Source organism: Colias eurytheme, chromosome 19 (assembly GCF_061535395.1).
Source record: "Colias eurytheme isolate Ceu_HAF_F1 chromosome 19, ilColEury1 Martin Lab GWU primary, whole genome shotgun sequence".
NCBI classification, from domain to species: Eukaryota; Metazoa; Arthropoda; class Insecta; order Lepidoptera; family Pieridae; genus Colias; species Colias eurytheme.
The window spans coordinates 3,873,893-3,945,981 of record NC_142998.1 but is presented as its reverse complement, the minus strand read 5'-3'; the positions used below and the strand labels follow the sequence as shown (position 1 = coordinate 3,945,981).

General features: G+C 33.5%; 1 protein-coding gene across 1 annotated transcript; it reads right to left on the bottom strand.

The window, feature by feature from the left end:
- Positions 1-39,975: 39,975 nt before the first annotated feature.
- LOC149900102 (zinc finger protein basonuclin-2-like) lies at positions 39,976-57,258 on the bottom strand. The gene is made up of 2 exons (XM_090113277.1): positions 57,139-57,258; positions 39,976-43,595 (listed from the first exon to the last, which is right to left on the bottom strand). Exons 1-2 carry the CDS (start codon positions 57,145-57,147, stop codon positions 40,410-40,412), a joined length of 3,195 nt encoding a protein of 1,064 aa, XP_089969403.1. The 5' UTR covers positions 57,148-57,258; the 3' UTR covers positions 39,976-40,409.
- Between the last annotated feature and the right edge of the window lie 14,831 nt (positions 57,259-72,089).

Here is a 72,089-nt window from a genome sequence, read left to right as displayed (position 1 = left end):
CGAATCTTCTAATAAGTGATATGGCAATTTTCTTAAATTAGACGTCTGACGGTAGCCATATTTTCCTCCGTGATCGCAGTTGAGGGTCGACCTTCAGGAATTTCATCATGGAGAGAAACACGGCCTCGATGAAATTCAGCATATCAATGCCTTACAGTGCTCAAATGAGGTGCTTCCCTCCCAAAAGTATTTTGAAGGCGAGCAGTGCAAGCTTTCGGAGAAAGCGAACTTTTAAAATCATCAAAAATCATCGCCCTAAAATTGTTTCGTGTTAGTTCCGTTTTTGCTACGGACAACGAACTTCAACTTGAGATAAAAAAAAAATTGACAAGCGCTTCCCCCCAAATTTTTTTTTCCTTAACTTATGAGATTTCATGTGTTAAAAAAATATAACACTCGAAATTCAAACATTTATGGGTGGCCAGAAACGCAAAACTTTTAGTGTGCACTAGGTATTAACTTCAAAGCGTACTGTGAAAGAAAAAAACGAAGAGGTTTACCTTCAATACTGTCCAGCTACATTCCACTACATAATTTACCCATCGAAACAACGTCACAGCCTACGTCACAGCAAACACATCAGCCAATTTCAAATTCACCTCGAGTTTTGCGATCCCATAACAAAAGTCTTACTTTTACCGTTGAAGCTGCTCCTGCTGCTCCGATTGAAGAAACTTTATCCATCGATGCTATTCAAAGAAGCACACCCGTTAATGAGACCGCTTCTCCATTTATAAGTCCCAACATAAGCTGCATACACTCTCCCAGTTCTATGTCTGGGCGAAACAGTCCACAGTCAGATATTTCTACAAGTAGCATCTTTAAACGAGAACTGAACAACCAACTTAGAAAATACCGAGAACAGAAAAAGTCCAAAATAAGATTACTTAAGAAAGCTCTTCTGAAGGAACAATAACAAAAGTTTTTTTATAGAAAAGGACTTGAGAGGTTGGAAAAAAAGATGAAGATAAGTTAAGGTTGGGTGTAGCAAACGTATGGTAAGTCCTAAATCAATCAGTCCTAAACAAAAAAGACTACGCAATATTGTGAAAAACTTCTTTGAAGATGATGAAAATAGTCGAATTTGTCCGGGCAAGCAAGATTATATAACAAGAGGTGGATTGAGAAAGCAAAAACGATATTGGAATGATTCTCTAAGAAATTTACATCGAAAATATCTTGAGAATGGGTACCCGCCTATAAGCTCTATTACTTTTACAAGAATGAGACCATTTTGGGTTATTAAGCCAAGAATCGAAAACCGTGAGACGTGCATGTGTAAAACGCATGCTAATATGGAGTTTGTAATATCATCTCTGAAGAACAACAAGATTATTCTTGAAAATTCCATAACAAAGGTCTTAAATACTTTGACTTGTGAAAAAACTACGGTTGCCTGTTTACTACGTAAATGTGAGGTTTGAGGTTTGAGGTTGTTAGTCTTTAAAATATATAAGTAGGTACAGCCATTAGGATTCATCTTTATATACTAGTACATGTTTTGTCCATCTTTAAAGCTGCACGCTAGCTTTACATGACATGAATTTAAAGGTTAAGTTATTCAGGCAGGCAAGCCAGCCAAGGCAGTCAGCAGATCTGTTACCAAAAGGCAATTTTTATTATTCTTTTTCATTTTTTTATTGCAGTACAAGGTTTTTTTCCATCCAAATATAATTTTGGTGGGGTGTAACAATTTTGGTGGTATCATTTTCAATTTTGGTGTCAAAAAAACAATTTTGGTGGGAGGTCAATTTCGGTGTCAGGAATAACATGATTATTTAAGGGAATACTCTTATTCTTGTTGATAATTTAATTAAAAGATAGTACTATCTAACACCTAAAATCAAATTGAATAAAAAAAAATCATTTACAAAAATTTCCACCAAAATTAGTAAAAAAATGCTAGTTGTTGAAATCCACTCACTTATAATCAGTAATAAGCAAGACATACAAATATAAAGTACTGTGACAATTGTTCATATCGTTTGTAGTTTTTATGCCAGTGTCATTTTATTATACCACTACAATTTGGCTAGTTTTATCTGATTTTTCTTGAAGTTATTTTAGAGGATAAATTATTTTACCAGTACTACAATAAACGATAAAGGACAATATTAATTCCAATTTTTTATATTGCACTATTTTGAGTTTCTTTTCGTTTCGGATGGAATTTATCCATTATTTCATTTTAATTACTTTTGTCGTCTCAGCAGTTTCGGATTATTAAGTGACTTTGTAACATTGAACAGCAAACTACTGAACATTAAAGATATCCAACTCTTTTTTTTTAACATATATCATGTGCAATTTAATGTACACTAAATTACGAAACTCCCACACGCATACACAAACACGCACGTGTGCGAAGATGTATGTATGAGCATGAATATTTTTTTTTCTAAAACTACAAACGACACGAAATCCAAGGCTCATAATTGTTTTGAATATATTAACTTATTGAACACTAATTTTTTTGTTTTTTATTGCTTACAGGGGTTCAGCAGCCACTACAAACATATGAGTTTAGCTACAATCAACTACATTGTTTGTAGAGGTTTGTAGTTTTTGAACAAGTGTTATTTATTTTTTAAAATCTCGTTATTGTGACCTTCTTGCAATAATTTGTGATAAAACAACGCAAATTAAAAATTTTCTTGCCACTACAATAAACTACAATCAATTTGGAACCCATTCCAAAACTAATCAACACGCTATTATTTATATTTTTTACTTCGAACGATATCAATGATGTTTTCTAAGTAACTAATAAGACTACAAAAAATTGACCTATACTACATTTATTGGCATCGTTTGTAGTTTTTGAACAAGTGTTATTTATTTTTTAAAATCTTGTTATTGTGACCTTCTTGCAATAATTTGAGATACAACAACGCAAATAAAGAATTTTCTTGCCACTACAATAAACTACAATCAATTTGGAACCCATTCCAAAACTAATCAACACGCTATTATTTATATTTTTTACTTCGAACGATATCAATGATGTTTTCTAAGTAACTAATAAGACTACAAAAAATTGACCTATACTACATTTATTGGCATCGTTTGTAGTTTTTGAACAAGTGTTATTTATTTTTTAAAATCTTGTTACTGTGACCTTCTTGCAATAATTTGAGATAAAACAACTCAAATAAAGAATTTTCTTGCCACTACAATAAACTACAATCAATTTGGAACCCATTCCAAAACTAATCAACACGCTATTATTTATATTTTTTACTTCGAACGATATCAATGATGTTTTCTAAGTAACTAATAAGACTACAAAAAATTGACCTATACTACATTTATTGGCATCGTTTGTAGTTTTTGAACAAGTGTTATTTATTTTTTAAAATCTTGTTATTGTGACCTTCTTGCAATAATTTGAGATAAAACAACGCAAATAAAGAATTTTCTTGCCACTACAATAAACTACAATCAATTTGGAACCCATTCTAAAACTAATCAACACGCTATTATTTATATTTTTTACTTCGAACGATATCAATGATGTTTTCTAAGTAACTAATAAGACTACAAAAAATTGACCTATACTACATTTATTGGCATCGTTTGTAGTTTTTGAACAAGTGTTATTTATTTTTTAAAATCTTGTTATTGTGACCTTCTTGCAATAATTTGAGATAAAACAACGCAAATAAAGAATTTTCTTGCCACTACAATAAACTACAATCAATTTGGAACCCATTCCAAAACTAATCAACACGCTATTATTTATATTTTTTACTTCGAACGATATCAATGATGTTTTCTAAGTAACTAATAAGACTACAAAAAATTGACCTATACTACATTTATTAGCATCGTTTGTAGGTAAAATAGGCTGAAAAAAAGTAAGGTTTTTTTTAAAGCGGGTTCCAGCGTGACGGAGCTTAGCTATTAACCGATATGAGGTCAAAAATAAAATCCAAGATGGCGCCGATGAAAATTTTACATCTTTTCATCATGGGTGTCATTTTCATGGTTTTTGGGGTAGCTATTAACTAATATGAGGTCAAAACTAAAATCCAAGATGGCGCCGACGAAAATTTTACATCTTTCCGTGATGGGTGTCATTTTCATGGTTTTTGGGGTGGATATTACGCAATATGAGGTCAAAAATAAAATCCAAGATGGCGACGACGAAAATTTTACATCTTTTCATCATGGGTGTCATTTTCATGGTTTTTGGGGTAGCTATTAACTAATATGAGGTCAAAACTAAAATCCAAGATGGCGCCGACGAAAATTTTACATCTTTCCGTGATGGGTGTCATTTTCATGGTTTTTGGGGTGGATATTACGCAATATGAGGTCAAAAATAAAATCCAAGATGGCGCCGACGAAAATTTTACATCTTTCCGTGATGGGTGTCATTTTCATGGTTTTTGGGGTGGATATTACGCAATATGAGGTCAAAAATAAAATCCAAGATGGCGCCGACGAAAATTTTACATCTTTTCGTCATGGGTGTCATTTTCATGGTTTTTGGGGTAACTATTAACCAATATGAGGTCAAAAATAAAATCCAAGATGGCGCCGACGAAAATTTTACATCTTTTCATCATGGGTGTCATTTTCATGGTTTTTGGGGTAGCTATTAACTAATATGAGGTCAAAAATAAAATCCAAGATGGCGCCGACGAAAATTTTACATCTTTTCGTCATGGGTGTCATTTTCATGGTTTTTGGGGTAGCTATTAGCCAATATGAGGTCAAAAATAAAATCCAAGATGGCGCCGACGAAAATTTTACATCTTTCCGTGATGGGTGTCATTTTCATGGTTTTTGGGGTGGATATTACGCAATATGAGGTCAGAACTAAAATCCAAGATGGCGCCGGTGAAAATTTGACATCTTTTCGTCATGGGTGTCATTTGCATGGTTTTTGGGGTAGCTATTAACCAATATGAGGTCAAAACTAAAATCCAAGATGGCGCCGACGAAAATTTTACATCTTTTCGTCATGGGTGTCATTTTCATGGTTTTTGGGGTAGCTATTAACCAATATGAGGTCAAAAATAAAATCCAAGATGGCGCCGACGAAAATCTGTTATTTTATTTTAGTTTACTTCTTTATTATTAAGAAAATTACACCTATGACGACAAGATGTCAAATTTTCGTCGGCGCCATCTTGGATTTTGGTTTTAACCTCATATTCGTTAATAGCTACCCCAAAAACCATGAAAATGACACCCATCACGAAAAAAGTCAAATTTTCGTCGGCGCCATCTTGGATTTTAGTTTTGACCTCATATTTGTTAAGAGCTACTCCAAAACCTTGAAAATGACACCCATGACGAAAAGATGTAAAATTTTCGTCGGCGCCATCTTGGATTTTAGTTTTGACCTCATATTGGTTAATAGCTACCCCAAAAACTACCCACACTTGCAAATGTGTTTGCTACGTAGGAAAAGTTCAGATTTAAGAGTATCCTAGGTAATGTGTTATGTGACGAATACCTATAATTTATTTCATTCCGACTATTTTTCGGAAAAACATACATTTACTAAGAATTGTATACAATGCCGGATTTAATACAGTGCCGGTAACATCATATGTATGATAATAATTCTACATTTCTTAAAAAGCTTTGATATTGTATACAATTCATAGATTATTATTCAATGAAATAATGATGTAAAATAGTCACACTTTTTTAAGTTGTTTGAATATACTAACATACTTATTAGGATCGTACCTACTAATAAAAGTAACAAAATGAATTTTTAAAGTTCCTAGTAATCTTCTGGAATCAATTTCAATAAAAATACATAATATCAAAAATTAAAAATAATATCAAGTATGAAGATGGTCTATAAAATGGAATGCGCTATGTTTACGTGAGCGTGATATTGCCGCGAACAAAGTTACGTCGTTAGATACCTAAATTTGAGTAACGCAGATTTGTGACAGCGTCCTTAACACAAAACTGAACTATCCAATAAGTCTGTTGAACAGCGTGGCAAGAGCGATACAGTGAAAACGCTGTCCCAACTTCGCGTCAGACCGCTCCGATCTGCCGTGAGGGCCTCACACGTGTTTATTGTTTTCGCACAGCAAAAGTAAATTTTTGTGCTGCTGTGTCGAACCTCGTAATTATACGTTCTTGTTTTACAGTAATAATCTTTCAGTGCATTTGATGATGATGAAATGTGTTTTATAATATCGTAGTATAGTTTTTTAGATATTCATTGATCGGAATTTATTTTCAATTTTATTTTCCTAAAACGTGTTATGGGGCTCGTTGTCACAAATTTTCGGGGGCTGGTTGTCACATATCAACCAGCCCCCTGTATACGAGATGACTTTATTTGCGTTTTGAGGTTGTTTGTTTTAGCCGTAAATTTTCAATCAACACCGGAAAATCACCCTAACAAACCTGCTGGAAGTCCATCTGTCCTTGATGACTCTATATTGACTCACGATTATTATTGTTTGCTAAAATTGTGATTGATTAATATTCAGACTGAAATAAAGACCGTAGACACGGTTTCATTTGGTTAAGAGTTCTTAATTAAAAACTATTCCGTAAAATTATAAGACCAAAGTGTGACTTTCTATTTATAAATTGCCTGTTATTTAGTATGTGACTACCTACCCTAGGCATTGTGACAACCATCCCTGACCCGGGGTTATAAGTCACATTTTTCTTAAGAGTGAAAATACAAAATATTTCTACAACTGATAATATTACACAAAAATACGTTTATTTCTTTTGTAACAGAATAATTACACTATCTTTTGGTATACAAATATCATTCCTAAACAACGTATTTTGGAAGTTATATAAAAAAAGCTAAAAATGTGACTTTCATCCCCGCTCTCCCCTACGACACGTTTAATTTCACCGAACCAACTTCCAAGCGCTTAGCACGAATTCGTGTAATCCCAAATGTCTTATTTTGATTGAAAAACGCTTACCACGTAAAATTTAACATCGTCGTGATCTAACTTCTGAGCAGTTGTTAACTTTTGACCTACGTCTGTTCACAGACTGCTCGAAAAGTATCATAACTCTTATTATATTTGGTGTAAGGGCGGTATTTGTTTATATTTATGGCATGTCAACCCATCACTGCAAGAAGCCACGGTATCTGTTCTGTAGTTTAATGAAATTATTTCGTGAACGTCTGTTTGTGACGTACTGACGTATGAAAGCGTTTTAAATGAAGTCGTGCCGCGAATTTCGTGATATTGTTGCTATGTAATCCCTAAAATGGGTTGTCTCATTATGTTTCATAAGTGTTACATTTTTTGTTTTATTTTACGAAAGTCATGAAGCAAACACATGGTTTAAAAAGAAAGCTCTTGAACAGGGGATGCGCCTACTGAATGTAAAAAACAAAACGGAATCATAGTTTCATTTTTCTGACTGTCTTGTCCATAATAGACAAGATAAATAGAAAAACAGATAAGTTACTTTGGTTACCTAAGGTAACTAGGTAAGGTAATTAATTATTTAAAGTAGGTACGGCATGACCATCCTTTTAAAATGAGTTAGGACTCTTAGCAAATTTCAAAAGCGAACAACTTCACGGCCTCATCAAATGAAATTTCTGCAGATTTGTAAACAGTTTAATTAAGTAAAAACGGCATTAATAAAAATGTAATTAAGAGTAATCACACGATCTTTGAACAACGATATATAAATTGCCTTGCAATTAGTGATTAAGATACAAAAGATTTACGTCTTCACACTCTAGGTATACACTATACCTACAGGTATCTATCTAGAATCTATAAGTTAAATTCTCAGCCAGTGTCCATTATCGGGTAATGAATCCCGACACAGCGGTCACGAGGTTTTTCAATTTACGTCCTGCGCTTGCGCCGTACTGCGTTACTGTGAAAGACGATCGTTGTTATGTTAGGGATGGTGTGGAGAGGAATTGAAACTAATTTATTGTCGTATGTGTCCTATTTTTATGATTAAAAAAATAAAGAGATTTTTTTTGTATAACCATCGCGTTGTTACTACTGCAACTGGTATGATATTATGGTAAGATATCGTCCATTGGTCTAACAAATTACTACATCCTAATAAATTACTACACTAAGAACTCATCCGTTTATCTCTTCATAAATAAAATCGAAATTAATTCGTGAAGCAAGGATAGATATGGACAAGACCTTTGCAGAAAACGTCAATGGAAAAAAATAATTTCACTTCTATACCATCTACCTAAGTTACCTCTACCTACGTTAAGTTTGCCTTACCTACATAAATCCTAAAATTAGGGTGAAGTCCTTCTGATATTTACAATAGATAGGTACCCGCTTATAACCGCTTTTATAATACATTCTTTACGCGTAATTCATTCTTCGCGTAATACATTCTTTTAGTATAATTTATAAAAAAAAAATAAAAAAATAACCGTTGTCTCCACAACTTTCCCTGTGCGTTTCATGTCGCGCTAGGTCGCATGGCGGTCGCGATCTATCGCAGCGTCCAGATGATTCATATCTGATTCGGGTCACACGATCCTCAATTTTTATTTATTTACTTATTTATAAAACAAAACGGACATTCAATTTAAGGCAGCTCTTTAAAGCGCGTCACATACGGTGAAGATACTATAATATTTTATCTTAAGATACTGTAATATTTTATATTACAGTATCTTAAGGTATCCGGTATCAGCGTTCTGACCATCATTTTTCTTTTTGTCATTGCGTACTAAGACCCCTGTAGAACCGCCATCCTGTTACAATATGACCCACAAAATTTCGGGTCATTTGTAACAGGATGGCGGTTCTACAGGGGTCAGAACGCTGATACCGGATACCTTAAGATACTGTAATATAAGATATTACAGTATCTTAAGATAAAATATTATAGTATCTTCACCGTGTGTGACGCGCTTAAGTTTTGTTTGAAAATCGATTATTTAATCTAGCCTTTTTTGATTTAGTAAAAATACTCTTATCTACAAGAAATTAGACTCATCCGCCAAACGGAATCTAAGATAGGTAGTAAAGAATAAAGAAGAAATGCTAATTGCTAGATTATTTATAAACTATTTAAATAAACTTTTGTTCACGGATACTAAATAAGTAAATAGTGATATTAGGTAGGTACTATTTCTTTAGCTGCGTAATTTTGTGTTTTGTGTTCACATTCTAAGAAAAACGTCCGCGTCGATGCTCCAGGATCCAGCAACCTTCCTTCATTTGTTACCTATAATTAATTTTATTTGATTGTTAGTTCGTTGTAATTATAATTTTTTTTTGGAATATCGAAGATTATGCAATATACATATTATGTAGAGCCGTTGTAGAGCCATATTGATGTTGAATAATACCTAATTATTGCTAAAGGCCTACCTAGGTACCTTTTTGTCATTATTGGCCAGAAAAGATATATCTGATTGGTATTTAACCGATATAAATTTTGACGTTGATTTTGACAAAAAGTCTACCAACACCTACCTACATTGAATATGAAGCTGAGTTTATCTGGAAAAAAATATTTTGAATTTCATACCCTTTTTATTAAAACTTGACTAACTAGATGCACTAATTATTTAATATGAATGTTTTTACCTACAGCTACGTCGTAAAACAGCACTATTATCAACAACCCAATATAATTATATTTTTCTACAACCCTCTATAACAATAACTCCACTATAAAGTAAAAATTAAATTGTCTTATTTTAAGACAAAATTACATTAACAACTTTCTTTAGAAATAACAGAAGCGTAAATAGATTTGAGGCGTAAAATTGTACTTTAAGGGTGCTATAACAGATTTTGAACAAAAACCGCTATTTTACGGTACAATTTTAACTCAAAGCACTTACACGTGAGAACAAAGTAATATCTTAATTTAAAGATAATATATTCAGTTCTACGATCATCTTATATAAATTGTACGACGTCATACAAAATTGTCACTGAAATACGATTTTCCCAGCACAATGATCGCATAAAATGCAAAAAAATGGGGTCTAAAACGGTACAATTTTAAGAAAATTAAAAGCCTAATCTATCTTCTTACCTATAAATTATTGAGGGATATATAGTCCTTTATAGATTGTGATAATTTTTTTGTATCTAAATCAAAATTTTATTTCAATTATAAGCTAAATTAAAAATACTTGTCGATTTCTTCATACATTTTGCTCTCGCGGGTCGTCAGACCGCGCTCAGAAGCGCTCTTGGAAGGACGGGTGTATCGCTCCTCGTCCCAAAAATAAAAACGAATTAGAAAAAGATTATTGTGCGTATACTGTCGTTTTCGTGATTTGAAATATTTGATACTTTATAAGAGTAAACTGTATAAGTTTCATATTCCAATTATTTGTAATTTAAAATTATGTTTTAAAAATTATGTTGACTGAGATCCTCTTTTTTTATGGGTTGTTGAACGGATTGGTGGGGTAAAGCAATTTGACAAAACTTAAATCCAAAATGGCGCCGACGAAAATTTGCCATCTTTTCGTCATGAGTGTCATTTTCATGGTTTTTGGGGTAGCTATTAACCAATATGAGGTCAAAAATAAAATCCAAGATGGCGCCGACGAAAATTTGCCATCTTTTCGTCATGGGTGTCATTTTCATGGTTTTTGGGGTAGCTATTAACCAATATGAGGTCAAAAATAAAATCCAAGATGGCGCCGACGAAAACTTTACATCTTTTCATCATGGGTGTCATTTTCATGGTTTTTGGGGTAGCTATTAACTAATATGAGGTCAAAACTAAAATCCAAGATGGCGCCGACGAAAATTTTACATCTTTTCGTCATGGGTGTCATTTTCATGGTTTTTGGGGTAGCTATTAACTAATATGAGGACAAAACTAAAATCCAAGATGGCGCCGACGAAAATTTTACATCTTTTCGTCATGGGTGTCATTTTCATGGTTTTTGGGGTAGCTATTAACCAATATGAGGTCAAAAATAAAATCCAAGATGGCGCCGACGAAAATTTTACATCTTTCCGTGATGGGTGTCATTTTCATGATTTTTGGGGTGGATATTACGCAATATGAGGTCAGAACTAAAATCCAAGATGGCGCCGGTGAAAATTTGACATATTTTCGTCATGGGTGTCATTTTCATGGTTTTTGGGGTAGCTATTAACCAATATGAGGTCAAAAATAAAATCCAAGATGGCGCCGACGAAAATCTTTGTTATTTTATTTTAGTTTACTTCTTTATTATTAAGAAAATTACACCTATGACGAAAAGATGTCAAATTTTCGTCGGCGCCATCTTGGATTTTGGTTTTAACCTCATATTCGTTAATAGCTACCCCACAAACCATGAAAATGACACCCATCACGAAAAAAGTCAAATTTTCGTCGGCGCCATCTTGGATTTTGGTTTTAACCTCATATTCGTTAATAGCTACCCCAAAAACCATGAAAATGACACCCATCACGAAAAAAGTCAAATTTTCGTCGGCGCCATCTTGGATTTTAGTTTTGACCTCATATTTGTTAAGAGCTACTCCAAAACCTTGAAAATGACACCCATGACGAAAAGATGTAAAATTTTCGTCGGCGCCATCTTGGATTTTAGTTTTGACCTCATATTGGTTAATAGCTACCCCAAAAACTACCCACACTTGCAAATGTGTTTGCTACGTAGGAAAAGTTCAGATTTAAGAGTATCCTAGGTAATGTGTTATGTGACGAATACCTATAATTTATTTCATTCCAACTATTTTTCGGAATAACATACATTTACTAAGAATTGTATACAATGCCGGATTTAATACAGTGCCGGTAACATCATATGTATGATAATAATTCTACATTTCTTAAAAAGCTTTGATAATGTATACAATTCATAGATTATTATTCAATGAAATAATGATGTAAAATAGTCACACTTTTTTAAGTTGTTTGAATATACTAACATACTTATTAGGATCGTACCTACTAATAAAAGTAACAAAATGAATTTTTAAAGTTCCTAGTAATCTTCTGGAATCAATTTCAATAAAAATACATAATATCAAAAATTAAAAATAATATCAAGTATGAAGATGGTCTATAAAATGGAATGCGCTATGTTTACGTGAGCGTGATATTGCCGCGAACAAAGTTACGTCGTTAGATACCTAAATTTGAGTAACGCAGATTTGTGACAGCGTCCTTAACAAGGTAAGCGCCGGATTAACTTTACCTTATTTTATTCACCTGCAAAATCAACCTTAGCTGTATGAAAATAAAGTTTATTTTCCTGTAACATGAAGGTGTTTTCACTACAGGGAGGTCCGTTCGTCAAAGCTTGTCATATCTGCGATTGTAACAAAAATTCTTTCATTGTTCATTGAATAGTGAATTGAATAATTGCATTATAATATTTCATAATTGGATGTAAGTGAAGCGAATTTGTTTTTACGGATTTTAGAGGATTTTCTTTACCGTCGCAACATAACCGCATTTGATTTTTGTATTGTTTCTTTCACAAGGATATAAGTATTGCGAATAAATTTAATGATAATGTAGGTAATTAAAACTTATAGTTTATTTTAATACAACATTGAATTAATTTGTTACTGACGTCACAATGTTACAACTTACAATGGTATACACAGGTAGGTACAAAGGTTAAAGCAGTAATGCTTGAACCTATTTCAGATTTCTTGAAAGAGACTGCTAGTTGGTATACAATAACTACATCCATAACAAACAGTTTTAAATGTAGTCTTATCCATCGAAATAAAAGAAATTATTATTATGTTTAGTTGCCTTATTATCGCCTGTATAGGTATGCGCCTTATTTCGTGGTTCTCCTATCCCCTAGGCCCTAGGGTTACTTATTCGTTTTAACTTTTATTCATATTTAGAATTAGAATGCTCATGATTCATCATAATTTAAACTACAAAATGAATAGAGCATTTTATTTATAAATTTTTCACACCTAAGCCTATAAACTCAGTACTTACTATCAGGTCGGATCGCGTTGGCAAATGATGTTAATTTCAAGTTTTACAGCAAACCGTCACTATCTGTGGCGATCTCGCACGACTCGGTGTATCTTCCCCTTACTTGTTAGGATTGGGGTACACTGGGATAATTGTTGTATTTTCATTTTCATTCACCATGTGTAGGTATTTCAAAATAAAACGACGTTTAAAAAAATGTGATTTATTTATTTATAGATAATAAATAGTAAATACTCACTCTCATAGAAATAACGAGATACCTACCTATACTCATAAGTAGGTACCTACCTAGTTAGAATTTTATCGTGCAGAAAAGTCAGTTGTCTAGTGACGATCTAAAAATGAGCTAAAGTAGTTGCTTAATGCTTTATTATGGAATAAAAGTAGAGCTTTATTTCCACAAATTAAATAACAATAAGTTTTAAATGCATAAATTTCTGTATCGCAATTAAAAGTGTCGGAAATCCGAGACTTAAAATATTATAAACGACTCTATCTATTCAAACTAATTAATATTCTTTTGTATTTTTTTTAAGAAAGTATGCTTGTTACTATATAATTATGTGTAGCAGTATTTAATATTGTAATTAAAAAATATATACCTATATTTTGTAGCTTCTATTAATAATTGTAACCACATCACAAACGAACCACAGCCACGACACGCAGCCAGCGACCGAATTACGAGACTGCGACAAACAAATAACATTCTCGAATTTTTTTTTTTGTTAAAAATATATTATATTTATGAATTATCGACAAAAAATAGGTAGACAAACTAATGTGCATTAAATATATTTCGGAACATATAGATAATAAAATTATAATTACATTTTTAAACAATATGTAAACCAGATAATATTACAATCACAAATAGAGCCAAAAACTTATAAGAAAGTAATGATATTTGTACTTACTTCATTCTTCTGAAACATTCCGCATAACGCCATGATATGATAGCATCAAACTTTTGATCCATCGCTGAGTAATTTGCTGCAGAACGAAGAACCTTAAATTATTCTTTCTTCCCCAATACTACATTCGTAATTAATTCCCAACATTATAGCCCAAATAATACATTTGCATGTATTCAATTTTGTACACGCTCCGAATCTTTATAGCAGTGATAAGGTTGCAAAATCCAGGAGGCTATCAATTGCTGGATAACATCGTATAACATCTCGCGACTGATAGCGGACGGTTTATAGGCTTCGAGCACGCAACCTTAGTACCTAGTTAGTATTAGACACTGATACTATCCTTTTTAGGGTTCCGTAGCCAAAATGGCAAAAACGGAACCCTTATAGTTTCGTCATGTCCGTCTGTCCGTCTGTCCGTCTGTCCGTCTGTCACAGCCGATTTACTCGGAAACTATAAGTACTACAGTGATGAAATTTGATGGGAATATGTGTTGTATGAACCGCTACAAAAATATGACACTAAATAGTAAAAAAAAGAATTGGGGGTGGGGCCCCCCATACATGTAACTGAGGGATGAAATTTTTTTTTTCGATGTACATACCCGTGTGGGGTATCAATGGAAAGGTCTTTTAAAATGATATAAAGTTTTCTAAAAAACATTTTTCTTAAAGTGAACGGTTTTTGAGATATCAGCTCTCAAAGTCGTAAAAAGTATGTCCCCCCCCCTCTATTTTTATAACTACGGGGTATAAAATTCTAAAAAAAATAGAGGTGATGCATGCTAATTAACTCTTTCAACGATTTTTGGTTTGATCAAAGTATCTCTTATAGTTTTTGAGATAGGTTGATTTAACTGTAATTTATTATATTTGCTGCTACGGAACCCTTTGTGCGCGAGCCCGACTCGCACTTGGCCGGTTTTATTATTTTTTGTATTTTGTTAGATTGTTGGTATTAATATAAATGTTAAGGAGAGTTGTTTTATATCGTAGGTATTCATAATTCAGGGGAGAATTGAATTGTTTGAAGTGTCAGATAAGATAATATTATGCTAGTATAGAAATAATTTACGAATTTTTGACCAATTAACAGCTTGTTAGTAATAATTATTACATACGTATAGGTATTAGGTATACGAGTATGTATGTACGTAAGTACGTAAGTATGTATATCTAGATTGACAAATTATTAAAATCTGACAGCTTTGTTGGTATAATATGTTGATAACCGTTTTTAATAAGACTTTTATTAGTAGTTACTACTCCAAACAGCTTTTAGCGTTAAATTATTGTTTGTTTGTTCACAAAAAACTAAGAAATTTCACTTGCCTCATGATGCATCATGCAACCTACTTTGTGATTTTTGCGTTCCATGCTGAAATGCACCTGGATGACGGGGGGTAAATTTAAAATGACGGGAGTTAAAGTGACGGGAGGTAAAGTGACGGGAGTTAAAGTGACGGGAGGTAAAGTGACGGGAGGTAAAGTGACGCGAGTTAAAGTGACGGGAGGTAAAGTGACGCGAGTTAAAGTGGTGGGAGGTAAAGTGACGACTTACTAGTTAGTACGTTTGCTAATGTTATAACTGATTATTGTGTTTGTAGTTAGTTTAGTTAAATAATTTTAATTTTTGTTAATGAGTAAAAATCTCGTAAATTAACCTATTTATTCTATTAAAGGCCGATTTTTCAATGCTTGGATAAAACTTATCCGTCCAATAAAGTATTACACGATAATATTAAAATGTCACGTAAACTGTCAAATACGGGCAATTAGAATACGTTTTTAAAATGGTAGTTTTATACATTATTCGACGAATAAGTTTTAACCAAGGATTGAAAAATCAGCTCTAAGAATACCTACATTACAGTTTATACTCTTTCCATACATCTTCCATACATTTTTTGAAACTAATAAAGAAATTTTTCATTTTTTCATATTCATTTTCATTTTTCGTACATATTCCCACCGTACATTTTGACTCTACATTGTGACAGATATTCAAAATTGCATTATAATTTGTGAAATAACACTGTAAAGTACCATTTTGGCCATTCATTATGCTGAATGTCTGGTCAAGTGAGCGAAGCGAAATTTTGGCTCTAATTATTGTAGCGATAGCAAAAAAAAACAACTAATAAGGCAATAAATAATATTAAACTTTTATGCAGACGGGAAATTTAAATGAATTCCTGAATTCTGAAGCAATAACATTTTTATCAGTAGACAACACTGATGGGGATTTTCCATTTCACACATTTAATCATTTCACTAGGTATATATTATGCAAAAGAAAATTTTAATTTGATTTAGAAGCAGCCGAAAAGAAAGTGAATTTTTATATTAATGATGGGGTCAAATACACAAATCTCAGAAACTACTGGTCCGATTTGAAAAATTATTTCGGTGTTAGATAGCCCCTTTATCGAGGAAGGCTAAAGTGCTAATAAGGCTATAATATCATCACGCTAAGACCAACAGAAGCGGAGCAATGCGGGTGAAACCGCGTGGCACAGCTAGTAAATAATAACATGCTTGATAAGATCATATTTCATATTGTTGTGAATGTGAATTCAATGCTTCCTATTACGAAAATACCTACATAAATAAATAATATTTTTTCATATTTTTTGCCGACGGTACACAATTAGCGGCTAAGTACGGTGCGCATCGCAACGAGTCAGTACTGCCCGGTGGCTATTTACAATGACCCACCCAACGACGATTACTTACAGATTTTCCCAGGCATTGTAGCATTTTTTTTGCACACGGTCTTTTTTAAAGACAACCTTAGTTCTTAACGTATGGGGTATTTTGGCCTTTTTGTTTGTTAATTATTTGATTGGAAGAGATTGAATTGTTCTTTAATACGAAGTTAGTTTTTATTCTAGATATGTGAAAACAAATATTGTTTTTTCTATTGAAATCTTCACTTTATAAATAATTCTATGTTCACACGCACAATGCACATAAGTACCTACTTCTTATATTTAACTGGCGATCGAAATATATAGTAGTTAAATGAAAAAGTATTAATTGATAAATGTAATCACTAATTATAATCAGTACCAATACAACAATACAATTACAAAATAAACAAACAAATAAATAAATATTATTTGTTACAATATACATTTCGTACAATACGTAGGTACTCAAATTCTATAAAATTCGTGATTAGAACATGATTAGAACCCGCGTCTTGCGCTCTACCATAGAGATTCATTATTTTTTTTTAATAATTAAAGGGAAAACGTTTAACTATATCTTGTAGATATAGAACAAAGATGTACTTTCAGTCAAACTAATTTGGTACAAGCCAAGCCTTCACAAGGTTTCCCATAGTGTGTTTGTGATTTAAAATTTTCTTTTTTTTTTCAGTCTGCGTCCGTCAAGTCACGCAACTGTCTGAGATAGAATGTGGTTACGTGTCGTGATTGCAATAGAGATTGTTATTGAATCATAGAAATTGGTTTATTTTGCTCTACGACAAATATTATTAAGGTTTTGTTGCACATGCTAAAGACGGAGTTAAAAGTGTGATGTTATGATTTCACAACCGATTTATAAATAAACATAAAATCAAGTATGAATGTAATTATTTCAATACAGTTTGTTCACATGAAACTTTTCAGCCGTAAGTAGGTACCTACTTACATAGAAGAATATAATGTTAATTTCGTTTCTTGAAGTTTTTATAACAGCGCGAGCTACACAACATCAAGCGTCACTGCGTGAAAAATTCAATTTTCCTTAAAAATTATTTCTATATTTCCTTCATATTACCGATTACGTAATAAGCAACATAATTTAGTGTAAGAGTTAAGCGGTGGCTATTTCGGGTGAGCATTGTCTTGTCTGCGGATAATTGGGAACAGGTGGGTCGCTACAGTTACACCCCATACGTTATTTGAACACGTAATATACCATGGACCATAGGAAATACAAACAGTTTAATAAAATTATGGAAGAGCTACAGAAAAACTAGGAAAATGATATATTGGCGGGAAACGACGTAACTATTTATAATCTGCGGAAAAGCGTCATGGAACAAAATTTAGGCGCGACGTATTATATTGTTGCCCTTAATATTTTATTTTTATTTTTATGTCAATATTATTTAGCACAACTTACAAAGCATTAACCTATAGTTATTACAGACATGAAAAAATGAGTATTGGTAATATTAAATCTACAGGCAAATCAAGTTATTTGTTACTATCATGTTTATTTTTAGCTTTTTAACACAGTTTATTTTGTAAAGAAATATGTAAATAATATGAAAAGTTTTATTACCTATCTTCTTACTGTTTAAGTCGTGTTTAAGTACATTTTATTAAAAAAAAATATTAATTACTGTTAGCCACTGCCAATTTTGTTTTTTTCTGGGATTCTATTTTCAAAATCCGTTCAATTTCACGATTCCCGCATTGCTCTTAGATTCCCGCGATTTAGAAAAGAAACAGATTTGACATTTAACTTTTTTTTTTAATTTTATCGATGGCCAGTACCAAGTACTTCGAAAAAGAGGTTGTAAACTAAAAAAAAAGCTAAGCGTGATTGGCGATGTATTGACCGGGTAACTTGTACAGTGGTTGTAATGACCACCTTCTCGTTCCCACGCTCAGCTGAGATTAACTGCGCACGCATGTCACACTATTGAGCAGATTACAATGCTGCTTTAAATGTTTTGTTTTTGGAAACAAAACGACGTTTTCGATGTTATACTTTTCAGTGTTACGTATGTGACGTGTTGGCTTACTTTTTTATGTTGTATGTAGGTTAAGTTTGCGTATTGTTATTTGTTATATTATTATGTAGGTACCTACTTATGTATATCAACAATGATGGTAAAATTATGAAAGTTGCACTATTTTGTTTGAAATAAAAACCTTACCATAAGCAATGAGTAAAGGTCGTATTTGAGATTTTCCTATGAAATTAGATAAAATTTATTTATTTTCTCATCACAAATGCACAATCAACATATACCTACATTGTTAATCTATAAAACATTTCTTGTACGATAACATTAAAATACATTATAACACTATTTTATTTCACTCATAAAAATCCCAAGCATTCAAAAGCGTATGTGTTTTGCATTAAAATGTCTTCCCTTCAGGCATTTCATGTCGCACACTCGGTCACAGTCTCTTACTACCCGCGCGTAAAAAATAAAACAACAAAACGCGGCATTCGCCCTCCGGCAGCGGTTGAGAGCGGACGTCCCTTGTCGCTTGCTTGTGAGAATTTAATGCGTCCATTTGTTTCAGCGTTCTATAGCTCCGTGATATATTGCAACCATTTGTGATAGTGCCAATGTTTGCGGTGTAGGTACATGTTAATATGACTGAAAATAATTATTGCTATTTTATTTGTGCCTAGAGGTGTTTGTTTTATAAATACTCTGTAATTTGTTTGTGTGCGATTACACAACTAAGTTTATTTGCTATAATTTAAAGTAATGTCAATTTAATTGCATTACATGGTCTATTACTTTTTTTTAACAATGTGAGCTAGGTATAATGTAAAATTATCACAAAATAATGAACGTTCACATTAAATTAGTTATAAAATATGTAGTGCAATCTCTTTAAAATATATTTTAACAATTGCTAGATAGTTTTCTACAACGAGGCTTTACAATACCTCTTCTATGCTTCACTACATATTATAAAACAAAGTCGCTTTCTCGTAAGCTAGTGCGTAATCTAAATCACATTATAAAAAAGCAAATTACAAAATCTCTTGCGTATTTTAAAAGATTCCTTAACACGTGCTATATTGCTGTTAATTTTGGAAAAATATTTGAAATTATAGTTTTTTTTTTGTAATTATGCCTAATTATTAAAAAAAGGCAAAGGATCTTTACCTGGCACGCGCGACCCATCCTATATTTTTATGTTATTTTGCTATTATAGTAATGATAGGGTTTTGATTTATAAGTAGCAATCCATAAACCACAATAATATAATGGTACGCAAGAATTTGGGACCGATGTCTGTTACTTATGTTTCACTCTACTAAATATTAATTCGTCTTTTTTGTGTAAAGTTTAAGACATTATTATGGTATTTCTCTTAGAAAGAAATTAAAGAATTAGACCAGGAATTATTACTTACGTTAAATAAATAACTAACAGTATTATTTAATAATGAATAATTATCTATCCAATGGCTATTGCCAAAAACTAGTGTGTTTCATTCCTCAAATTCTGCATTAGTCAGAAATTATTGCTCAGGTCTCTACTCTATAAAAATATAAGATTTTTTTATAAGTATTTCATACCTAGTTATTCATATCCATCACCTCATATTAATCGTAAGGTATAAAATCATATGAAGTCACAGCCAAAACTAGTATTGTTAGCTCCGATTATTTCATTCTCAACAACATAAATCATAACCTAATTAGATTTGCCTCGGCTTTGATGATCCGCCATTAGCGATACCTTTTTGTTTCTCTTTAGGTATACGAACATTAATTATCATAGTTTTAAACATGATAATTTTATAAAACTTTTAATCTTAATTTCTAGGAATGTAAGTATCATATAAAGAACTAGATCATTTTCAAAAGGTAAGTAGGGGTATGTTATACGTAGTAAATAACAACTAAATAATGATAGGCCTTTTATTAAGCTTAATATATACAAAGCTATGTATCTACGTATCCATAATTACTGTACCTACCTACGACGTATGTTTCACCCTTAGGATTTAGCAACATAATGGCTCAACTAACTATGATATCTATTGTGATGAGCCTAGAAATAAAACATATACCTATAAAAATAAATACACGATGGGCAGACTAACACAATTATACTTTTAACAGAGCTAAATCCAAAGCGATTTAAATCAAGATTACTATAACGCGAACGTGATCCAAACAACATATAATTAATTTAAAAAATAATTAATATATGTACGGCGGTGCCCTTGGCGATTCGTTTTAATGCTTAAATATCAAAGCGGAAAAAATACACAAATGTAGCCGTAAGGGATATCAATCATTGTGTCAACATCTAATTGCATGTTTTGTCACAGTGTAGGGTCAATGCAACACTTGGCGGCCATTTTGAATTTTTGATTTTGATTTTTTTTGTGTGAAGTGGACCTTGGACGTTTGATCATCCTTTTTGATGTGATATATAACTTAAAAAGCAAAATGAAGTTTGTCATTCAGTGGATTAAGGATAAGAAAATGTACGATTGCATTTTTCTACTAAAATATGTTTACCTAAAAATTGGAGCTAGTGTGCATCATTCTTCTTTTATGAGCTTAAGTTAGCGAAAAATTACAATTAAATAAAAAACAGGGCACACATAAGGATATTTACCCTACAAAGTTGTCAGTATTTTATTAATATTGGTCACAACTCACATCACAATATCCAAACATTAACTTAAAAAAAACACACACATTAATTTTAATTTATTCTGTTTGTACGATGTTATAAATTATTTCGTAAGAACTTATGTACTGATTTCATAATTTATTAAACAAAAAACTGAGGTACTATGTGTGATACTGTGTTATTGTACACTTTAGCATATGGAATTGCTCGTAATCTGTGTTAATATGAGGCTAAGGTAACCTTTAGCACAGATAATATAATACCTACTATATTAACAGACTTACCTTTAGATATTTATTTATTCCGGGCCTAAATTTCAGCTCTAACCATTCAGTAGCGAATTGCGTAAATAACAAAAAAAAAATTTAGTCATCCTTTCGTATTTATTATCTACAAGTTAGTAGTTTTATCAAATTTGTAAGTACCTACTTACGTGTACTTATTTTAGACAAAAGGTAAAAAATAATAATTTAAATTAGAAAACAAATCAGAGACTAGGTAGGTAGGACTAAGTAGGTATAGGTATTATGTGAAGGTGATGGAATGCTTTTATATGACTACTACGAAATAATGATCAAGATATTCCATTTTCTTTGTTACGTGTATCAACTATCAACGGATTAGAACATAACATAGGTGTGAATATGATAAACTATATATTAATATCGATCATGGCTCTCAAATTGGAGTCAATCAAATTAAATACATATTTAGTACGGCGTGTCTACAAATCGTGTCACGCACAAAAATCATTATTCATTTGCATCCGGCATACAAGCGTTTTGTAACCGTTTTGTTTCTTGGGAATTTTTTTTCAAGGATTCAAAGGAATTGGGCAATCGTATCTATTCACCTTGCTTTGTTGGCCCTTAATAGGTCTATGTGCCTTATTCCTTATAGGTTAAGTTGTTGATATAAGGATGCCGATATTACGTGTAATGGTTTTAGTTCGAAGATGCAATAGATAGATAGGTAAGTACCTAGGTAATAGAGGAATGAAAGATTTTGTATGTGTATTTGTTTTTATGTTGATGTGTAATACAATACATATAATATGATCCTATATCTATAACAGATTTAGGATCTGCAGTAGTTTTCTAAAAAAAGATTGGAATTATCATAGTATAGGTAATATATATGCGATTGTATTGTTTGTGAAAAAGCCAAAAAGGAGTCACTGTTTAAGAAATTAAGGCGTAGCATAGCTTCCAGTAGTTTCCTCTCCCTACTTGTTTAATTGTGAATTAAATGAGAGTGGAATCCTAGGTGCTACCGTATTTGTAAATTTCTCTACATTGTGAAGAGAATAAATAGACCTTCAATAAATTCTTACAGTAGGTACACACAATAGCAACAGACCATCGTCTGTAGGTAGGTACTCTATGTCAATGTTTAACCAACTTTTAATAGACACAGCCGTCAACAACAAAGAACAACGAATCATAAAACTCATTAGCTGCGACTTCTTGTAAAGGTCATCAAATCGAAACAATAAGTCAGCGCTAATCAATTTTAATTGCGCCTTAACCAGAATATCTTGACCTTTGTAATGGTAATGTTAGTTTAGAGCTAGGGGTCAAGTAAAACTGGTTACAGTCATGTCACGTTGAGTCATTACAGCCGAATGTGGCGTTTTCCCGCTAATGGCACTCATTGCCCGCCAATCAGTTTAGTACGTTTGCGGCATGTGCTAACTGCGGCGCCATCTTGCCACGCGTCTTGCGTGCCAATTTTAAAATTTAGAACGATATTGGTTTTTTTTTTCTTTTTTTGTCTGCAAAGAACATAGCATGCCAATAGATAATTAATTACAGTGAAAGGACTGAAATGTCAGGAATATGATAGAACTGGGCACTGGACACTCCTCTTCTATTATAATATTTACAATAAATAGTTTTGCATCAGCGCAAGTAGATAAGTAGAGCCAATATTTACGTCTAGATAAGTCTCTTTAGCACACACGGACAATAATAAATAATGATCACTGTTTCCAAGTATTTGTATGTGGGGTCCTGGGTTCGATTCCTGGTGAAGACGAAGAAAAAAAAACGTCTCGGTCCGGTAGGACACAGAAGGCTGATTACCTACTTGTCTCTAAAGAAAATCGATCACTAGGGGACATGGGACTTCACTTACAAAATCTTACAAAATATTTTGGATCAGTAATGTCTACCACATTTAACCTGGGTAGTCTTAAACTTATCTAGGTATACCGCTAGGATAGTACCTAATGTCTATCATACCCATACTAGACTGAGATTCTCTATAGGTACATGTAGCAAATGAAATCAGCGTTTAGTCAAATCCACTGTACAGCCAGTATTATCCACACAATGCAATGTGTTAATTGTCAATAAGTGATGGCCGGCCACCCGCGTCGTATGTATTTTAGTTTTTACTCTCCGTTAGTTCGCCATAAATGTGTTTATGGTCAGAGTGATAGTGTTGTGATATGACCGTAACGTTTATCCGTTTATCGATATATGCTTTTGCTGTGGTTACACTTGCCTTTATGGTTATTTTGAGTTGGTTGTATGGTGCTTTAAAATGTAAGGGAAATGTTTGTTATGGGAGTTTAATCGTTGTGGAACGTCTCTGTAGGCAAAGGAAATAAAATGTATATCATTCAATTGATGTCCAATTTTACTATTGAATTGGATCGTTACCAAGATCCATATTTAGAATTGACTGTAGGTATATTATTGTTACCTTACACGTAACTCGTGTGTTTCTTAACGTACCTAAATCTCTGTCATCAGAACTTATGCTAAGTCAAGTTCTGTAATAAGAAAATCTCAAAACATCCCCAAATCTTGTCAATAACTCAACAAACAGCAATATTCAATATCCACTTCGATAACTCATGCCATTCGCCGCCTCCCTCGTTAGCGAGTTGAAATTTTAAATTCATCGCGAGTCATTTGGCGTCGCGGTTCGCGATCGCTCTGCGCGGGACACATGACGTCATTAGTCAAGTGGTGTGGGTGGATTGAACGGTTTTGATACTTGCTATTTTTGAGTGGAAATGATTTTCTTTTCAAGTTATAGGATTAATTTACTGTATGTTAATAATATAAGTTTTTGAAGTGGAACTTCTTAAGGCGCGTTGAGAGTAAAATTTCAAGGCCGTATCATGGCAATACCGTCACGTCATAGAGTAAGACGACGATTTTGGTATCTTCGAATCTTGCCAAAGAAGTTTCACTTCTGATACGTGTGCTCGGCACACACGCTCATTTTTTAGTTTTCGTAGCTAGCAAGTAATTTATACCTTATTTTAAGTTCGCAGTACCGAACCTAACAGAGATTTAAAATTATATTAATTATGTATAATATTCCGTAGGATATATTATAATAGTAGTAGTAAAACAATAAATAAAAAAAATGTTTCAAAATACATACCAATACAGTATACAATATACAATATACATATATTCATTAGTCTCATTAAATACTATCTATTCATATGTAATACCTACATATTGTATACTACTTGGTGGAACTTACACCGGACATTATTTTAAAATCTTAACTCTACATTTTTTATACCAGCTAAATAAATAGATCTCCTAATACTAAGCTAAGACATTGCGAAAGTATCAAGCACATTCAATCCCAGTACTAGCAGTTTTGGCGGCGGAGTGTCGCGGGCGGCGACATGACGAATGGCCGTGTTCGAGCGTTCCAAATTTAAAATCTGCCGCGTAACGCTCAGCTAATGGCATTGTTTATGGAAGCGTTGTAGCTGCCAGTGACTTAGCTTTCAGGCTCACGCATCGGCTGTACGGCCTGTTTCCTTTGCCTTAAATGACGCTTGAAATTGGAATAAATTGCGCCAAAAATGTTCTTAATTTTTAAGGCGTCGACATATTTCAAGAAAAACGTTGTTGTTTATTGGGTTTTCCTTATTTAATAAACAAATATTATTATTATATTAAGCAGGGGATAATATTGCTTCCAGCGATATTACTTGACACAAACCACAAATATACCTAATTGAAAGACACAAACATTTTGAAAATTATTATAACAAACAAACACCATAAATGCCAGCTTTCCATAATAACAGAAGAATAGACAACAATAATAGAGGTAACGTCTCGTCTTATTATAACTAAATGTTCTTGTAAAATTTATAGTCGCCTCTCTGTATGGAGATAAATTGAATGATCGCATGGAAGTTTAACGGTCACTAACTTGGAATGCAAATTAGAAATTTAGGTATAGATGGTAGGAATTGTGTAGGTATGTTGTAATGAGCGAATTATGTTGGCTAGATCGATTTAAATTTTAAATTTCTAAAATGTTACTATGTTGGAATAAAATAGGTAATCTAAGGTAGTAAGGTATGTAACCTATAATAAATCTGTAGAAGGGTCAATTCTGTACATTGAAAATATTGAAAAAATAAATAGCAGGGGGTGTTACTGGATCGATACCAAGTCCAAATATGTGATTAAAAAAATTTTTGTCTGTCTGTCTGTCTGTCTGTCTGTATGTGAAGACATCACGTGAAAACTAACGGTTCGATTTCGATGAAACTTGGTATAATTATACCTTATTATCCTGGGCGTAAAATAGGATACTTTTTATCCTGAAAAAATACGAAGAAAAAAAATAATCTTAATTTTTCAGTTTTATCCATAGACGTTGTTCTGTAGAATAGCGAACACACGTTGGGTATTATTATAGGCCTAGCCGTATTTGAGTCCAATAGATATTTATAAGATGTTATTGTCAGAGTTACTCAAAATGGAGAAATAAACCATCCACGCGAAGACCGACATCCGCGCGGACGGAGTCGCGGGCGGAAGCTAGTATAGAAATATTACAAAAAATCAAATAAATATTGACTATTTTTATTTATAATTATTTTAATAATGTTTAAAACTGGGACAAATAGATACTTTAAATAGGTAATGAGGATTTGTTGCTGATCTATAAAAAGATTTTGTTTTTCTTTGTGTTGTTGTGGTGATCATTCAGTATTTTTATCTTTGTGAAATAGGTAGGTATGTAACTACTTTACAAAAAGACTTCTCTAGTAGATACCAAGTAAGTAGATTTCCAATGGCATCATAACGACTCTATATCTCTATAATAAAATATGTTTCCGTTATTTATAGTGATTTATATAGTTTATGATTAAAATTGCAGCACCACTCGAGTCAGGAAGCTGTGGTGTTTTTTATTATACCTGTATTAATATCTAGTCTATTAATACAGACGTATTAATAGACTAGATATTAATACAGACGTATACCATATGGGTATGGTCTGTATTAATTAGCATTTCATAAAAATCTATTATTTTATTTAATTTTAATTATCATTTAATTATCAATCACGACGATAAAATCAAAGCCACTCACATCCCTAAAAAACCACAACTATCAAACACTTAACTTTATTCAATCGTAACTCAAGCTTTCAGTAACTTGAAAACAACCCTTGCACTTAACCCTCTACAATAAAAATAAAGGGACAATAAAGCCCGGGTCTAAAGTACCCCTGAGCAAATGAAATGGAATGCAAATGTGGAGTATAAATTTAGAAGGTAGGTACTTCGCGTGAAAAATCTTTTTAAGGAGTCTTCGAGGATTTTGATATTCAAAAAGTGGAGACGTAGGAGCAAACGATGTTTATTTATAACACGTGTCCTTTTAGTTTTATCATGTCCCAGATGATGTCCCAGACGACGGAGTGTTCGATTTTTCGGGATAAGAACCTTCCTATCCCGAAATAATAGATATAAGTATTACACAAAATTACTTAAAATAAACTCATATTTTAAAGAAATTAACGAATGGTAGATACCTATACCTATAGTTCAAAGGAAATTCGCTAGAAATTTAATACCTAAGTAGGTAATATTATGAGTCGAATTAAATACCTAGGTGTAGGTATGCATAAACGAGTAAAATCGTAAATATAGACATTAATGATTTTTACAGCTACTAGGTAATGGTTAAAATAGATATATTAACGTCTGTATTGTAATGTGCTCATGTTGTATCCAAAAAATGAATTATTCACAAAAAAATCACCAGGAATCGAACCTACTACCTATATTTAACTTAAACACAATCTTTTCCCAGTAAGCATTGACTTCTAGCAGAGCAAATAATCGTAAACCTGTTGATACCACCCCCCGCATAAAGTTTTATGTGCAAAGAAATTGTATCTACCCTATTTGCTTTTATTGTTTCTTTTTAGATCTTTTTTATTTACCTTGAAATACTGTAAATGCAAGTTACACATAAAACGCTTTATAAATATGAATGTTTGTTTTTATTGAGAACTAGCTTTCCGCCCGCGGCTTCGCCCGCTTTGTCTAAAACATAATAAATTATATACTAATACCTTCCTCTTGAATCTTTCTATCTTTTAAAAAAAACCGCATCAAAATCCGTTGCGTAGTTTTAAAGATTTAAGCAGACATAGGGACATAGGGACATAGGGACATAGGGACAGAGAAAGCGACTTTGTTTTATACTATGTAGTGATGGGAAGATAGATTTAGATGTAGTTTGATGGATTTGATAAATTAAATTTACCCTGGTTCAATATAGGGGATTTCACCTTGCTGCTGCTAGACTAAGAATAAAAATAATAATTACCTAACGAAGATACCTACACGTTCGTGGTTTTAATCCTAATAAAAAAACCTGAAACTTTAAAATAGATGATTAGAAAAGTTTTTGTTCATGAAAAAAAAAAACATGAATTATGACGTTTTTCGACAAGCCTACCTACCTATTAAAAAAAATAGGAAACAGCAAGCTTTAATTCCCAAAGTACTTACAAACTTACCCTCATAACTCCCAATAGGAACTCCAATTACGCAAACAACGGTACAAAAAACATTTCACCATTAGCTGCAGAAAGTTGGCAAATTGAATGGCCAACTTTCAGGAGGACCGCTGGAAGTAGTTTGTTTAATTTCATTCGTATTCATTGAGATTTTGATGGTCTATAGCTGTAGGAGTGTAATACCTAAAGTTGGTTTAGTGCTAATTCTACCTAAAATACCTAGTCTATCTATGAGTACGGTTACGGTTTCTATATAAGTATGGTTTAGTACCTACCTATGCACTAGCTATGAGTAGGTAGGTACCTACTACCTACCTATTATAAAGTGCAGTCCCATGTCCCCTAGTGCCCCTATAGTGGGGTAAGGGGCAGATGCATTACCTATACATCTGTTTCCCTGATCGATTTTCTTTAGGGACAAGTATAGGTATGATCAGCCTTCTGTGTCCTACCAGACCAAGAATTTTTTTTCTTCGTCTCCACCGGGAAACGAACCCAGGACCCCTCGGTGTTACGCTCACGCGTCAACCACTGTAGGTACCGAGGAGGCGGTCAGGTAGGTACCTAATATATCTGCATATAAAAATATAATGTATACCCTAAGGTAGGTACAAAACATAAAAAACTTCAATATGTAGTATATACCTATCTTCAATTTGCATATCAAGTCTGCCCCAGACCCCTGGCCCCATGCCCCATACCCCACTATCTAAGCTAATTAGCTCATCTCGTGTCATTTGTCACGGGCGTCGCCAATCAATAGTTCCGCGCAGACTCCCTTCGCATTATGAGCTAAGTGTTATATGGTGGTTTTGTTCGTTTTATTAGATAGAGGGAATGGATGGATTGATTGTGATGGGATACGTGATGGTGTGATTGAAAAAGATTTTTTGGATATGAAATTTTAAAGTTGTAGTAGGTACCTACTGCTTTAATTATGACAACAGACAACTAGGTATAATAAACATATATCTATCATTGAGATAATATTACTACGTATGGAGTAGACACCACGAACAAAATCTGTGCGCCATTTTTTTGCTCTAACTAAGTTTTAAAAATTATTATCTAGTTAGGTACTTAACGATGAAAGTTATTCCTTTGCACTTTTCCGTATTATTTGTATTATTTGTGCAATATCGTAACACACACGAAGGCATGATTGATGCGTTTCACTTTAAAACCATTAAAAAATACCGCTCAACATACGTCACATGACGTATGTTGAGTGGAACATAGGTGATGTAGGCGGTGTCATCTCCATATTAATATTATCTCAATGATATCTATAGGTATCTAAATTTTCGGTCAATGCTTTTTAAGAGAAAATCTAATGTTCTGAAATAGGTAGTACCTAATAGAAAGAAACCTAGGTAGGTAGGTAGGTAACCTACGTCCTACAACAAAAGCGTAATGCATCGACTTAAAGATTCTGAACGCCTACTAGGTATAATAATTTCCCTGAATTACAGGAAGTTCAATAAGGAATGTAAGTTCCTTTCTACTTTTATTCTATGGTCATATTAAAAAACATGTTTCCTGAACTTTCTCAAAGAAATTACCTAACTCTATAGATACAAAACACGTGTAAAATGTACTAACATTACCTTGCTATATTTTCACTCACTTTATGAAAGTTCACTGAAAGCATCTGAACGTTAACACAACGTAGGCGGCAACCCACCAATAGGTCAAAGAGAACTTATTTTTTAAATTTAAATTTAGAACACGTTCGTGGGCGTGACATACACCGCCATTGGTTAATATTGTCACGCGCGGTGACGCTGTGACAATATGAACCAATCACGAGCGAGCACTGCGGTGACAGTTTCAACCAATCACATTTCCCGCCCACAATTTCATCTATTTGAATTTGGAACGTGGAAACTCATGTTTATTGTTGGTTTATTCGTGTGTAGAGTTTTGAATTACTTTGAATAATTTAATTGTAGAATTATTTTTAATCGGCAATAAGCCGTTGTGATAAAAGTAACTTTTATTTGGTAACCTTTTTAAAAAGCATGGGTAACCGACTTAGAATTAGCATAGGTATTTGTAATTTGACCCACTTTAAACAGATTTTCATTCCAAACTGCGTAGGTACATTTATTAACGATCGATCACAATACAATCATTTCATGATCTTATTATTAGCTTGTTGTTTAGTAATAATCATATTCATTTTATGAAAAACAGTCCTGAATTTCAGAGGTGACATTTTAAACCAATAGCGAGACAGTGCGCTCTTATTGGTTCAAAATGTCGCCTAGATGTCATTGTGTTATGAGAGAGATTATATTGTACTGAAAAATAGGTAGGTATATACTTATGTACCTATACCTATCCTACCTATTATAAAGAGGAAATTTTGTTTTATATTTCAAAATTTTGAAATTCATTCGAAATTCAATTGTTCTTTGTTTATAAAAATATTTTCAAAATTGTAACGCTCGACAGTTCTTTATAAAATTTTGTTCTTTTTTTTAATTTCATTGCGTGGCACAGGAGCGTGTTTTATGTACAAAATTGTGTAGCACGAGCTTCATCTTGTGATCAAAATGAAAATGGCCGCTGGTGATCGGCTTCCGTGTGGGAATTTCGCGTGATTCCTTGGGCGATGTGTTTAGCCTTTCATTATTTAGATTTATAATAATCTTTGATATCGCTTTTGAGGTTTTGATTATATATTGATGAAGAGCGAGCCGTGGATTTAATGTAAGTAGGTACGTGGAATTGGTTAAAGGTTAACGGAAGTGTGTTTATAGAGTTTCTTCCTTGTAATATTTAGAGATATGTTTACCAAACATGTTAATACTTACAACAAGAGAGAAAAGCAGTTTTAATATGATAATTTAAGAAACACAATTGTGTTAGGTACCTAGGTAGACCTACCTAATCTTATCTAACTGGCCTACTTAATCTTCTTTACAATATACCTAGCTACGTTTCCTATGTTTTTCGGCTCTAGTGATTTTAAGATTTTTGAAGTGAAACTTCTTTATCGGGGTTGGAAAAAAATTTTGTGTAACATTTTTCCGTTACGCGCCATCTTGTTTTTATCCCTACCACGCGTGATTGACGTATTTCTGTAAAGTTGCATACCTATATAGTAAATTATTTTTTGAAAAATAAGGTCATAAAGAAGTTTCACTTCTTACGTGTGTACACTAGTACACGCACACATTTTTTTTTTATTGACTGTAGGTAATAATAGATATACCTGTAGATTATTAATTTAAGATTTGCATATAGAATGTAAATCATGACAAATCGTGGGAAACAAAATACGTGACTTCTTATTTAAATTTTTTACACAATTTTCGAATGCCTGACGAAATTTAAATTTTTAAAATAGTCAAATTATCATGTCCCAGTGCTAATTTATAAAGAATGCAACCGAATTTAGCATTCCTTTTTATTACAATAATGCTCAAAGCAATAATTATTATAAAATGCACAATTTGTCAGTTTAAAGAACGTGTGCGTGGTTGAATGTTTCGAATTATTTAAATTTCGAATTAATGTTCGAAATTCGAAAATTCTGATTCGAATTTTTGGTAGTGACAACCCGTGAGAGTGCAATATCGTGCTTCGATATTCAAATAGGTATTTCAAAGCAATTTTGGAATGCCATTTCTTATTTCTTACTTTTTTTGATATTTTGTTGTATAAATATTTCCATGAATTCCATATGAACACTTACCTAGTTACCTTATATTTAAAGTTGTTAATTAATTTATTTTTTCTATAAAACTAATGTAAAGGGATCAAAATCAATATCTTCGTTAATACCTACTTAGTTTATTTAGAATACAAAAATGCCTAGCATCGTAGAAAAGTCTTCTTTAAGACACTTCCCAAAAAATAAAGAAGATCATACTTAAAGGAAAACCATCTCAAAATACTTATAGGTCGGTAATAGATATAATTATTATAAAGCACTTAGGTAGGCAGCATCTACATATAAAATATCTTAGGTATACAAATATAAAAGTGACTTATTTAAAAAAGCTTGCAATTATTGAGGTCTGTAATTATTGTAAAGTTCATATTGTGTTCACGCCTCAAACATGAAACCTCGAAGGCTTTTAGTTACAAAATATAACAATTGATTTAAAAATATTTAGTTAGGTACCTACCCATTTTTTTGCAGTCTTATAAAATTACAATAAGTAAGATCTCAATTTTCGTATTGCACTAGGTATTTTTATACTTATTTTGGGCATATTTTGTTAACGTATTTCTACGTTTATTTTACAACGACTAAGTACTTATTGCCTCTAAGTCTAGGCTCTAATGTTTTAATAGAAAAAAAATTGGTTGTCTGTAAAGTCGGTTTAGGTACCTACTGACGATAGTTGAACGTGACAACGGCCGATTGTGCTTCTTTGTCGCTCGTTCCGCGCTCTCGCTTGCACTTCAAGCCTTACATGGAACGCCTCAGAGCGAGGTAACGCCGCATGAGTCATGTTTTTTCGTGCGTGCAGCCGGCTCTATCGAATTAGGTATAAGACGTTGTCACGTCAAAAATATATTATGTATTTTTGTATTAAAATAATTAAATATAAGAACCAATTGCAACCAGTTTGACAAGTTACCTAAGTAGGTTGGTACTTGGTAGGTACTTTTTAATATTCCTCATTTAGGTACCTATACCAAAAGGTAGGACAAAATATTCTTAATAACTTTACCCATAATCACAAACAGACCAATTTTTTGCACTGTTTCATTCAACATCGTAAATACAATGTTCCGTGTTCCAAATTAAAATAGTTTCAAAATAACAGTCATTGTGTTATAGCGTCGCGTGCAATATGGCGGCAGCTCGCGGCGACGCTTCCAAATTCAAAACTCGAGTTATGCTGCGTTTACACTCTTGAATTCACTATTCTCTAAGTCACTCGACGATATATTCGAAACTTAGTACGACTTTTGTCTGCCTTGCATAAAGTAAAGTGTAGGTAGGTATATGCGAATGTGACCGTTGTTACAAATCTCGTAAGGTTTCACGTCGCGAAATTATGTTATAACACAGTGTAAAAATTCTGCATTAGGTATGTACCTAATAATGAATAAAAAAACATTCGTATACCTACCTACAAGTTTCGACAAATCACTGTTCACGCATTCGTCTTCCAATTGATTATGTAAAAAAAACCGCTAACAAGAACACGCGAAACTCAAGGCGAAGGTAGTGCACTGTTTACACATGCGTGTTCGTTACTCGCCTCTCTATTCGAACGTGTAAATGCGCCATACGAATTCGAATACCAATTGTTTTTTTAAGTCCTCGAGCAAAGGGTTTGCGTGATTCGGCCTGTGCCAAAGTGGCCCGTGCTTTATGAATCTTATTAGGACTTCGGAATTGTTTAAAGTAGCTATTTCGATAAATTATTTTGGTATTTGTGAATTTTATAACATCGTTTTGGTGTCTTTTTTAAACTTTATTGTCTTCATCACTTATAAGTAAGATTTTTCATTATTATAACTTGTCTTTTAGACTGTTATCTACCTACAATAGTGTGTATGTACTACGAATAAGCTAACATCATATTTATTATTTAGGTATGTATTTAATATTTTTATTTTGTTTAATTTCACTTGAGTTTTACTTATTTTTCAGTGTAGCCTGTAGGTATTCAGATTATTAGTAGGTAACTCGAAGATAACCACAGGCTGCTAATGAATCAAGGAGTTTCAGTGAGGTCATGCTCTGTCTGCTCATTATTATGGGTCACTGTTTCGTTGACTCTACATTTGCTCTCACTAACCACTTAGCATAATTATTAAGTAGGATAAATAGACTTTATTTGATTTTCATTCATAACAAAAACAGCTCAAAAGATTTTGATGATTCTTAAAAATTAAAATGTCTTTGTTAGAAGTAGGTATGATAGAAATAAAGACCTGTATATGAATCAAAATCTTAGTTTACATATCTATATATATCTACCTATAAGATATAACCAAATATCTCTTACCATATTGGTTTCTTATATTTTATACTAGCGGTCCGCCCCGGCTTCGCCCGTGGTACATGTTTACGTTTTCTCTACATAAGAACCATCCTCGTACTTCAAGGAATATAATAAAAAAAGAATTATCGAAATCGGTTCAGCCGTTCTCGAGTTATGCGCTTACCAACACATTTTGCGATTCATTTTTATATATAAAGATTTATTATAGGTACCTACTTATCTATAAACTAATTTAAGGGATTGAAATATGTTCTTATCTTTCATACCTACTTCATAGATACGAAAAACGATCTATAATGAAAATATATTCCCAAAAAGCAGGTCTATATGATAATCTAGAGCGTTACCTTTTTGCATACTAAATTCCATATGTACCTAACCTAAATAAAATACCTACAACCAAGGAAAGTTACCTGGAAGATATTTGAAATAATTCATACGTTGATCGGGTGTCAGGTAGGTAGGTACCTACCTATAAATGTAATTAAATATGAAACTGTTGTAAAATTTTTCACTTCTTAGTATTTCTGTTGGATGTTTTTAATACTAATGTATCCTTTTTCTTTTATTTGAATGCTACACAATGAGCAACCTATAAGTAGGTACCTAACGCTTTCTCCGAGACTTATTATTAAAGTCCTACTGATTTAGGCTTACTGTGGTCCATAATAACCCAAATTATTAAAAAGGCAAATTTTTACGGAAAGAAGTTAGAAAGATCCACTTATATGTATATTCAAATGTAGTAAGGGCGATTACACATTGTGCAATATTTTTTTGGTATTAGCTACGCCGGCTTTTCCCGGTAGCAAAAACAACGTATTAAGAAAATAAATATATACCTAAATAGTACCAAAATACATGAAGTATTTAGTACTTACCGTAAGTTTACTGTCAGTAGGTACTATATGCATGTCAGGTACATATTAAAAAATAAAAATAGATTCAATTTCTTTTGAAAAATACAAGGAACTATGTAATTTATTTTAGCTACTTAGCATGTACCACTAGGTACATTTTCTACCAACATTCACTGGAAATATACAATAAAATGTATAGAATGAATAAAATCTCATCAAAACGGAAAATTAAAAACCGTTTTCAGGATAGACAGCCGCATACGAACGCAGCCTTACAAAATCGCGTGACGCTCCACTAAAACATAGGAACATCGTTCTTTTGTGAATTAGAAGTGTTCTTCAAAACAAATTGCTGACAAGCGGCAGCGGGACGTTCCAATTCTTATTTTGAATTTGAATAAACCGCGGCTAATTCCTTTGCTATTATTGACCGAGAACAATAAAAATACACCCTATTAAATTAAAATAAGAATCATTTTCGAATGCAACGAAATTTTCAGCCAGTATTTTGGCAGCAAATTAAGGGTTCGGATACATTGTCAGATTTAAATTTTGAAACAAGTTTTGCGTGGTTGGCACTAAGATTTTGACGGGCTATAATTAACTGAGCTGTCCTAGAAATATTATCGTTAAAATTTCCACGGCAATTAATTTTGGGTAGGTATACCTAAATCTAGATGTTAATTTAATGAACATCTTTTATATGATGTAATTAATATTTTAAGTAGAAACTTTTGAAACCAGAGCTCAGTGATAATGCTAACAGCAAAAGTTGTGTACCTTTATATCGATGCCTCCTAAGTATACTGAGTCAACTAACAAATTTAGGTATTTTCATATTTTTATATAAACGAACATGATAAATCGTGATCTTAACGTTCGTGTTAAAAAAAATTAAAAAAGTACAATAATTACTGAGATAATTTCACGTATACTAAATCAATTTCAACATTAGTTAAAATCGTACATTGTAAACTGATCTAAATAACATTGTACCAGTGTACGCGGGGCGTGAGGGGGGACACAATAAACTTGTATCGATATACAAGTTTATATCGGCTCAGTAGACTATGAATGGCGGCAAGTAAGCACGCAATTTTAGGTAATAATTGTTCTTTAACATGTTAAATTAATAATATTAACAGAATGCTGTCAAACGGCGCGAAAATTTTAAAAATTTACACAGGAATCGATGATATTATGATGATTGATGACATGAATTAATGATATTATGGTTATTGTTTTTTATGGCATCAACAGACAGCAAAGAGAGGCGCTAATGAAATTTCCAGCTGTGTTTTCAAGTTTATAGAAGAAACGGTGGGTAATGGTGTCAAAGATTACCAGTTCAGGTCAGACAACTGTGGAAGCCAAAATAGAATTGTATTCTTAATGTATTATAATATGCATAATATATCTATAACAAACTTTGAACTAGCTAGATATTAGTCATAGCTTTCTATTAGTGGGTCCAAATGAAGGTGACAGTATGCACGCTATATTTGAAAGACAGACGAAAGACAGCTACAGCTTTTAGTTTTGCCAAATCCGATGAAAAGCCATACAAAGTTACTAAAGTGTCTCACTCACTTTAAATCAAAGCTATAATTTATAAACAACTGGACAACTACCAATGATGGATCAAAAATGCCTTAGAATAAAGTAACAGAAGAACTAGTTTAAGTGGATTATCCATATAGGCTGTTTTTAAAAAGAGATACCAAGATGTTGTTACAAGTGGATAAATTGTGTAAATATATCAAAAGCTACACGAAATAGAAAAGAGTTAAATATTGACGTAGATAATATTTCTTTAGCTTATCAGATACCCATACCCCTTGACCAAAATAAGCACAAAGATTTGATGGATCTTTGTAAGACACTGGTAATTCCTAAAGAGTATCATTTATTTTATAATAATTTAATAGAACTATAATATTTTTTGAGCATTAGATATGCCTTAGACTGTTACGTTATTAATTTATTTCTCTTTGATGATGGAACATTGTTAATTTGTTAAATGTTGATTTGTTTTTACTTGTAGCTTTTAGAAAGGCTATAAATAAATTCGTAATTAATTATAGCGAAAAAGAGGAATTTCATTTATTTTTTAATAAATTAATTGATTTCAACTAATTCTAATAGATCTAAAGACTGATTTTTAATTTGTTTAAGCATTAGAAATTCCTGGATTACTACGTTATTAATTTCTATAATTTTCATTATTGTTAAACGTAAGTTACCAATTGATATTTTTAATAGCGATTTGTTCACGTTGTAGCGTTTAGTAAAGCTATTTATTATGTTAAAAAGATATTCCTACTTAATTATGGCGAAAAACACATTGTGTTTCTTCAAAATGAGTTGTTATTGGTTTCTTATTCATGTTCTTCTTCCTAGCTTTTATTAATCCCACACATCGAAAGGTATTACAAAAAAAAAATCCTAAAAATAAACCTCAGTAAATTACATTGGTCCAGTATACGTTGAGGTTTCAAATGTTAACTTTGCTAATTACTTTCCTAGTATAATGAGTCAAGTGACATAATTTCAGCATTTTATTATTTATTGAGATAGACAAACCCGAAAAAAACAAAAGTAAAATTAAATTAATAAAATGACAATCATTATTTCATGTTATTTTGGTGTTAACGATAGATTTTGATGAACAACGTACATAAATATAACTGGTAGTTAGACCATTTCACTATTGAGTCCCACCGGTGTATACCCAGCCATCTACAAAAAATCCAATTTAAAAACAAAAATCAGCAAAATCATTTTATACCAAAGGAAGGGCTTACAATTTTTATTAAAAAAACATTTACTTTGTTTCGAATTAATTTGATTTCATTAAAATATAAATGATTTGCCTTCAAATCACTCTCCTGTAAAATTACTAAAATGTCAGTTGACTCATTATACTTAGGAGGCATCGATATTATGTATTAGGTATCCTATATGTATTATGTACCTACCTTTTCAGTTCAGAAGTAATGATCTATACTTTTATTTAATTTGGGTATCTAATAGGTAATATATAGTAATTCAAAACAGATAATTAACCTAGCTCTATTCATGCAAAGTGTTCGTATAAGATTCATATTTTTTAAATTATGAGAATATTTCAAAAAGTGGGGCATCTATCCCAGTTTACCCTTTATATTTCACATCGAACCACATTTAAATAATCTATGTAAGCACTACTGCCAAAATATCCTCATATTACATTTAACAAGAAAACATTTAAGACAAGACAATCTCAATATCATCAAGAATTTTCATTCATATTGTCGTATGGAAATCGCTCGTGTGTTCCCAGCTTTATTATTTAAATCATGTATCGTTCTATCGTATTTGATGAGAGTTTATTATCTGTGGTATTATGTAAATGAAAGGACTGGCGCTTTGTGTCGACATCTGAACAATAACGGTATTGGCTACTGCGTTAAATATTGAAAATCTATTCGAATTTAGAACTGTGGTAGGTATTTTTTTTATTTAGTGCAATACTAATTTTTTAGTGTGGGAATCATGTATGTTTTGGGACGCATGGGAGGTGAATAAAAGTAGTTCATAAGTACTCTACCTCGTCTCTACATTAAGTACAAAATATTTTTAACCGATTTAAGCTTGATTTTTAATTAAAAAATATTCTACCGCTTACAAGCCGCGTACAATAGATATAAAAAAATATGTCTTAGTAACATAAACAACCCATTGCTTTAAGATCGGTAGCATATTGCATAGGTAATAATTCCTTAATGTTACATTTACCCGTAGGTATTTTTAGAAGAGCTTTTAAATCAACATAATGTATCTAACAAATAACATGTACCTACATATTTTTTTATAGAGTTGGTACATATTTTATAGAGTAGGTACATTCACTTATTTAGATATAACAAACTTTAAGGGACGTTCAAACGTATCTACTACAAAACGTTGTTTGTAATTGATCTAGTAGATTCGTTAGATCAAACACCGTATAAGTAGGTAAACTTATTTTTGAGTAATTAATTTGTTTCTACAAATTTAATCTACTAATTTCAAACTATTTCCAACATAACACAAGCTAACTGAAAAGTTAATGAATGAATAATCTCATATCGATTGTGTCGAATGTCGTATCGAGTGACGTGACATACCACGCGACATAGCTTTGACGTCGCGTGCGAGTTAATTTTTAAACATCTATTATCGAACGAGTTTGGAATAGGGGTTTTAATTAAGTGTTGACTCAGTGTTGTTGGAAACAAGGCTGTGTAGGACATTTCGTTTTTAACTGACTGAGAAAGGAGGGTTATGTTTTTCGAGTGTATGTGTAAACCTGAGGAAAGATTATGTTTTATGACTAACATCTCTGAGTGGACCAGTGTATTGAATACTTAAGTAGATAATACATAAGTATATATAATATGTAGTAGGTATGTTCTATTGGAATCGGAGACAAAAAAGAAGAAATAAACTGTGTGCCTATTTTTATTAAAAAAAAAATTATCTACTAGATTGCTGAGTGCTGACTAGCCCGGATTTACCCGGGAATATTTAATAAGTTATTTTACCTAAAGCATAAATGACTCGATATTAATATATACCTATGTAGCTTTATAATGGTAGTTTTCAATATTGGTCTAGTAAGTAGTGAATAAGTTATATACTGAGGCACTAAATGAAATCGTAGGTAATAATATTTCTATAACGTCTATTCGTCTAAATTATCTACCTAGTCTAAATGTCTAAGTATTTTTTTACTTATTTGACTGGATTCCTGGTTAAGTTATAACTTAATTACTACAGAATTGGTAGGATAATGTTTTAAATCAGCATAATATAATAAAATAAAATATTTTTTTAAAGTGAAATGGTAGTTTTAAGATGGAATTAATTTACTCCGACTGTAATGACACTTCATTAATATTTATGAAACAAATGATTCATTATTATTTTATTAGTAGTTAATATATCAAAATATAACGTTTTCGAGAAGAAATAGAGCTAAATTAGGAAAAATATAGATATAAAAATAAAACGACAGTTTAAGAAAATTTTTGAAACCATTTATTACACACTGTTTGGCAAATAATGATTTATTTATACACAATTATTATAATCTCACATTATTAATACTTTTTGGTACTTATCTAATAATCAATTAATACAAGAAATTCACACGAAGCTTTACAAATTACATTTCTTACAACTATTGATAGAATTTTACTGAATAAATCGTATTTAGCACCAAAACATTTACATAAATAGAAAAACGAATCACAAGAATTTTTACATGAAATTTTATCATTTACAATATCGTCTATATATACATATTTATTTATTGCACAAATATGGAATGTCTAGAAATTTATATGGATTACATTTACGTATATTTTGTCAAATTGCAAGTCATTTACAGCTTTATAGTTAATTTATTACGAAACATTACAATTTAGAAACCTACTAATTAGTTTTATAAGTATCATTTACATTTTAATATTATTTACACATTTACACTAAAACTAATTACGATCACAAATGCACTGGATTTCAATAGTCAAACCATAAACGGTCACGTCATCTTATCGTTTCTATGAGAATAATGAGATTCCGTATGAATATTCCTCTTAGTTCTAGAAAAGAACGCCGCGTTGCAGCCGTTGATGGAACAGCGATGCAACAGTTGCGCATGTGCCGTTTCACAATGCGCCTTCAGGCCCGACAAGTCCTTGAAGCTCTCTCTGCAACCCCGACATGGATAGCAACCATCTCTATTCGGTCGCGGCGCTTCGTCCTCGACGCAGTAATTCAGTTTTGGCAGCGGCGGCGGCGAATAATTTTGATTCTGACACCCAAACGCATTAAGATTCGGAGGTAAGAAGCCGAACGGGAGAGGAGCGAAATTTGGGAGCATGCCAAATGGTGTGAACAGAAACGGATGCTGATTGAACATGTCACGACTATTTAAATAGGACTCGGGTAATAGAGGTGGATAGGACGCGGTTATCGGCAGGTGGGACAAGGGATTTTTAGGTTTCGCTATGTCTTTCGCTCGATAATATTTCGTAGATTCTATGTAGGGCACGGGACGCTCGTCATCACTGTATTTCGACATTAGGTCGATTTGTTCTCGTGTCTTTTCTATTATTCTATACTCGTCTTCGGGCCGCGAATCTTCAGCTAGTAATATTTTCTTATGCAATGTTAAGTTCGCGCTGTGTCGGTCTCTACTCCGACGCGTTGAGAATGCAGCTTTACATCTCTCGTTGTTGCATTTGTACATGACTTTTAAGTGAGCGTTTTGGTAGTGAGTCTTAATGATAAATATATTTTGAAATAGTTTGTCACACACCTTGCATTTCAAGGGATTCTTCGTATCGATAGGAATATCGGTTGTTGTGATGAAGAAACCATCGTCAAAGTGCCCATAGATTTGGCCCTGAACATCTTCTGAGTTGTAATCGTAACTAGAAACAGATGATGAAGGCGATCTGTCTGAGAAATCGGTGAAGTCATTTACGCACACATTGTAAGAGCCAGTTGGAGCGTTGATATCATTCTTCTTTGGAATATTTGGAAAGTTGCCTTTCGATAAGCTTTCCAATTTCTTTAAGGAGTTTTCAGAAGAAAACTGACTAGGAGAAAAGGTTTCGTTGGGTTTGTTTAAGTCTTGTCTGTCGACGGGTTCCTCTTTGATGCGTAAGTCTTCAACGGGATAAGTATTATCTGCAGGCTCTTCTTTAATTTTGGTTAGTTTTGGTGAAGGGGGTTTATTGTCTTCTTGATTTTTAATATCATTGTGCGTCTCAGTTTTAGGAGTTTCTGAGTCATCGTATTTTGCTTTTTTCAAATTGAGAGCTTCATTTTCATCGTTATGATCATCATCATGGTGGTTCTCACTAACACTTTTATCTGTTACATAATTGTTATGTAAGCGCGTAGGATTCAAATTCTTTCGTTTCCGTTTCATTATCTCTGGGCTGATATTTTCATCCTTTTTAGATTCGAAGCTTTCATTATTGTCACTTGTACTTCTGTGGTCGTATTCTGTTTCTGAATCTTCTATTGATCCATTTGTTTTGTTCATTCGGGAGTAGTAGTCTGATTGATCCATATGGTGATCATTTTCGTCATCATCATCATCACCTGTGACCACCACAATTCCATCATCTTCATCTGACTCTCCCTGACCATCATGCTCTTTAGTTTCTACTGAACTGGATTCACGACGAGAAATATGTGTATGTTCCATTGCAGATGGAAAACTCATTCCCAAATTGTTTTTATATTCCATGGGCATATTTGTAGGGAAATGTCGCATGTTGTGAGATGAATTTAAGAGAGGATATGAACTAAAAGCATGCATAGGATTCATGACTGGTGGCATATTTAATCCCGCAGCATGTGGCGATATTAAAACTGGATGCGATTGTGCGCTTCTTCCATCGTGAGGCGAGATTTTCCTTCTTAAATGTGGCGAGTGCAACTTCGGGTTTGGGTTAGCACTGTGCCTATTTCTAGATCTCCTCGAACTGAACATCATGCTGCATCCTTCCACTGTGCATTTGTGCATTTCTCTAAGGTGGACAGCAGAAAAATGAATTTTGAGCGCACCTTTATCGCAAAACGTCTTCAAACATACATTACATTGCACTCTTTTCTTTCCAGTAGTAGGGTTTATGAAGTGAGTGCCCAAATTTAAAGGCATGTGCGAAGTATTCCATTGTCTTTTCGGTGAGCTCAAACACTTTCCAATCATCATGTCTCTCGTTTGTTGTGCCGCTTCTGTGTACGCGTCTTTACTTAAGTTAAGTACGTTATCATCGTCTGATCTATCTTTGGTTACATTAATACTGGTTTTGTTTTCTAATCGCTCTGCAGGCTTTGACATTTGTGGTAACAGAGCTTGTAACGATGCTAATCCCATCGGGTTTTGACTAAGAGCAGCCACCATAGCTGCCGGGTGGGAGAATGAAGACGGCATGGACATGTTAGGAATAGGCAAATTTGGAGGCAATTGGAAGTTAAAGAATTGGCTTCGCATTAAATCTACCGCACTTTTTTCTGACATATCCTGACTATGATTTCGGTTGTTATCTTTGTTGTGGGATGTTCGCTCGTTGTGATTAGAACTGATGGGTTCTTCGTGTTTATATTTACGAAAATCGAACGGTTGCATATTTTGCAAATGGTTTAGTGGGGAGGAAGTAACGGGACTGGTAGTAGAAGCAGGGCTAGATGAGGTAGATTGATACGTTGGCTGTCTTACTGTGGGATTGGGTGAAACTGTAGGTGACGTCATATGTGGGGACTGGTTATGTTCTGGGGTATAAAGGTTGACAGGTGACATAGCTTCCTTCTTCACATTCGTTGCACTATCTAAAGAATTACTTCTATTCTCCTTCTGAATACTGTTTAAGTAGTCCAAATTCTGTTTCATCTCTAACATGTGCTGAAAGTATTTCATAGATTCTTCGTTGCGTGCATCTTTTCCACTTCTTTCGATTAGCTTTCTAAACTCCTCCTCTAACTTCATCTGTTCAAATGCTCGAGCATCTGAATGATCCATACTTTTGTCTCTAATCTGTTCATAATCTTGACTGGATGGAGGGGAAGGCATTCCATTTTTCTTATAGATAGGAAGCAAAGAGGTTTTGTGAAGAGCTCTTGCCTCTTGTAGTTTTAGTATTTGCTGAAGAGCCATATTGTGTTCCGGCCCTCGCCCGTTCCATCGTTCCGAAGTACTCGACTGCGATTCCTGTAAAGAAAATAAAGCTGAGTTTAATATCAAACAAAAACAACTATAGAACATTATGCTAAAGGTAGACATTAGCGTTTTTGTTGCCGAATTGAATGCGTGATTACTTCTAAATTCTATATCTAAATAGGGAATTTAAATACGGGTTCATAAATGCTTCTTCAAAGTAACAATCAGGTCGACACAAAACCACACCCCGGACACTCCATACAAAATGATCGTTTTGACAGTCACACCGTAGAGACTGCAAATGTGTGTGTTAACGCTTTATGGTTGGCACATTTGTGACTAGCGTAAAAAAAATTCTTGTTTTTCTGATGAAATACATCCGTAAACAGCACAATATCTAACCATTTTCTACGAAAAACGATAATCACAAATCCAAAATAATAAAATTACTTTAAGTCAATTTGATTAATGTTGTCAATCTTCGTTGCGTATCGTCCTTGCAGAAAAATATGGCCCATTTTATGTCTGATCGCGCGGGGGTGAGGTAAGTTTAATTTTGGCGGGAGGCGGAGAGTGTCCGTTCTGTAGCGTTTAGCTACTATTATGTATTCTGTGACAAAACCACACCTTGCGTTTTCAAAGACTAATATCAAATTAATTCCGAGAACCGAGAGCAATTGGGTAAAATTGTGTAAAATGACGGTTTCGAGTCGAGCCAAGGAATAGAAAAGTGGTTTAGTGTCGCGTGTTTGGAGCGATTTAATCCGAAAACGAAATTACTATTCATTTGTTAAGTATTTGGGGCCGGTTCACGCTGTCAAACTTAAATTTTAGTTAATTTAACCACTCCTTCTAACTTAAGTTATAATGATTATTATGCTTTCAGTGAAACAGAACTTTGAACATGTTTCTTTGAAATGATACAGTGAAAAACAAGTATTGATTTTCTTAAACAATTTTTTAATCAGCTCCTTAATTCAATAAAAATAGGTATAGATAAAAGTCATCTTTAAACCAAAGAAGTCTTGTTTCTACAAATAATACTTATCATAGTTTCATTATAGTTAGTTTATTACTTTTACAATTATCAATGCCACACAAAGTATCTCTAAATATGCAACCTGTGTTAATTAGTCAAGCATTGTAAAACAGATTGAATTCTGTTTACATTCAGTACACCCTTGCGGTTGATTGTCGCTTCCCGAATCGTTTGTCACTTGATTATACCGTGTAATTCGTGTAACCGTTGGGGTTGCCATATCATTATCCATTCTGACGAAAATTAAATTGTCGTTTGCCCGCGCCGGCGCGTCGGGGGCAATTTTGTGAACTGGCAATCACATTTTAAAAAATCTAATCCCACAAATTATATGTTAATAAAGTGTCGTTTAAATTAAGTATACCCTAGCGTTTGAATTAAATGATAGGGCTTGAGGTTTAAAACTCTCGTGTACTTTTGTTATTATCCTAATGGGGAATTAACCGTCTGGACGTTTGAGGTAAATGTACCGATTATGTAACTTGTAGTTTAGTTTTTAGAAGTTATCATTGGATTGTAGATTATGAAGAAACAATTTGAAAATACTTATAACTTTTTTGGATTTTTTAATAGTCCATTTGAAATATAATTTAGATAAGAATTTAAAAGAGTCCTAGTTGCTAGCATATTTTCACGTACCTACCTACACACTGAACGTCAACAAAAAAGCGAGCAAAGTCGCAATGTTAAGCCGGGTCATTGACCGCGAGTCAAGTGATTATGCACTCGGTTAATCCTTATCTCGTATTAATAAATACCATTCTTGAACGAAAATATGAAGAATTTTGCAATACCCGACCCACGCCTACCGAACGGACAAGCGGACATATATCACGATATTTTTTGTAAAAATAATGCACGGGAAATTCATCATAAATGCAACTGCATACGGTTGTTTATTGCTCGCTAGTTATTATGATAAAAAGCAACATTTTTGTCGTGACATACCGTTCACTGTATGATACATGCATGTAAACAAGTTTCAAGCGCAAAATGCATGGCTTTTTCACGTAATGATCGTATTTAAGACGAACCGGCGACGATTTTCGTGAGAAACTTGAAATGACATAAAACGTATTTTACAAAATGTGAAAAAATTATGGATTTAAAAGATTTTTTTTTTTGAAATGCTGTTTTTCCCTTTAATATATTCCTACATTATGTATTAATAAAACTATCATGTAACAGTTAGGTCTAGCTAGTAAAATAATTAAAGCTTTACTAGCTAGACCTAAATGTTATAACACTTTCCTTACATGTTCTAAATTATTATTTACTACCTAGATAACTGCTAATAAAAATTATACACAAACATAATATTTGACTTCTTACAAATTTTCGCGCCAACCAGAAAAAAAAGTATAAATCCAACATGGCGTCCACGTCAGTACATAGTCAAGCATTATTCCCATATGAATGTCGACATCAAACACAACGCGTGTATCAATATTTGTCATTCGTTTAACAATAGCATCATGGCCGCGTGGGTGGGCATTTGTTTGGTTTTTAATTTAATTAACGTTATCTCTGCTTCTATGATTGGGCTTAATGGTGATTTAGAATTTAGTTAAGCGTTTGAGTGAGTGTTGAGTTATTGATACCTATTTTTTGCGCCTAAGATATCTAAGAAAGCTTTGCTCGCCTATTTGTCTGCAAATAACGCTGAAGAGTTATTCAAATAATATCATCTGCATATCTCTTTTAATTTGTAATAGCCTGATCAGTACACTTTACACAGTGATTGGACACTAAATCGTCAATAAGTAGGTGTAGTCGAAAACATCAACTTGTCTGTCAACTTTCTATTAGGATGAGTTCAGAACGCCTATAGTCTTAAGAATTAAGTGTACGCTATTATACCCATGATCCTTTAGTCTCTTAAGTTTAGAGTTACCCACAACATACCCATTACAAGGACATTATAACATGTCCTCATTATCTCTGATACAATTTAGATTCCACACAAAATTATCCTCCTTTCAATCGCTTAACTTTAATACATGTAATGATACAGTGAGGACAAGTATGGTGCGTTCGGCTTATCTTAATCTCGGCTTACGGCACCTCATGGCGTCGTTATGGGTATTAATAATAATTGGATAAGCCAGAGGTCAAATATCGATCAGACTTTGTTAGTTGTCGAGCAATTTTCTATACGCGTCGGCTGACTGGCGCTTTTTTCGTTTTCCTATATTTCTATAAGTATTAAGTACCCTCGGAGGAGGTGCGATAACGTTTTACACTAGGTTAAAAATAAACCCGGGGTATGCAGCAAAAGCTATCTATCGATTTTTTCATTTTATATTGCAGTTAAAGTGAGTTTTTTAAGTCACCTGGATCTTGACTAGAAGTTCAAACTCAAACTCAAACATTTATTTATTCAATTAGACTTCTTTTAGAAGCACTTTTGAAACTTCATTAGGTACATATTTTTAACATTTACCACCGATTCGGAAAGCAGTATCTATCTACGGAGAAGATGCTCTTTTAAATGATGTCAGTTTTACAATGTCATTTTACAAAATAACTAAAATAATCATATAAATAATATGCAAAAGAACTGTCCTGTGGTTTTTACGCGACAACTCTCCATGGGTTTTTACTTTTTATCGTACATATAGGTAGTTTATGTATTTGTCACAGTTTGAGCAGACCTAATTTTACTTAGTGGAAAGCTAACACGTATTTTACAACATAATTTTACAAATAGTTATGACATTGATATCGATAGCAAGTTACTATTCCAGCCAGGATGTTTAAGGTTTCTTAATGGAAGAAGTAGGCATTACACTTGAAATGACAGGGTAAATTACCTTATGATAGTCATCTTCCCACCAACGCTTAACGAATTGAGTGAGTTTGCTCAAACTGCCGTCCAAATCGTCACACATTTTCCACAACTATACACCACATCAACACACACCAACTGCACTAAGACGGTTAACTTCAAATGTCACTAAGCTGCCGACTGTCGCAAGACTAATGATGGACATACCAGATCACAGGAGGCACCGCTCAAGGGTGGGGGTAGTTGACCCTTGACTCATATACCTGGCCCACTGATAAGGGAAAACAATAGGGATTACCTGTCTCGTGCCACTTGCTCTGGATTATCCGAACTAATTCCTTTTATGACCTTTTGTTTTGTTTTACAGTTCGCTGTTTCAACTTTTGCTTTTGGGGAAATGCGCATTGAAAGTCAGCTTGGAGCATGTTGTAAATCATGAGACTGAAACAGTAACTTTAACATTCAATGTGATTTTTGTAAGAATTTTGCCTGTAGAAAGTTGAATAGACGTATTACGAACGAGTGTTGTATTTTATTTGAAAAATTTGACAAAAAGTAAGTAATAAGTTTTTTTAGGTTTCATTTACTCAAGAGTTAGTCAAGATGTTATTTCAAAGAAGTTTCTTTGAGATTTCAAAGTTTAATACCGATAAGTTTTACAAGTTTTCTTATCAAAAGGTATATTATAAAATTGAAAAGTTTGTTCGATTAGTTACTTGAACGAGTTAATTTAAGGAATAGCTTCGAATTGAAACATTATTTTTGCATTTGGATTATTTATGGACTATCCATCAATATTACTTTATTGACTTCATTATAAAACCAAGCTACGGTAAATTGGAATTATGAGAAATAAAAATTGAATAAATATGAATCCTTTTAAATTAAGTTTATTGAACATTTTTATTATGTTAGGATTTTTATTATGTCATATTGGAGTATCTTACTTTGTAGCGGTGGATAATTTTTATACAATTATAATATATTGCGATAATTAATGTAAAAATGCTAAAACCTGCCTCACAAATTCACAAATATTTTATCATTATATCAGTAGGTACCTACTTGTTAAAAAATTATTTTTCCTCATTTTTAAAACCTATATATTCCATACACATTAGCAAAGATAATGTTACACGATGTTTACAACGTCTTTTCACGAGTTCTCTAAAACTGATAAGGAACAACAAACAAAAACATTGACCCAAATATTTTATGACGCGTTAAAATGAGACAATGGTTTTCCGAAAAGCGCCGCTTCGTTTGAAGAATACCGTATGTGAGACACGTCGAAAAGGTTTAGCGAAAAACGTATAAAAAAAAATTGCGCGTGATGGCCAACAATAGTACATTTACCCTACTGATAAGAATGTATTGTTTAACCTTTGCCATAGTTTGCGAAATTTCTTTACAAAAGACCACGTTTGCAGTTCGGGAAACCACTGGTGTATAATATGTTAGTTTTGTTAATGTTTTTTAGTTTATTATTATTTGTAAAAATTATCTGCTTGAAAATATGTAAGTTTTTAAGAATGACTTAATATGGAAAGTTTTGTGATTACCTACAGTCAACATTGACGATTAGGTATTAGTACATAATATGAGGAAAAAATCACGAAATATAACGAAATCAGGTTAGTCTGGATTTTTAACCGACTTCAAAAAAAAGGAGGAGGTTATCAATTCGGCCGGTATGTTTTTTTTTATGTATGTACACCGATTACTCCGAGGTTTCTGAACCGATTTACGTGATTCTTTTTTTGTTCGATGCGGGATGGTGTCGAATTGGTCCCATAAAAATTTTATTCGGATAGGCCCAGTAGTTTTTATTGTATGAGCATTTTTGTCTGTATATTTGTAAATGTTGCAAGTGCAAGTTTGAAGTCGGTTGTTTTTAACGCAGTTATCACTTGTACTAAATTCATACAATTAACTAGCTGTGCGGCACGGTTTCACCCGCGGTCGAATGCGCGGGCAAAAGCAACAATAGCTTATTTTATACTCGTGTACGTTATATGAAAGTATCATCAAAATATATTTTGATGGTTTCAGCGGCTTCGCATGAATGACTTATTAGTTATGAATTATTTTTGTCCATACTCATCGGCATTAAAAATTCACAGCATTAAAAAGTCCATTCTGATTGTATCTAGGTATGACAAAAACGGCAAATTGAACTAAGGAAATAATTGATTTATAACTACATACCTATAGGTACCTACAAACATAATTAATCCTATCTTTTTCATATTAAATGAACAGTTTTATATCCCAGAAGTTTTTACAAATTTTTCCTATTAAAACAAGCACATTAAAACCGTTGACCATATCATCTATACTAATATTATAAAGAGGAAAAGTTTGTAAGTATGTATGTATGTATGTATGTATGTATGTATGTATGTATGTATGGTTTTCACGCAAAAACTACTGGACCGATTTCAAAAATTCTTTCACCATTAGAAAGCTGCATCTTTACTGAGCAACATAGGCTATATTGCATTTTCAAAAAAATTAGAGATCCTTACCAAAAATGCAATAATGTAACCCAAGGTGTAAAAAAATCCTCAATAAAATTTCTGTCATCGCGTGCGCTGCAGAATCTATTGAAGATAGAACAAAAAAATGTTCTACGGTATTATAGAATGGATCAATATCTACAAGAAAGTCCGCGATACCATATGTCCATCTTCAGTAGTTATGTTACTACAACAACTTTTTTACGTTTTCAAAGTAAATAGAAGTGCCGACAGTAATCAAACCATGTTATCCATACACATATATTAATCCTTATCCCATTAAATGATGTTTTACTATAGACTGTTTCAATACCAGCAAAATACTTTTTAAATGAAAAGAATAGGATATTCCATTCAAAAGATATAACGAATTTTTAAAAGTGTCAATCTACAGAAAATAGTAGGTATACTGTTCGAGCAGGCCGTAGTGCGGGGGTCACGGAGGAATTCTACCAATATGCGTCTTGACGGAACACAGTGGGGTTTTGGTCGGTAGGAATCCGTCATAACCCACGGCCCCTCCCCCGGAGGCCGTGGGTATCTATGAAAGATTTCCCCACTAAAACAAAAAAAAAGGCCGTAGTGCGGGACGGGGTAAAGGTGATTTTCATGTGATTAAAAATTAAACCTATAGTCCGACCTATAGTAGACTTTTCACTGTAACGATATCGCTATCTATGCGAGTGAAGCCGCAGGGCATTGCTAGTAGTAACTAAAACGTAGCTACAGGCATGCCCTATCACTCAGAACATCTAAAATCGGATAAGAACCAGCCCGAGGCTATATAAAATTACTTTGCACCTAATAATTCTCTTTGGTACTTCACTAGGAAAATCGATTTAATATTACCGAGTTTAAATATTTAAGAAGAATCAAAATGTTATAATAAATTATAATTAATGATAATTTAGAGCTTTCCTTTGTATAAATTCCCTCAAGTGATTAACAGAGAATACTTAATTAAGAAACATATGATACAAAAAAATTAAAAATAAACAACTAAGTAATTTTGGCTATTATATTAAGAGAAACTATCCATTTTGGGCGCTATAAAATTACAGTAAACTTAATAAATTAACACAATTCCATATGTACATATTTTACTTTTAACGATCAAACGCTTTACATTCACAGAAGCAAAATCTTATTTCAATTTGCAACTTCTTGTAATATTTGTAAGAATTAATAGGGACTAATATAGGTAATCTATCAATTGAAATAAATCACTCATCTATACTAATACTAGCAGTCCGCCCCGGCTTCGCCCGTGGTACATATTTACGTTTTCTCTACGTAAGAACCATCCTCGTTCTTCAAGGAATATAATAAAAAAATAATTAACGAAATCGGTTCAGCCGTTCTCAAGTTATGCGCTTACCAACACATTTTGGGATTCATTTTTAGGGTTCCGTAGCCAAAATGGCAAAAACGGAACCCTTATAGTTTCGTCATGTCCGTCTGTCCGTCTGTCCGTCTGTCCGTCTGTCACAGCCGATTTACTCGGAAACTATAAGTACTACAGTGATGAAATTTGATGGGAATATGTGTTGTATGAACCGCTACAAAAATATGACACTAAATAGTAAAAAAAAGAATTGGGGGTGGGGCCCCCCATACATGTAACTGAGGGATGAAATTTTTTTTTTCGATGTACATACCCGTGTGGGGTATCAATGGAAAGGTCTTTTAAAATGATATAAAGTTTTCTAAAAAACATTTTTCTTAAAGTGAACGGTTTTTGAGATATCAGCTCTCAAAGTCGTAAAAAGTATGTCCCCCCCCCTCTATTTTTATAACTACGGGGTATAAAATTCTAAAAAAAATAGAGGTGATGCATGCTAATTAACTCTTTCAACGATTTTTGGTTTGATCAAAGTATCTCTTATAGTTTTTGAGATAGGTTGATTTAACTGTAATTTATTATATTTGCTGCTACGGAACCCTTTGTGCGCGAGCCCGACTCGCACTTGGCCGGTTTTATTATATTATAGATAGATTATAAAGCTGAAGAGTTTGTATGTTTGTTTGAACGCACTAATCTCGGGAACTAGTGATCCGATTTGAAAAATTCTTTCGGTGTTTGATAGCCCATTTATCGAGGAAGGTTATAGGCTATATATATATAGCATCACGCTACGGCTAACAGGAGTGGAGCCATGGGGGTGAAACCGCGCGGAGCAGCTAGTTTTGACAAATAATTTTGTTGTTATCCTATTAAATATATAGATACCTAAGTCGAAACTAATTTTAAAATCCCGATACTTTGAAGCTAGCAAAGTTTTTAAAACAGAAAAAGCAATGTCTAAAGAGGATATTGATGTTTTGTTTGACCTTGACCTCCGCGAGCTTTTAGCCCTAAGCGAAAATATAATTTATAAATATATCGTATCCAATTTTAGTTTAGACGAAAACATGGATATGTATTTTATAAAGGTTAACAGTCAAAGAAGTGTGGTTGGTATCTTCATATGGTTTCTTTCTCCTGAAGATTTTCAACCTTCAATATAGGGACAAAGTACCTACCTACATAATTGTGAAATTTCAGAATTTATATCGTACTAGCTTTGCGCCCGCGGCTTCGCCCGCACAGTCAAAGGAAAACCCGCATAGTTCCCGTTCCCGTGGGATTTCCGGGATAAAACCTATCCTATGTCCCGGGGTAAAAAGTAACCTATGTCCTTTCTTGGGTATCAAAATATCTCTATACCAAATTTCATGCAAATCGGTTCAGTAGTTAAGCCGTGATTGAGTAACAGACAGACAGACAGAGTTACTTTCGCATTTATAATATTAGTATGGATTAATTGTTGCTTTCAAACAAGATTTCATCAGACATTCAAAACATAAGAACATACCTACATGCTAGTAGTAGTATCTACAAGATAGGTGCATATATCTACATATTAATTATTATAATAAAACAAAGTCTTCCGCCGCGTTTCTATGTCTGTTCCCGATACACAAAAAACTACTGAACCGATTTCCATTCTGCTTGAAGTGGAAAGACAGAAGAAAATAATTCACGACTTCACGAGTAGCAACCTACATTATTTCAGACACAGTCTTTTTTTAAATTAAATCGATCAGTTTAACAATGGCCGATCCGGAGCGAGCGGCTCGTTTTAAATTAATTTTCAAGCGACATAATTTTCTCTATATACCTACTTTCGTTAAACTATCCTATTTGTTTTATTCTATATCTATTGTCTGCGTTGGATCATCTTATTCGACCTAACCGCAGATTATACTAAATAGTTATAGTGAAGTCCCGTGTCCCCGTAGTGGGGTAAGGGGCAGATGCATTATTCATACATCTGTTTCACTGATTGATTTTCTTTAGGGACAAGTAGGTGATCAGCCTTCTGTGTCCTGCCAGACCGAGACATTTTTTTTTCTTCGTCTCCACCGGGAATCGAACCCAGGACCCCTCGGTTCTACGCTCACGCGTCAACCACTGTACCAAGGAGGCGGTCGTACCAAGGAGGCGGTCTAAATAGTTATGCTATAGGTAAAATGGTACTTTATTAAGGATGTACCCTGAGGCATAACGCCTACAAAATACCAAGGCATCTGAATTTTCGTGAATTTTTCTTTGGAATATTTACAGGTACGTACAGGCGTAAGTAGGTACGTGTTTTATATCATCCTACATATCACTACATCACTACATAGTATAAAACAAAGTCGCTTTCCCTGTCCCTATGTCCCTATGTCCCTATGTCCCTTTGTACGCTTAAATCTTTGAAACTACGCAACGGATTTTGATGCGGTTTTTTTAATAGATAGAGTGATTCAAGAGGAAGGTTTATATGTATAATAAGATCCATTAAGTAGTGGAGAAGTACTGTTATTTTTGAGGTTTCTAATGTGATGTCGTAAAAAATTACATTTATTCCGCTTACATTGCAAACGCAGGCTGAACCCTACGAGTTTTATCAAAATAATGTACTAAGTATTATACACATTGAAAAGGTCTACAGAAAAGTCCGCGATGGTATATGTCTATCTCTTATGGATAACCCACAATAACTTTTTTTTGTCATTTACTTTTTACGACAAATAATGGATAATTTTCGAAGCGATTTTAACCAATACAGCATTAATCCTTAACCAATTAAATACCATGGATACATTGTTCATGTAATATAGATCTATATGGCCCTTTACACCGTATGATTTAAGTGAATATTTTCGAAGATATTACAGATTTAAAAATTGCGGGACGTAGCGTTTGCGGCCGCCCGGCTATGTATTTTATACCCGTGCGATGCCGGACTCACCGGAGCGGGCCGCTATATTTTTATACCTATACAACGTTCACAATTTTTCTATAGTGTATTTAGTATCAGCATTGCACCCGTGCGAAGCCGGGGCGGGTCGCTAGTCTAGTATAAAACAAAGTCGCTTTCTCTGTCCCTATGTCCCTTTGTATGCTTAAATCTTTAAAACTACGCAACGGATTTTAATGCGGTTTTTTAATAGATAGAGTGATTCAAGAGGAAGGTTTTAGTATATAATTTATTAGGTTTTAGACAAAGCGGGCAAAGCCGTGGGCGGTAAGCTAGTGATGAATAGAATCAATAATTATTATATGGTAGGTGCCTATGACATAATTATTATTACCTAGTTATTTATTAAAATGATAGGACTTATTCTAAAAGTATTAATTTTAATGTGTTATACTAAGTACATAATATATAGATTAGAGAGACCATACATTTAATTATTTAGCTATATTCCGTAAATTTACTTTATCCATATTCTTTACTGATTAATTAGTATCGTATAGTTCGAATAAATGCCTTAGTCTGAAGTCTGAACTCTGAAACCTAAAGTAGGTACCTATGTTCATTCTAGTCTTCGACTAGTCTTGTATCCTACAAACTTCAATTGTTTTAATGTCTTAAAAATACCAAAACAAAGATTCATTGAAAGTTGAATCAATGGCATTCAGAAGTCTCTTATGCAAAAATATTTGTAGAGCCTATATCTTTACTATATCACTATTACTAGTCTTGTACCTACCTAATACTTCAATAGCTTTGTAGTCTCTAAAATATTTACAAGACAAAGATAATTTTTAAATTGAATCAATGACATTCAGAAGTCTATTATGTAAAAAAAAAGACGTGTGGCACTCGGGGACTGCCGCGGTAAAGCTATTGCATGCTATGCCTTCCAGCCACACCTCCGTGCCCGTCGGAGTGGGGAGCGTGAGGTTTTTTCGTTACGGAATTTCTGGATTCGGAAGGCCCGCGATAGAAGCTATGCAATAGCTTAAAAATCCATATACATATTTATATTCTTATTACAAGAATTTCAATTTTGATCTCTACGTCCACAGTAGAAGAGGTCATCTAACGTCGAAAATAACTCGATTGTCGATAGATCAGTTTTGTTTATATTTCACTCGAAACGTCTCTGTTTTATTTCAAGTTACCGGAGACTGGACCGATCTTACGATCTCTTTAAATAGACTGCGCTGAAAAAATATACCAATTGAATAGTTCTAATTATTTCTTTGTTTTGTGGTTTTATGTGTTTTTGTTTTTAATTAGGTATTATTGTAACTTCCAGTTTTTTCTTTATATGGTTTTTATACTAAAGCTCTTGGAGAAAAATCAAGCGTACCTGTAGAACTAGTTTTGTATACTTGTTTCTTATTTGTTTTTCATCGTAAAATGATATAGCCTGTAGCACACAGGTATCACGTACATACCTATAAAACAGTGAAAGAATTTTTGAAATCGGTTCACCAGTTCCTGAGATAAGCGCGTTCAAACAAAAAGCTCAAAAGCTTTTTTATTACAATAACTAGCATTCCGCCCGCGACTTCGCCCACTTTACATACTTAAACCTTCCTCTTGAATCAGTATCTATTTAAAAAAGCCGCATCAAAATCCATTGCGCAGTTTTAGATTTAACTTTTAAGCATAGGTACACATAATATTATTATATTATAGGGAGAGAGTGAGAGACAAAGCGACTTGTTTTATATACTAGTTATATGTGGTGAAGTGATGTATAATTTGTAAAATAATTGATTACAATAATAACCGAAAATAACTATTTAACCGACTTCAAAAAAGGAGGAGGTTGTACCTATGCTTAAATGTTTAAAACTACGAAACGGATTTTGATGCGGTTTTTTAATAGTCTATAGAGTGATTCAAGAGGAAGGTTTTACTTTTTAGTATATATACCTAATTTATTATGTTTTAGACAAAGCGGGCGAAGCCGCGGGCGGAGGTAGTAGCTAGTAGGTATATCTATAAAATTCGAACTTACACTTTCTTGTATTAAAATCATAAGAGTTAAAAAAGGAGAGATATTTATATATAAACATCAAAACATTTCACAAAATTTATTCTTCAAAATTCTTACAATCTTTATTTTCATATGAATGACACACAATTTTTTTATGAAACAGTATTTGTTTATGTTTATTTGTCCTTCAATATTCAACGGCTTCAAGGATTTGGAAGTCTTTTTGTCGATAGCCCGATAGCATTCGTAATAATATTTTAGAGTACTCTCGTCTCTGAGTACCGATTTCTAATAATAGCATAAATATCTGATAACAGAATAAATAAAATGCTTTTTATTATTTGTAACCATTGAAAACTATTTTTACAAGCCGATAAAAAACCTTCAGTCTAATAGATTCAACTCCGGGCAAAATAAGAAAAATTATCTATCTTAAAATATACGCGTCAAAAGCTTACAAAAAGCTTGTATTGTAGGTATACTTATTAAATTAATTAATAACCTAATAAATTTCATTGCAAATGCAACAAAAGTTTTGATGCGAACGAAGTCAAGACAAGTTGCGGGTTTTTCATCAATTTAATATGAAAATTTTCAAATACAATTTTTTTAAATAAAATGTCTAGTTACCTAGTTGTTTTGTTAAAATATTTTACCCACCTACCATCACAAATAAAATAAAACATCATAAAACATATAAACAGCCCGTTCTATTATACAAAATGATTAGAATTCATTTATAAAGACAAGTACATTTTCCTATTTCTAGCAACTAGGTAATTGTTAACAGTCTGTTATTTCTGTAGGTACCTACTGTAAATAAATTCAACACGATAGTTACGTTCTTTTAACAAATAAACAGTTACAGAAGCAGTCATCAGAACCAATTGTTTCAACAATTGCAACCGCGAAGTTTTCTTATCAGTAACGCAGATGAAAAACAAAAGTTGACGGTTTTCTTTAAAAATAAATATAACTAACCTGAATCATGAATGCGCCTGTATATTCACCACTTAAAACAATCCACTACACAGTACATCACAAAAGCACAGTACGTGAACACATATAATTTTATTTTGTACACACACGACCGTCTATCAGTCTGGTTGACCGGACACTGGCTACAGAGCGGGATAAAAGATGCGGGGGTACATACATGCCGAAGGATGCCAAAGGAGTTGGGCAGATGCGACAGGACTCCACAGAAAAGAGACGACTACACTGATGACATTTAAAAAGTGTGTCTCTACTACACCGCGTGTCGTCGCTTCGCTAGTCTGTGGTCTGTAGCGCGGGAATAGAGTTCGGGATTCAAATTTGAGCGGCGTACGTACGATGTTTTCGAATCGGCGCGGAGATGTCGTCTAATGTGTCACAATGTAGAGCGTTAGCTCTAGCAGGGTGGGAATAGAGGTGGTTTTAGTTTGAATAGTGCGGTCGTTAGGTCCGTTTGGGTCGCTCGGTTTGTGTCGCATTGTGTCGCTGTCGCGTGGGTGCGAGCGAGACGGGCGCACGGGTGCAGCGCGAGGGGGAGTGGGAGGTGTCACCGAGCTTTTTAGGGATTTGGATGAACTGCGCGGATGCGGCACCGACCAGCGGAGTATGGATATGTTCACTGCGGATGCGTTGTATTTGCGTGATACGACTAATTATTATAGAGCTTTGATTTTTCAATGAGCTCGCTTGATATTGTAATGTCATTAGTTAATGATCTAACTTACGTAATATAAAATACTTGTATGGCCATTGGACAATGGGCATACAATTTTGTAAGAAGGAAATGTTGTTGTTTTTATTTTGTCACATAGGTAATTATTTTATTAAACTTTTGAATAAAACAATCTTTATTCTTGGAGTATATTAGATATGCAGTCATTATAAATTTCGTGCAATGTTTATTTATTTACTTTTTGAGACATATATCTACTGAAAATTTTATAATTATAAGGATTTTTATTGGAAGAATAAAAAGAAAGATTAATTGAAAATGAAACCTTATAAATTAACATATGAATAGGTATTTACATAGTAGTAAGTAGGTACTCCTCATGTGTGATGTTATTTTGGTAATGATTGTTATAATATCTTTAATTGAAATCAAAATTATTGTTTTACAAAACTTTAGATAAATATTATTTATTAAATACGCAATACGCATAGGTACTTAAGTATTATTATTTATTAGGTATAACTAGTAGTAGTAGTAATGTAAGTACCTACCTACGTACTTGTAAGTAACTAATGTAAGTTTTTATGAATTAATTTTTAATCATTAAGGCCGATTTTTCAATGCTTGGATAAAACTTATTCGTCGAATAATGTATAAAACTACCATTTTAAAAAACGTATTCTAATTGCCCGTATTTGTAAGTTTACGTGACATTTTAATTTTATCGTGTAATACTTTATTGGACGGATAAGTTTTATCCAAGCATTGAAAAATCGGCCCTAAATACGAGTCTATCGATATACGAGGCAGATCTAAGAGTAAAAGGTTCACAGACCGTAAGTATGTAGGTACCTAATTAAGAAATTATAAATACATAATATTATTTTTAGGAAAAACCTGTTTTAAAGAAAATTCTGGTTTGATTTAAACTAGATGGCGTTGCAAGAAAAGCTTAGGGTCTTTATAATTTTCTCAAGTTGTGTTTTGTGTTGATTATTATTATTAGAAATAATTCTCTATAGGTCAGGTTGGTACCTACCTACTATCAATAAAAAGAGTAGGTAGATAATGTAATCCAATCTCTGACAATTATGAAAATTTATAACTTTTGTTATTTTTATTAGATATATAATTTGCCTGACATCAATTAATACAAAACATAGGTTTTAAACCTACGCTTTTTAAATTTTATCTGATTTAGTAATTACAGTGTAAAGCTTCAATAAAACGATAAAACTAAAATCGAACGACGACACCGAAATTTATACAAGTCATAACTTAGGTACACTAAAACTTCAATTAGTTTACAAATGTTCACAAAAAAAATCATCAAAATCTATCCATCAATTCGGAAGGTATCATCAAAGTAAAGGGACAAGCAAAAAGCTATTATTACACGATAACGCGAAACGTTTCCAACAAAAACACTGCTAATGAAGTCCAACCAAAGTTTTATTTCGGCATAGTAAAATATCACATCGTAAATATCCGTCAGTCAAAATGTCGTGAAAAAACTGTCCCTTAAATGACTGGCACGCAAAACTGGCTCTTATTACCAGTGCTATAGGGTTATAGCAGATTTCTCAAAAAAAATGTTACTAGACGCCGACGCTACAAACGAAAAAGATTCTTAATTCAATAAAATAAAGTTCAAATTCGTTTATCGCACTTGGGGTTAGACCACGTAGTAAAGGACAAGTTGGGTCACTTTTCGGCGATGTTATTTTTTTTCTAATTTCATGATTTCTTTGGCGGTGCGTTTATTGGGACCGAATGACACGACAGGTGACGATCGGTTTTTTAATACAATGGAGGGTAGAATTGTTAGACGTTTTATTGTGTCCGTATGTCTGCGATGATCGAACTAATTTGGCCGTCTCCAATTTTACGCAGATGTCGTTATGTCTCTGTTAAATTGGATCGGTTTTTATCGTTTCAAGAATGTTCCATACGTTTTCGATTAGTTATAAACTAATGATATTACTGGTACTAATGTGCAGAGGCGGCTCGTGACAAAATTTTATGGGTGTTCACTTGAAATAAAACACTGAAAATACATGGTGTAAAGCAGTACATTTATCAAAAAAATTACTTATAAAGGAAATACCTACATACGTCTTTCTTTTTGGTGTGCAAAAATATCTATAACTTAAAGCGACAAGACATTCGTAAATATCTGTTGTTGCTTTCATCACAACCACACAACCACGGTTTTTTTACATATTGTTTAGATTTAAACACACGCGTATATGTTTTCGTTTTTGTCGTACATTTTTGCGTAAGATCAAGTTCAGGCCGTGGCGGTCCCTTAGCTTTACATTCAAGCCGAATTTGTAACGTTTTATCACACTTTTTAATGAACGCCACATTATAATTATTGTTCATTTTAACACTCACAAGTAATACTGATAAGTACAGGCTATTTCAACACGTATTTTATAATTTTAATTAGAAAATTGCATGAATCGCGCGCGTGCATTGAAGTTGACTCGAGAGTCGAGTGTTTGTTTATATTATAGACGTAGCAACTGGCAACGTCGCAATCGCTGTCCTGCCGGGTGGTAAAAACGAACCGGCAACGTTTGCGGGTGCGGCGCACCGAATTTTGCTACTTTTCGATAGAAAATCTTTTGTTTCACGCGCAGGGCTCTGGCAAAACCCTCTCTTTCACTCCTATTGGATTTCGTATTAGGAAATGTACTAAATCTTTTTTCATTGGAGCGCAATCGTGAGCGCACCGCTTCGCGCGTTACATAATACAGTAGGTATTATACAGGTGTATGGGATGATGGAATGATGGATATATTCATTGGTATTAACAGTAGTTTTAAAGATTACGATTGATTTTAAATAGTAATAATTAATGTTAATAATTAAATTAAGGAGTATGATTTTATTATAATTATTTATGGGAGTTCACTGCACCAGCGCTCCTTAGGGCGAGCCGCCTCTGCTAATGTGTTTAAACAACCCTTTTTCCTGATTATACTAACAACCTTAGAACTTATGATGTTCGTAAAACTGAGAATGCAACTTTTTGTGTTACAAATTATGGAAAATTTTAATTTGGTAGTTGCATGTTATTGTTAATATAAATTTCTGATATTTGGCAAAGTGGTTTGTAAATTAAAGAGAGGGCTTCAGTATGATTGCATTTGGTTTATTTTCTCTTAAATATTTTTCAGCTTTTTCAAGTTATGAAGATAAGCTTTAGTATGATTTACTAAACAAGTTTAAGCTAATTGTACTTATTATCATTTACCTATCACCCACTATTTTCAGATTTTATGTGTCAACCTTATAGCCTTATGAAAGGAGTTTTGTACGAAAACATAACGATAACGTTATGTTTTCGTTTTAACTGAACTATCACCACTCAATCTTAACCTGATTCAGGCACCTACTCTTATGCAACATTAACTTCAATCTGCCGTCCATACAAGAACAGCTAATTCGTTCAAGCACAAAAGCGACAATAGAACACTACTCGACTTTAAAATTAGCTCCATACATCCATACAGAAATCTCATTATAGCTCCCAACTTCGTAGGTGGTCGGTGACAATAGAAAATGGCACACCATACCGACAATCGACTCCAACAAGGGAACAATGAACAAAATGTCACCAACGCTTTGTCAAATAATTTTGCGGTGGCGCTACCTCGCAAAAGTGGTCAAAAATCAAAGTCACTTTTTGCTATGCGCCCATATTTTAGGGTCTGCTGACTTGTAATTATAAGTGACACGGGGTATTATGAAAAATGGGAGAGTAATCTTGTTGTGGATAATGATATTACAATAGCCGATGCACTTTTACAATATATTATGTACCAGGTTAATAGATTTAAAGCAAAAATAGCAAATCCAATTGTTGATACTGCTAGTTTACAATCTTCTGTTATTGAAGCTTTTATATTTGAATTCAATCCTAAGATCCCATCTATTAATCATGAAGTAACTTAACTTTAGTAATTAAATTGTTGACGTTAAATCGTGTGCGGTTTTGTATTCAATGCTTTTGATTCACTCACAGTTCAAAGATATTAACTTACTACATCACCATCTAAGTAAAAAATGTTGAAATAAACACATCAAATAGAGATCCTTAATTGCGTATTTGTTTGCTATCAACAAACACCTTTCTAACGCTACTGACATTACGACACAATCAATATTCATTATTTTATCTCGGCAAGACTTAAAAAGCTTTTAAAGCAATTAACCGTTATTAACAAAAGTGTTATTTAATTGATACGTCAGCTCAATTCAATTGTGGTTTATCTGAATGGTCAATTGTCGGCGTGGCCTTATCTTGGCGTAGAAACGAATTAGAAAGACAGTATTATTTATTATTTTTGACTCGTATCACAATGATGCAAATTACAGCGCTATTAAAAATAATGGAAGACTCAAATCACGACCGCTGTGTAGATGCGTATCGTAAGTATCTAATAATAATCGATACACAAAACAAAAGGTGGAACGTCGTAATTAGAATCGTTAAAATAAAATAACACGACGAAAAGCTGAAATGAACAACAAATATTTTGATTAATTTCATATTAAAAGCCTTACAGGGGTCCCTCGGGTCGGAATTAATGTCGTCGCCGTGAATTATCGAGACATCGAATTGGCCGGTGTCGTGACAAACGCGTATAAATTTCACCACTTTTATGGACAAGGAGACATGCGGGGCTTAGATACGCGCCTTGGTGCACCCCGCGAAATTGTGCTCATAATTCTAAGGCATATTATTACGTGTGCTTGTTATTGTAGCGTATTTTAGCTTGATTATTCATTTAATTTATTTACGGTATTTTTTTTCGCTATAAATAATATTATATATGATTTTTTCGTTGTTATGATTAAAATGAGTTATTCTATACAAAACCGTCCGAATGTCTTCGATTAAAAAAGTTAGAAAAACTTACCTCCATTTAATAACTAAATATCGTTTTACAGTTTTCTATATGCCCCTTAATAATATAATTGACTTTATTACTTACCTAGTTACAGAACCAAAATTATAATCAACATAATTCTCCAATGTCAACAACCAATTAATTAAACTTTATACGTTCATGTTGAATATAAAAGTGGTCATTATAAAGAACATTTTCACTCCCAGTGGTTGTCACCACATGCCTTGTTATCAACGGGTGGTGGTGACTTTGAGAGGCCGATAACAAATATACACTATGTAACCCTTATTACTGTTTCTTATGCTAATGTAGATGATTTATTTATTGATTTTTATTATATTATTCCTTGTTAATGGTAATGTGAATTATTGGAACGTGCGTGTTGGTTAATAATAGTGTGCAGGTTGGAATCGATTGTAGGTACCTACTCTATAGCTTACTTGGGTTGGGTTGAATTGGAATAAGAACTGTACTGCACTGAAAGATAATTACTGAGAGATTGTGTATGTGCTTAAACATGAAACGTACAAAATATAAACGCTTGCAGTTAACTTCATAATATCTCAATAGTACAGAGAAATGGATTAGCCCATTAGATTTAGGTACCTACTTAGGTATAAGACGATTCACATTTCTAAAGAAATAGGTTTTAAAAATAAAGTAAAAAAAAATCTTTTTTCTTTTTCTCAAGTCGTAACTCCCGATTCCTTTTTAGTCTATGGCCAACCTGTCAAATAGAAAAAAGACAACGCATTTCGCATAGAAGCGCCTTGTGACAATACCGCGAAACAAACCGAAATCAAATAGTCTAATTCCAATACCGGTAATCAAAGCACATATAAATCAATACTATCATACATATTGCATTAAAGGCTCGTCTCATGTTTGTTTAGCGATGTACCAGCTCGCAGCAGGGTCCCCGGTATCGGCTTTTATCATTTTTTTTATCCTGTTCCCTTTATTCGGTTACAAAGGCCGGCGACGATCCCTTGTCTTGATGTTAATGATTTTACGTTTTATTAATCGTTCGATAGAAGGTGAACATGTGGCTTCGTTTTAGTGGGTGTAATAGGTTTTGAATTAAATTGAAATACGAATTTAGATGGCTATCACATAATATAATCGGAAAAATAAATTAAGAGTCTAGACCAAACTTATCTAAAGGACATGCATAATTTGAGAACTTACTTCCAGCTTAAATGAACTTGAATAGATACTTCAACCAGTTCTAAAAATAGCATTTTTTATACTAGGTATATCTTTAAAGCTGCGTTTTCGACGGATAAATTATATGAAATAACCGCGTTTCGAATCCATTAAAAACATAAGCTTACCCGAAGAATGTCTTAAAAGTTAAAACATATACAACACATATAACCTAATTCGTTTAAACTAATAGCCAGCCAAATTAGTGACCTTTTGTTTAAGGCAAGTTTCAGTAATTTCCTCAGCTTGAAATATGGATGTTTGTAATAGGGGGCGTGGTAGCTTTGGGTAAGCGTTTGGGATTAAATACGGCTCTAATCATTATGGTGTGTGATTAATGAGGTCTGGGATTGTGACAATGTATATTAGGGACATAGTTTTGATTTAAATTTTTCTTGGGTGACTACTGACTAGGCTAGATTTTGAAACGGGTTGAAAGGGGATAAAACTAAGGGATAAAAGTATAGAAGATATAGTTTAAGTTAGTCTGTTAAGATGTAGCTTTTTTGATGTGTTGTCTTATTTATGTAAAATATTTAGGTGATTACCTTATAACGTTAGGGTTAGGACGTAAAATAATACTTAATTATTATAAGAGCCCATGGGCGTAGCCACGGTGGGGCAGGGTGGGGCACCTGCCCCACCCTGGCTCTGATCTGGAAGGTATCTAACCAAATCTAAAAAAAACGTAATTATCTAGGTACTGACTACAAAACTTAATATCCGTTTAAAAAAATGCTATCTAAACAAAATGTTTGCGCTTCTATGTTACATGATTTAAACCACTTTTGGTGCCAGAAAAAGTAGTGTAGTACTGTTACCCCATTCAAAGCTGTTTTAATTTAGCCAAATTCGCACTAAATTTCCCATCCAATTTCACTTTTGTTTTAGGATAAGTTACTGACCATAAAAGCACAAAATGCTGACAGATCCAGGTGGAGCTACGTTCGCAATCTTACATAAAAGTTTTTGGCCGATATCTCGGAAACTTACTTACTTACTTACTTACTATCTGGCGCGGTGACCCCAAAGTGGGTCTTGGCCTCCGACAGCAAGAGACGCCACTTATCCCGGCACGGAGCGATGTTTTCCCAGTCTCTTCTGTGCAGTGCCACTAGATCGTTGGTTACTTGGTCTGCCCAGCGATACTTAGGGCGGCCGACTGGCCGGCGGCCTGAGGGACGTCCCAAGTAAGCCCGCTTAGCAGCACGATCATCTTCCATTCGCATTACGTGGCCTAACCATCGTAGCCTGTGCGCTTTCACCTCTCCTAAGATGTTCGGTTCGTCGAAAAGTGTCTCTAGCTCCTTATTTGTTCTCACTCTCCAACTGTCGTCACCTGAGCGGATCGGGCCTAGTATTTTTCGGAGTACTTTGCGTTCCGTTACGAGGAGTTTCATTTCTTCCTTTTGGGTGAGCGTCCAGGTTTCGCAGCCGTACATAAGTATCGGCCTTATCACAGTTTTGTATATTCGGAACTTTGTACGTCTGCTTAATAGTTTGGACACAAGTATCTTGTGTAGGCCTGCGTTACACCGCAAAGTGTTTTGGACACGAAGTTCGATCTCCTCTTCTCTACTATTAGTGTCGGTTACAGGACATCCAAGATACTTAAATGTGGCTACACCCTTGAAGATGGAGTCTCCAACGGTAAGATCTTCACGCTTTTGTCTTGTATTTCTATATCGGCGCATGTGCTGGTACTCCGTTTTTGTATCGTTGATACTCAACCCAATCTTTGCGGCTTCTTCTTTGAGGCATGCCACAGCTTCTGTCACTTGCTGCTTTGTTTCCCCTACCATTGCAAGATCGTCAGCATATCCAATAACCTTGTGCTGTCCGTTTAGAGTCACTCCACCGTTAAGACAGAGGACTTTTCTTATGACATGTTCGAGTGCAAGGTTAAAAAGTAGAGGTGACAAAGCGTCTCCTTGCTTTAGACCGCTTATGACTGCAAACTCATCTGTGAGTTCCGCTCCAACTTTAACTACCATTTTGCTTTCTTTTGTGGCCATTTCAACTAACCTGACCAATTTTGACGGGATCTGAAAATTCCTGAGGATATTGTATAAAGCATTCCTATCCACACTGTCATACGCCTTAGCAAAGTCCACGAAGACCGTGTGAATACTCTGTGCGTATTCCCACTTTTTCTCCATAAGTTGTTTTAAGAGAAAGATTTGATCTACTGTACTACGATTGCGCCTAAAGCCACATTGGTAGTCTCCCACAATGTTTTCTGCAAGTGGCTGCAATCTCCGCAGCAGGACGTATGACAGAACTTTATACGCCGATGGTAACAACGCAATGCCTCTGTAATTGCAGCATTCTCTTCGGCTTCCTTTTTTGTGAATTGGACATATTATCCCCGTGTTCCATCGCTTCGGCTGGCGTTCTAGATCCCAGATTATTTTTATGAGCTCAAACAACTTTTTTTGTGTGGTCTCACCGCCATACTTCCACAATTCGGCTGGTATTTTGTCGATACCTGGTGCTTTGTGATTCTTAAGTTTATAAATGGCATCCTGCACTTCTTTAAAGGTTGGAGGGTCAACTTCTACTTCCCCTATCGTTTCGATTGAGGTTTCCACTCTTTGCTCAGGAGACGGGCAGTTAAGGAGACCTTCAAAGTATTTTTGCCACATAGTTTTAAGTGTGGGCGAATCAGTGACGAGATTACCGTTGGAATCTGCTAGGATTTGCGATGTCAGCTTGTAGTCTTGTTTGACTGACCTTATCTCCTGGTAGAATTTCTTACCCAGATTGGCTTGGAGCAAGCATTCCATATCGGTGACTATGTTATCCATATGCTGCCGTTTTGCTTTTCGGATAACTTTTCTTGTTTTTGATCGGGCTTCTTCATAGCTCTCCTTCCACTGACTGTCTTGTTCAGCCAATACTTTGAGGTTCCTTCTCTCCTCAAACGACTTAGTACATTCGTCGGTCCACCATTTTATCTTCTTCCGTTTCTTCCTTTTTCCTAATATTTGCATCCCTACGTCCCTGATTATTGTACTTAGTGATTCCCAAGTAGCGTCGACATCTTCTGTTATCTCTAAACTATCAAATTTGTTATGCAGCTCTATTTGAAATTTACTTGCAAGTTCTTTGTTTTTAGTGTTTTCTATTTCTATTGTATGTCCGGTGCCTTTCGAGTCTGAATTTGCTATATTTATTTTAGCAACTATTTTGATTATAAGCATATAGTGATCGCTGTCGCAATCAGCTCCTCTACAGGTTTTGACATCCTTTATGCTATTTTTGTGTCTATTATCGACGAGGACATGATCTATTTGGTTGACTGTCTGACCGTCAGGAGACTTCCATGTACCCTTGTGTATATTTTTATGGGGGAACACAGTGCTCATGATGACCATATTCTTCGAGGTGGCGAAACTAATTAGCCTAATGCCGTTGTCGTTTGATCGATCATGTTTACTGTGTCTACCTATGGCCGGTACGAAAACCTCTTCTTTCCCGACTTTGGCGTTAAAGTCACCTAGAACTATCTTCACGTCGTATTGAGGTACTTGGTAGTAAAGTCACCTAGAACTATCTTCACGTCGTATTGAGTATACACTCTCTAAGTCGTCATAGAAACTGTCTTTGGTCTCCTCGTCAGCGAGTTCAGTTGGTGCGTAGGCGTTAATGATTGTGATATTGGAGAATTTTCCCTTCAATCGTAGTACACATATTCTCTCCGATATTGGGTCAAACCGAAGGACACTTGGGGCGTTTTTCTTGGCTACCATAAATCCAGTTCCATTACTATGTTTCCCCTTTAAGTTGCCGCTATAAAACAGCATAAATCCGTCATCCAAAGCACATTCCCCGTTTCCAGGCCATCTTACCTCCTGCAGCGCGGCTATGCTGATATCGTATCGCTTAAGTTCTGTAGTCAGTTGGTATATGGCACCAGGTCGGTAAAGGCTTCTAACATTCCATGAGGCAAATCGGCTATCCTATATCCTATATCTCGGAAACTATCCATTATATATTGGGAATTTTTTGTAGGTAGTAAAATTTTACATCTTTTATACTTTGTAAACTTTATGTAAAACTTTCCGTTTACGATTTATGGCCTATTTAATGAGCCGGTTAATCATCTTTGGCAAGTAACTCTTTAAATATTGGATTTATCAATGAAATGCAAAGGCATTAATATATTATACATATGCATTATCTATTTATTAAGATTACTTTATTTGAAACTTTTTTTCTAATCCTTTTTGAGTTATTTAACGTTTGGCAATAAATAGTAAATTTCAAGGTACCTATGTATGTTTCGTAAGTATATATTTCGTATATATTCTAAATAATATTGAGTAGTTATTTTATATTCGGATGCAAGAATAAAGGAAAATATTTAAAAAAATGTATTAAAAATTTTGTATAAGTAAAAAAAAAATCAAAAGTTTTGCCGTTTCGGAAACGGTGAAAATCCACTTGCATTGGAAATTTCTTCTTCGTTTTTATTACATCCGTAAAAAAGCTTTTGGCCTGCCACGTCACCCGCCGAGTCTCAGCATTTCTACATTATACGTGGAACAACTCAAAAAATATGGGCACTAGAAAAAAATTTCAAACAAAACTTGTAGAGAATAAAGTGTTAAGTGACCTAAAAACTATGTACATACATGCATTTTATTCATTAATCCAATATTTTAACGATCGACCGGTTCATCAAATAGGCCATAAACCGTAAATAGTAAGTTTTACAAAAAAATTTACATGGTATAAAATATGCGAAATTTTACTTTCTACAAAAAAGTCTAAGCAACTTTTGCCCTAAAGTGGATAGTTTTCGAGATATCGGTCAAAAACTATAAGATTGCGAGCAAAGCTCCACCTGGATCTGTCTGCATTTTATGTTTTTATGGTCAATAAGTGACCATTAACCTAAAACAAACATGAAATCGGAAGTGCAAGGTTTTGCTTTATTTTCTGAGTCATTTAAAATTGTTTATTTTTCTATTTACATAGACCTATATTTTATGGTAACAAGGAATCATATTATTGTATTAGACAGATAAACTATATAATATAGGGATGAAATTTGCAACATAAACGGCTCTAGGTATCTTTTGTTTGTTTTGATTTATTCATTATTATTGCAGCTTGATACCGCCACGTGTTCTTGAAAAAAAAGGTATTTTTAGACAGACAGACGCACAACAAAGTCTGCCTGTCGGTTTGTCTGTCAACACACTTTTTCTCAGGAACGCGTAGAGTTATAAAACTGAAATTTATATCGAATACTCAAGTCTACGGTCTCTTAAAGCTGTGAAAAAATCAAACTTATAAGCCAACGCAATCAAAAGATAAAATTATGCTGCAAATTATCGCAAATTTCGACATTCGCAAGGGAATCAAAACCTACATTGTACCTACTTCCCGTGAACACAGAGTCTTGAAATTTGGTTAAAAGCAATGTCTTATAGCACAGATAAAGGAAAAATTGCTAAAACATACATTTTAGAGTTACAACATAATAAAAAGTAGGTTTATTCGGAGCCCTCGGTGCGCGACTCCGACTCGCACTTGGCCGGTTTTTTTTTGCCCCACCCTGTACCCATGGCTAGCTACGCCCATGTAAGAGCCATAAGTAGGTACCTAACATAGTGAAAACTGAAAAATAAATTTAACAATTCTAGGTATATTGTAAGTAATATGAATTCAACTACGATCACAATATTATAAAAAAATCAATAAGTGATATAAAAGATTCGGTACATATTTAAAAATTTAATATTTTTCCCTATAAAATCTAAGCAAAGTAAGGACGCTTTAGTAAGTAAAGAATGCTATAGTTACACTAGAACATATGGTGCCATAGGTCATAATATAATATGGTCATATGAGATCCCATCAAAATTTAATAGTTCGCCATCTTCATACAATGTTCTACATAGAGTAGATTTCTATAGAGATTTTTTACAATAACCAGTTTTAACACATAATTATCATGGGATGTGGGTATATCAAGATAAATTTCTGTAGGTACCTATTCCTATTTATTCATTAATTGCGAAATTAATTAAACTGATTTAATTTTAAAGTGACTGTTTTTGTTATAAAAAACTTCAAAGGCCCTTCTTCTATTATTTCTATTTCTAATATCACATATAATATAATATCATCGAATCAAGTTCATCATGCTACAAGACGTTTCAAAGAACTCTCTATAAAATATTACTCTGTTATATTCAGTCTGGCCGCGGCGGGCTAGGCGAAACATCAACCATTTTAATTATCGAGACATCATTAACTATAAATCGGGGTTTCACACACATTCTTCGTATCGATATTAATATTAATCGATTAAGAATAATCGTATCGACTTGATATTAAGAAATTATTTTGGCTTCTATTCGATTAAACATTCTAGGTATTTATTAGTTTTATTATAGATACATATATGTATCTCTATCGTATCTTACTTACTATTTAAACACGAAAGCTTGTAAAGATGGATCGATATTTCTTACTGTTTCAAGCAGAAACGTTCGCGTTGATAATGTACGTCTGTATGAAATTGACTACAGAGAGATTATAGCCTTAATTAGCATACTTCTTTAAATACATATTACATAGGCTATTTTATAGCCCAGTATCACATGAGTGAAGTAGCGGGCTCCAGTAAGGGCCGATTTTTCAATGCTTGGATAAAAATTATACGTCGAATAATGTATAAAACTACCATTTTAAAAACGTGTTCTAATTGCCCGTATTTGACAGTTTACGTGACATTTTAATATTATCGTGTAATAATTTATTGGACGGATAAGTTTTATCCAAGCATTGAACTTAAATGTACTACATACATTAACCCCAAAGCTCTAAAAAATCATTACCAATCAAATAAAGTATTTACACTAACACTTTAAATTCTAAATTAAATCCCGTTAAAACGATCCGATCGATTTACACCATCCGACCGTCGAATCGATTATCGTAACGAAATTAACGACTAATTACATACAATCTTAGGGACTGGTCGTAAAGCTCGTGTGACCAATGGACTAATTATTCGAAGCCATATAAATGACAGTCCGTTGCAATCACACTAAAGCTTTATTGCCTTGCGAAGATCGTTGAATTGTATCTACATCATGATATATTATATAGTTCGTTTTATAATGTGCATTGTAATGTGTATTCATTTTAGCAAATATTTAAAACATCATTGGAACATCTTTTATGTGTAAACTTAATAATCTGTATTGTACATTGATAACAAATTATTTGTAATGTTGAATTGTGACATTTAACAAATAATATATATAGTACTTAACATCCTTTATGTAAGTCTGAGTGTGAATAATTAGATTCTAATTAGAATTTCGTAATCTTGCAAGGTCGTTTAAGTCGCGACAGAACGATATCTATTTAACTACACGGGGAAATAATGGTTTTATGGAAATAAAGATCTATAATATTATATTACAAGTATTATAAGTATAGGTACATATTTTTATCCATTTTTTAATGCGAAAGAGCCAAATGGACGATTTAACATAGGTACCTATTGTTCGCTGTTATTAATCTTAGACTAATATGTACCTACTTCCATGACTCTGATGTAACTGAAATCACCTTTATTACCTATAAGATTTTTATACTACGCAATGAAAATATTACATAGAGAATTGGATACTTATATTAATTGTCCGTATTTAAGCAAAAAGGAACCACCCAGCAAAAACGCACTTCTGAGATATCAAAGGATTTACAAAAACATTTGCAGCTCTGTCAGATGAAGTAAAATTAAAATTTATTTTATTTAAATTCATTGATAAATTACTTATTTAAGTATGTGTATATAAATTTGCTCTGAATATTCTTAAACTTTCTAGATAATTAAGAAAATGTGCATGTGGTTCCTTTTAACATTTATCAATTGATAGGTTTTCTCTTATACAAAAAGGAACCACATCCCAGGGATTTATTGATATAAATGAAACTATGTATTTATAATATCGTAATTAAAGCTTTAATTAATAAAATATATAAAATAATACTTATATAGGACGTTTATTCGACGTTATCATCAAATTGGATTTCGAAATCCACCGTGTCTAGTCCATCTATGTGGTCTTCTATTGCATCATCACTAATGAGACCGTTATAAAAAC